The sequence below is a fragment of the Patiria miniata genome, unplaced genomic scaffold (assembly GCF_015706575.1).
Source record: "Patiria miniata isolate m_02_andy unplaced genomic scaffold, ASM1570657v1 HiC_scaffold_28, whole genome shotgun sequence".
In the NCBI taxonomy this organism is placed as follows: domain Eukaryota; kingdom Metazoa; phylum Echinodermata; class Asteroidea; order Valvatida; family Asterinidae; genus Patiria; species Patiria miniata.
In genome coordinates this window covers 5,692,636-5,753,583 of record NW_024037067.1, presented here as the reverse complement: position 1 = coordinate 5,753,583, position 60,948 = coordinate 5,692,636, and the positions used below count along the sequence as shown (strand labels likewise).

At 39.9% G+C, this 60,948-nt stretch overlaps 1 protein-coding gene across 3 annotated transcripts; it reads right to left on the bottom strand.

Moving 5' to 3' along the window:
- Positions 1-577: 577 nt before the first annotated feature.
- LOC119735022 (histone-lysine N-methyltransferase 2D-like) lies at positions 578-53,462 on the bottom strand. 3 transcript variants are annotated; one of them, XM_038208703.1, is made up of 14 exons: positions 52,521-53,462; positions 28,941-28,997; positions 21,297-21,467; positions 19,103-19,257; positions 17,905-17,998; positions 16,766-16,929; positions 14,711-14,849; positions 12,246-12,334; positions 11,321-11,431; positions 10,479-10,580; positions 9,315-9,453; positions 5,061-8,900; positions 4,555-4,687; positions 578-4,172 (listed from the first exon to the last, which is right to left on the bottom strand). In XM_038208703.1, exons 1-14 carry the CDS (start codon positions 52,552-52,554, stop codon positions 4,070-4,072), a joined length of 5,331 nt encoding a protein of 1,776 aa, XP_038064631.1. In that variant the 5' UTR covers positions 52,555-53,462; the 3' UTR covers positions 578-4,069. The 3 variants fall into 3 exon arrangements, with proteins under 3 accessions (XP_038064631.1, XP_038064630.1, XP_038064632.1); XM_038208702.1 differs by having other exon boundaries at positions 16,733-16,929; positions 52,521-53,461; XM_038208704.1 differs by lacking the exon at positions 21,297-21,467 and having other exon boundaries at positions 16,733-16,929; positions 52,521-53,461.
- Between the last annotated feature and the right edge of the window lie 7,486 nt (positions 53,463-60,948).

The window sequence follows — 60,948 nt, the reverse complement described above, 5'->3', positions numbered from 1 at the left end:
GCAATCAAATCTCCTGTACTATTTTGTCGTGGTATTTGACACGAAATTCTAGAATCTTGACAGGAACCGCCAGAGAATGAATGTAATATAATTTTGTCAAAATTGTCGTCGAATGTTCGTTTTGAGAGCACTTCTGTCCAGAAATAATTTGAATTTGTTCAAGGGTAGGCAACTGCGGCATATTTCCAGCAAGTTTGAAGCAATTTGATTTTTGGCCAAAATAATTTTTAAAAAATGCAAGAGGTTAGCCTTATAAATTTTGATTACATTTGGCCGAAAACTGACATTACTCCTAACAATGCAAACACAATGTACCCCACATTTTCGTCAAAATTTCATTTTGAAAAGCAAATCTAGCCAAAAATTGAATTGGAATGTGATCATTAAGGGCACCTTATGCATTCCTTTCACCAAGATTTTGTTAGGAAAACATCTGATGGTAGTGTATGCAGTGCCCGCCTTTATTGCGACTTCACTTTAAAAAAAAAAGTTAGGTTCGTTTGGAGGGGGGGGGGGGCAATCCGCCCTTGCGCACCTCAAGTAAAAGAAAGGCAAATTCGTGATACAAAAAAAAAAATCACTTTTCTTTTTCCGGAAGCCCCAGAAGTACTTTTATTAGTTCACTTAAATTCATAATTATCTATATATATCAAACACAGTTTTCAATGAAGTAACTCCTGGTTTTTATTTTTTACAATAGTAACATAAATGTATAATATTGGTACACTGATCGATAAGATACTCAAGTTAGAATTAGGCCTTAGCATTCTTGCTTATCGGGCAAACACAAATACTGTCGGTAATTACATAAACGACCTTAACAATTATACTTTGCACACACCTTGCATAATTATAACAGTTTTTGTTCACGCTGTTAAACGAAGTTAAACTTTGTGTTTCCCGCCAATGGCTGAAATCAAAATGCACTGTACGATTGTGCAATGCCGTTCGATGTACGGACCAAGACTACATCAGTATGTTTGGACACAACTTCATTACTTACACGAGTATACAGTTTTTGTATAGTATTAACTATTGTACATTATTACCCATAATATACAATGTATAACATAAACGTATATATAATCACATTGTATCGTTTCAAAGAACCTTCGTTGTATAAATTACATGTACAGTACGCGAGCATAAGTCAGTTGCTAACAACTCCACCAGACATAAGGAAAATCTGACTAAAAACAGAAGTAAAGTCTGACAGATAAAATCAGGAAGAATAAAAAAAATCTGTTTCTTGTTAGTTCTTCATCCGTACAAATCATTACTCCTCTTAACCGTCGGCAGCATTGTTTTTGTTTTGTTGCATAGGCAACAAACATCGGTGCATAGCTGATTTTTCTCATTTTGTTCTCCAATCAGAGACCTTTCTCCTTGGAACACAGTTGAACTGTCAGAAATAATAAAATATCGGTTCTCAAGACTTCTTATATAAAGCTCTGGTTATGTACACATGCAGTCTGTTGGAAAAGTGGAACACCGAAACGCCTACAACGAACTACGTGTACATCTACTACGGTACCCAGAAACAGGAGAGTCAATGTAAAAGACTTCAACTTCTTAACAAAAACAGTGAAGTACATTATTGAATGGTGCACTGACTGACAAGTGTTTCCCCAAACGCTCGTTGAGATAAATAAATGCATTTGCACACGAGGGGTCAAAAACTCGTCTTAACCGAATTCTCATTTTACCAAAGTTCGTATTAAGCAGTTAATTTCCTCCTAGGAATGTGCACACTAAGGTCGAGACTGGCGAAATATGCTCGTCTTAACCGGAGTCCCGTCATAACCGAGCTCGTAATAACGAGACACATTCGATTGTAGCTTGCAGAATAATACACGACCAATTAAGATTAACCCGCGACCTTGTGTGATAGGTTAAGCTTAGAATTCCTCGAAATAGACTTAAAACAAGAAATATCAATGTCTTTCAAGAAGCTTCGCACCACCACCCCCCCCCCCTCCAAAAATATCCACACGAATTTCTATGGAACGTTTTACAGTTTTACCGTAAATACTGCTTTCAAACACTTGTATAGTTAGTCACTTTCAATAACTAGAAACAAAAGGGGACAGGTCACCCAAAATACCCGAGGAATTAAAATGAACTAATTTAAGATGTTGCGGCCGATGTGAAACGTTTTCTTTTAAGGCATAAACAAGATTCCCCATGGAGCGCCTTATTACGAATAAAACAAGTTGCTGAATAAATATACATGTACACACTTTGCATTACCTACGGATCCAAACTCTAGCTCAAAACGAAAAACATAACAGGAAAGCATCTCCAATGGCAGTGAACAAAAACAAATATACAAACCTTTACCTGAAGAAAACCAATCACTAAATATACTTTCATTATAAATAGTCTATCGACCCCAAAAATAAAGATTTGTTTGTTCTTTAGGAAATTCATTTACATACAATATTAAGTTGTCACATAGCCAAATGCAACAAGGTGCGAGGAGACATAAAACTCAATAAAAAATTAATTAAATAAAAGTTCCACATGCAAATTTGTAGAAATTCATCTCAACGCTGCCATTTAAAAAACTATCATTCAATTCGGCAACTCCCTTTGTTTGGAATAGCTTTTGTTCGGTTAAACGGACATTTTTGTTTTTACATTGGACTCTTGCATATTAACATGTAACTCTATCAAAGCTTTTCAAGAAAACTTACATCAAAGAAAGTAATTACTCCAAAGTTTGCATTTTTTTTTGCTTGCAAATATTGTTCTTTGAACCATTAGAGAAACTAGAGTACATGAGTCAGTATTACATTCGAAGCAATGACACAAATTGAGAAGAAAACTTAGATTTAGCGTGAAATCAATAACTATAAAAAACACATTTCTCCAAAACAGATTCTTTGCTAATGCTGTATTAAAGAACGCAATGTATGTACGTTTTTTTTGTTTGTTCATTTGCTTGTTTGTTGTTGTTTTAGTTCAATGACTTCGCTGACCATTTTGAAATTTCCAACTGCTCATCAACCGAAGGATAGTTTAAAAACTGATTTTTTTTTTTATCTAAAAATCATATTTGCTTAAAAAAAATTATGCATAAAAAAAATCATTTAATAATATACCAAGGCTTTAAAGGTGTTTTATTGCCAGCAAAATGCAACAAATTCCTTTTTTTTTTCAGGGTAGGCAAAAACGGAAGAAACATACATTAAAGATGCATACCGTGAGCTGTCAACATTTTAAATTTTTTTGAAGTTTTTGTTTGGATGACTTTGATTGACTTGTGATGACTTTAACACGATGATTTGAATGCGACTCCAACAATTTTTTTTCAGTACTGGTACACTCGTAATAAACCACATCTTATTCATGTCTCTGAACAACTTTATAAGCAAAATTGCCAAATTTCATAACTTGTGGCTATCGAAGGTGATTTTTTTTCCTTCCAAGGTTATGTCCAAAATTTAACTTACCAGCTGCATGGACTTAAGGTGAATAACCACAGGGCTCAAAACTGGCTCACGTTACAAACACTGAACTTGCATTTTTATATGCCCTCTACCGCCATTGTGTTTTCTTCTAAAATCACAAACAGTAAAACAAATTTGACATAAATTGCTTTTTTAAACACTTGCATATTCACCTTATTAAGCAATGAGAACGATAACTAGTACTAATCAATTTTATTCGTCGGGTGTGAAGAATTTGTTTACTTATCGACATTCATCTGGAACACTTTTTAAGCGAGAGATAAAGCAGTGCATCTTTTTGGAAATATCACGACGATACAGAAAATTTGGTCTACGCACAGAAGTTAATGTTTGACATTAGAACATAAGAACATACATGTACCACAGTCGCTCAATAAAAAGTAATCAATCATGACTTTAAGCCAATTCTTTTGGTAAAGGACACACATTAACCAAACAAAAAAAAATCTTCATATATTTTCTCTGTTATTTCAAAAGGGGACATTCGAAAAACAGACCAGGGATAAGTTGACTTTTCTTTTGCAATCTCTAACCATTATTATTATCCTAGCCTGAAGATATAATTAAAAGGGTTACTTGGGGTCATTGACCTAAGGTCAATTCATCATGCTCTCAAGGTCAAAGGTGAGATCATTGAACATGGACTCGATGTCGGTGAAGATGTCTTTGGATTCAGCTGGCTCTTGGCTGGCTGTCGGACTGCAAAGAGAAAAGAAAACAGTCAGTGAAAGCAAGTAGAACCCAAGTAGTAGCCCTTGAGTAAGGCGCTTTACCTCAATTACTCCTCTCAACCCAGGTGTTAAATGGGTACCGGCATTATTCAATGCTGGGAAGGTAACAGACTCGCTGTGGAGGAGGTGTGGTGATCCCCCACAGCAGGATATGAGTCTAGCCCAATCGCTTCGAAAGAGAGATGGGCACTCCGTTCCTGTGAACACAGGTTCGTCCCCTTTACTTTTAAACAGCCACAAGGCTTGTGTGGGTAATGTGCGTATAAAATGAACGGACTATGCACACAACAATAGTTGCACACCGTAACAAAGGGTAGTTTGCGATGACAATCTCTAGTGTTTCAACTTACGCAGGTTGAGTGGGAGAGAGTGATTGGATGGGTGACATTCTGGCCTTGGCTGAAGCCTCGGCATTGGCTGCAAAGCTAGCCAGTGGGTCATCGGAGCCCATGCTGTTCAAGATGTCCGCTAATTGAAGGGAAACTGTTGATGAAGATTGACAAAATTGACAAATATAAGGAAGCGATTTCAGGCAATTTCTGTTACACCAGCTGAGGGTCAAACTTGTTTTTGATGTGAAAATGGAAGAGAAAAATTACTGAACCATTCAATAAAATTTTATTTACTGATACAAGAAAGTGGCAATTAAAACAAGTGAAGTAGGACAATGTCTCCATTCAGGGAAAAAAATTAAGAGTGGGAAATTCTTCCACCAACAATGAGATGAATGTTCAAACATCCACGAAAGAGAGTGTTGATTATCAGAAAATCTTACTGCATGGAAGTTTTACGAGAAAATATTTCTTTTCTTTCTGTTCCGGGTTACTGATTATTGAATAATAGGTTTTTTTTTTACCTTCACCAAAGCCTTGAGAATCTCGGTCCTTCTTTGCAGTACCTGCTTTGCCCCGCTCTCTCATGACAACATCAGCTCTACCGTCCATGATGGCGGAGCCTCTGCTGCCCGAGGCTTTGCCCACAATCTCTGGATGGTTCATCTCAGTGTTGGTCCTGGCAGGACTCAGCTTCATGGGCTGCTTCTTGATCGTGTCCGTGTTCTCGTTCTCGAATCCCGACAGAGCCGACTCCATCGTGTCACTGCTGTCCGATTCCACTGCGGCATCCTGTCCGGCCAGTGTGTCCATCATATCCAGATCCTGGGAGTAGAAGTCCACATCATCTGAGTCATCCAGCGGTGGTGGTGCAACCACTTCTTTCTTTTTTGCCGGGGCTTTCACTGGAGCCTTCCCTGTCCTGGACGGTGATTTGACTGTTTTTTCAGGCACCTTCACAGGGGCTTTTTTCCTTTTCTCTGAGAGACTGTGACTGGATTTAGGTTCTTTAGGGTGTGCACTTGTATTTGGTGCTTCAGTTGCATTGTCCTGGGGAAGGGATAAGACAGGTGAAGGTTTCCGCTTGATGGTATCGGAGTTTGACTCCCATCCCTCAGACACGACAGGTGCTCTGTGTGACGATTTCTTCTTGCCGGCGCTGGATTTGGTTTTGGGGGCTGTTTGTGGACCTCCTGCTTGCCTGGACAGTTTCAGAGATGCTTGCTGCATCGATTGAGGAGGTGCTGGCAAATTGTTGGAGTAAGTAGGTGTGTTGGTCTGTAGTGAGGGAGGGGGAGGAAGGCCTGCCTCATCTGGTGGCGGGGGAAGGTCAAAGTCTTCAGATGGTGGGGGAGGCAGTGGGAGGTCATCATTTGGTGGGGGTGGGGGAGGGGGCGGGGGTAAATCATCCACTGGAGGAGGAGGTGGCATCATCTCTTGTTGAGCAGGCAGTGGCAGCTGGGCTGCAGACTTGACACGTGGGGCTTTTGGAGACACCTTTGGAGGACGTACTTGCTGCGGGGACACTTTTTGTGAGGGAACTTCGGAGGATTGCTCCTCAGGGGAAGGAACCTTGGGTGGAGGGGCTTCGAACTGGGGAACCGGAGGCGGTGGTGGCGGGGCTTGAGGTGGGAGACTTTGAAGTTGGGGCACCTTAGGAGGAGCAATGTGTGGAGGTGGTACCTTAGGAGGGGCAACAGTGGGCAGAGGTGCATGATTATTAAGTACTTGATCATGGAAGCCACCGTTATTACTGTCTGAGTTCTTAGCACCATAATTTGATACAAGTCCTGGCAGGCTGACAGGTTTCTGAGCAGGGCCTCCGTTATCCGGGAAGGGCAATTTAATGGGCGAGTTTTGGGTCCGTGTGTTTTGAGGCGAGTTTCTTGGAGAGGTATAGGATCTAGACTCTGAGCTAGGAGGTTGACTCTCAATATTCGTATCAAAGTCAGGCTGCTGCAGAGCTTCCTCTCTGGCGACAAAAGTCTCAAAGTCAACAGGAGCGTCCTTAGCCACGGGTGACTGATTGTACTCATCAAGGTCTGTGAATGACTTTGACCTGGGCCGGAAATCCTCCTCAAAGAAGTTGGGATCGGGCTTCTTGGCAGGCCTCTTCAGAGTGTGGTAGGTGATAGGCGTGGAGTTCTGATCCAAGAACTGCTTCTTCAGCGAACGGAAAGTAGCTTTGGTTTGAATCTTGAGGTTACTGCCTTCCCCCTCACTGGAGGAATCGGCCTGGTTTTGGTCCTCCGGCTGACCCACAAGCTCATAGTGGCGTGATTTTGGCCGCCAGATGCCTTCCAATGGTTTGGAGAGAGCTGGTTGGATGATTGGGGCATTTTCCTCCCCTTCCTGGGACATCCTCTTCCAGAGGAGTTCCATGTTGCTGGGCCGGTCTTGTTTGTTGGAGCTACTATCTGTGCTACCACTTCCACCGCTTCCAGTGCTGCCTGTTGAAGGAGGCCTCTGGGAGCTGTTGTGGACACCCTCGCGCATACTGACTTCTACCTGCTGTGCCTTATTTTGGGTTTGCTTCTCCAGTTCAACATCAACGCCTAATTTGAAGCCTCCTGATGAAGGTCTTCGACTGGTGTTTAAAAGAAGCTCACCTGAGGATGGCCTGTTACTACCTGCACGAGGAGGTAGACTCTGGGGAATTTTGAATGTTCCTCCAGATGATGGTCGCGGTTGACTCTCCCCTGCATCATCTGATGACCTGAAAGCTACTCCACTGGAGTCTCTTTGGGTAGGTGCTTTATCGTCAGCCTTGTTTCCGGGAAGCTGATTGGGAACTGCTGAAGACTGCAGAGTACTTTTTGTAGTTGCATTGGATGTGAAGGGTGACTCTGGAGCCTTTTTAACTGAGCTGTGGGGGTTTAATCGCATGCCTGGAGGCATACTTGCCGCTATCGACTGCTGCATTTCTGCTAACAGGGCAGCATTTGGCTTCACAGGGGTGGGATTGTGGGAAGGTGTTGACGTAGCTGATGATGGAACAGATTTCGATACGTTTGTCATTCCCATATCTCTAGAGTGCGGTGTCTGTTGATTTGTCCATGAGGGTTGCTGCGCTGCAACAGGACTTGTGGGCACTGAAGTGGTTTGACTTGGCATGCTGGTCTGAGCGTATGTTCCGGATAGTTGGTTTGGCTGCTGCTGCTGCTGCTGCTGCTGCGGATGATGATGCACAGGTGTGAGTACAGGTTGGTTGGTGATGCCATAAGCGCTGTAATTTACTACCGGATGTGGTGTCTCATCAAGAGTCTTATTGCCACTAAATGTGCTGGGACTTGGCTGATTGGGTGCACCTGTTATAATTGTGCTACCATCTGAGCCGTCACTAATGCTTCCCTGGGCATTGGCAGGTACCGTGGGTGGTAAAGGGGGCCCAATGGTTCCCCCAGTACTCCCGGCAGGATAGTCTCCCTCTTGGGAAGCCGATCTGTTCAACGTTGAGGTTTTCCGGGTACCTGATCTCTTGATCGTGGCATATCCTTCCGGAAGCTCAACTGTCTTGTTCATGTTTCCAGCCGCCATCTCTTCCCGGAACTGTTTCAGAGATTTCTTCCGTCCAATCGTGGCCGTTTTCAATTGCTCCTCGTCAACTGTCCTAATAGAGTTTGTCCTCTTTGGTGGGGCCGGGGGATTGGATCGCTTCATTTTAACGGAACCATCCCCAGAGCCACTCGATCCTATACTCGAACCGCCCTCGATGGAATTTCTTTTCGACGCACCACTGTAGGGATCATAATTGCTCCCTTGCGCAACCAGGACCCGTTCCAGACTATCGTTTGATCTCCTGTCCCTAGGAACAGCAGGGATCTTAAATGTTCCCCCTGCTGCTGTGGTGACGGGCGGCTGCTTGAATGTTGAGAACGTCTGCAATGTGCTTGAGACAGCTGCTTTGTCCCCCTCTGGTGAGGGTACTTTGTGGTCCGGTTGCGTCCCTGTGGAAGAGACTTTCAAGCTGGTCGGGACGTAACTGGCTTCCCTGGTCTCCGACAGCTGCTTCAAGTGGACGATCTTCTTTGGGTAGGCCTGCTCATGGGAGCCATGGGACCCACTGGATTTGTTGCTGCCGTCGCTACCTAGACTCTCTTGGCTGCTGCGGAGTCCTGATCTTTTCTTCACCATGGTGTTGTCCGGCGACTGCAAGGGGGACGTCCGATGGCCCATCTGAGCCAACATCAGAGTGTTAGGGTGCTGGTAGTGGTGGTAGGCCCCATCGTTGGAGGAGTGCGGGGAGGTACTGTCATTGTCGCTGCCAGCACTGCCTGCTTGCTGGGCGGACGCTAGGACCCGCGTGGCCTGCTTTTGGAGATCCCGTAACCTCTTTATTGCCAAGGTAAACTTCTTCTGGTGACCTGATGTCAAAGACAAACAGACAAACACCCCTTTAGTATTTTTATTCCTAACCCTTGCTGTTTGTGATGGGATCCACTGAAGTGAGTCTTACGCAGATAGATTATGAAGCACATTTGTGACTGGTTGTGAACTGGTTGAACTGAGTTTGAACTGGTTTTGATCTGGTTGAACTGGTTTTGAACTGAGTTTGAACTGGTTGAACTGGTTCTGAACTGGTTTTGAACTGGTTGAACTGGTTCTGAACTGGTTGAACTGGTTCTGAACTGGTTGAACTGGTTTGAAACTTGTTTATCTGGTTCAAAACCAGTTAAACCAGTTCAAAACTAAGTTTTACCTGAGTTGTGCATGGCATCCCTACCTAAAATTAGCAACAGTAAATAACCTGATAGTTGAAAGTAGCACCACTGTCTCACCTAATTGGTTGATGCCCATCTCCTGGAGGTCTTCCCACGTGATCTCGGACACGGCGTCCATCGTGCCATAGCTGTTACTCAAAAAGGTGTTGTAGTACTGGTACAAGTCTAGTAACTTCAGCCACATCACCACGTCAGGCTAATAAGAGAGAGAGAAAAAAAGAGTGAGAAACAAGAGATAGAGATTAGGGGTTGCAATGAAAGTGTGATAGTCTGTGACTTTTTCAGGCAACATCACATCAGGGCAAAGATGACTTCAAATTGCTCTACAATCTTTTTCTCCTGTTTTATTTAAAGTTAAAAACTAATTTAGTTTTTCTATTTTACATGTTTTCAACCCTCTGAAAATATGCTTTGATCTGGGGCTACGTTTGCGCCCATTACGCACATAAGATGCGCCAAACTTATTGTCAGGAGGCATATAATTCAACATATGTCAAGTAATTTTTGCCATATCTGAACATTGGCCAATTTTTTGGGACGATGTCTCATTCAAAAGTGGAACACTTCTGTATTGGTAGAAAAATACCAATTGAGAAAGGAATCTGTTTTCCCGGATGAAACTCGAAAATAGCTCAGGGAATGCAACTTTTAACAATGACAAAGTAGTGACACTAAAAATACAACAGAGCTTTGGCACCACACCTATAGTGGAAAACGAAGTACATTTTTATCTACGACGAAGCATAGTTTTTATAAAAAACAGAAGTGGCAGCTTTGGATGACATGAGTCAGAAGTTCTTTCAATGTGCATGACTGACCACTCTGACAGTCAAAGAACCAAATGAGTTTAAAGCAAAGATGGGAAAAAACTGAAAAGCAAAAAAAAAAAATCCATCGCAGATATAGGTTAAATAACTGAAATAAGACAAAAGACTCCTCTCAGATTTGGCCCTAAACAAATAAACAAAGACTAAACAAATATTGATTGAACATCTTCTGTTTTTAAAGGCAGAAAGGAAAATTTGCTTTTCATGCATTTTGTTCGATTCAAATAATTAACACCACTCAAAATCCAAAGACGAATATTCCAAACCTAATACCCTGGGTGCGTCACTGGAAAAATGCCAATGATCCTATATGCCTTTAACTTGGAATGGCCAGGCTCAAAACTGGAGAACAACGATGAAATGAAGACAAATTCTGAACTATTAACAAATTTACCGGTTTGTAGTTTGGTATCCCGTCAGGTTCGTTGAGTTGGCTAATCATGGCCGATATTCTCTTCCGATGACCAGGCTTAGTAACTCCAATGGCCGTCAGATCCTACAATTAAAAACAATTAAAAAACCCCAGTTAATTTGCCTAAGAAAACATGTACAGTGGAACGTTGCTATACCGAACACAGCTATTGGCCTTATTCACGAGTCGGCCATATTGAATTAAAAGTGAGGTGAAATCTTCATTTCTGTAACTTGCGAAGAGAAATGAAAGCAATGACATTAAGTAAATTACACATTGTACCTGTCTGCTCTAATACATCATTTTAAATTTGTGATTGAACAAGCCCTAACGTGTTAAGCCACAACAACTGAAAGTGAGGCTAGAATGTATAAATAGTCTGGCGCCGTCACACTCAACAGTTCACAATTAATCAAAATACATTAGGGGAACCCGACCAAAATGGCTTTGTGAGTAAGGTCCACAACGAACATTTGGCCTTGGCTCCTGAATTATTTTACCGATTTTAAATAAAATTTAGTTAAAAGACTGTTTACAAAGATAAGTCTTAAACTTTACGCTTAAACAAGTCCATGGACTGGGAATGGTGCATGTCAGCAGGCAACGTATTCCATACATGTAATTCTGGGGCTGCTGACAAAATGAGATATCAAGTCTTCATCGCCAGTAGATTTCCCCTCGGCCCCGTTGAATTTTTTTCTTCTAGAAAAAAAATGACAGTGAAGAATGAGCGTGCCCATGGAATTCATGCCAAAATTTTCAGCATAACAGGAAGGCAATGTGGAGTATGTGGTGGAGGGGGGAGGGGTGGCGGCAGAGCCTACCTCGGGTGTCATCCTGGCAATGGTGGGCATGTCGTATCCAGCCTTAGTGAAGTTGTTGGTGTACTCCGGCATGCGCTGCCTTCGCAGCCATTCGTATATCCTGTCAGCATCCTGCAAAAGTAAGAGGAAATACTCTAAAAGTCTGCCTTTTAAGCAAGTGGGACCATTTCAAATTTATGCAACTATCAATGGGCCTCATGACACCCCCCCCCCCATTTCATCAAGAGTGCGTCATGTCCTTCACGGTTGTAATAATACCGGAGTCTTATATAGCGCACGTATCTACCAACAATTAGGTACTCAAGGCGCTGGAAATTATGTCTTTTATTAAATAATAATAATAATAATAATAACACAGTGTTTATATAGCGCATCACACCGAGGTCTCGATACGCTTCACAGTAAACAACAATTAAAAGCAATTAATGGAACAGGTAAGTTTTAAGGATTTTTTTAAATTCATTTTCGGCATTGACAGTTCTAATATGGTGTGGGAGAGAGTTCCAAAGCGATGGTGATGCATGCATGAAGGAAAATGAAGTTAAATGTAAATGAAGTTTATATGAGAAATATGAGACCCACTATGCAGCACCTTATACGGGTTTACAAGGTGGACACAGGGTTGCGTCATGTCATGATTTGGTGTGTCAACATTTTTGGGTGCATCAATTTTCCTCGGTAGGTATATCACAATCTGCGAAAGGTGGGGCAAAAATGTCGCAAAATAACGTCAAAATTATGCATACACTTTGCCTTGACTCAAGTCAAAGTTTTATCGAGTCAAAGTTTTATTTTGTCAAGTCCCAAACATGTACGAAAGAGATATTTTTAAATATTACATAAACGGTACAAATTTACAATAACAAAAGGTTTCTGTGTCTTAAAATATACAAAATATCTCTTTTTACAAATATTTCTACTGTACCTTGCCCTGATACTGCGGTTTAATGTCTTGATGTCTCATGATATCCATCTTGATATCGGAGGAACCGTCGCTATGGGGACGCTGATTGCCTGGAAAAGCCAAAAAAAATAAAAATGAAAACAATTAGGTATAAAAGAAATTCCTTGAAAACTCCACTAATGCGAAACACTAAAACAAACCCCACGACACCATAGAATTAAATAAGTAGTACATGAACCAATAATAGACCTAAAGACCTAATGACGTAATGGAAGTCAGGACGCCAGACAAAGTAGGGAGGTCATTGGGTCTCAGGCCGATTACGAACAAGAAATTACCAACAAAGGAAAAAACATGCGGTTACAATTTTCATGACAAAATTGTTCACAATTAAAAAAAATGCAAAATTAAAGAATACCAAAACAGACACAAAACAATTTTTGGGGGTTAAATTTTTACATAAAAGCTCTGTGAGGTTTTTTAAAAATGACATCAAGAACAATCTGTAGTCATTTCCGGTGGGGTCAAGGAACCAGACTACAGGAACATGATTGTTTTTCTCGGTTTTTCTACGAGCACAAAATTTCAAACAACACAGTGTAACAATATTTGCTATAAAATGGTAGCCCCCCAAATCCATCCATTTCTGAAAATAACAGCAAAAACAAATGTTGTATTGCCCTTTAACAGCCCACCCCCCATAAAAGCTTCTTTTTTTTTACTGTTTTTTTTGGTCCAATACAAAAGTATTTCACTAAAATGCTTCGAATAAGCATGCAAAATTAAATGCTGCTGGGCTCATGGGTCAAAACTTTGACTTGCACAACACGTAGAGCTACTTCCCTTTGAATATGTCTGTTTCCGTAAGCCCGAGGAGTTGCCTCTTTGCCCCGAGTCAAGATTTCCAATCCCACAAATAAAGAAAATCTATCTGTGCCAAAAACAACTGTCGCTCTGCCTTAACTGCCAATTTCCGTTTGTTTCTTGACGTCAGGCTCAATGTTTATGAGGGGGAAATCGCATGCGAGGAGGAAAAAACATTCAAGGGGCCATACGCCTCGGGAATATTGGCCCAATTCTCTTGGCATCAAAAAGGGAAACAAATAACACCTCCAATACTACTGTTTAGTATAATTTGAATAAACCTGGGATTTTACAAAATGATTGTATATTTTTCAGGAAATGGTAAAAGGAACCGAAAAGTGGGATTGCGTTTTCTTCAACTGCAAAAAGACAAGTGTACTTTTACATGTATTTCTTCTTCAAATAACATGAAGTACTTGTACATGCATGAAATGGCTATTTTATCACTTTTCACAACGACATGTATCCCAAAAAATTAAAAACAATAAGGAAAAAACAACACAAAACATTCATTGCTCTGTAAAACTAGCATTGGTTTATTGCCGTTCTCAGACTCTCGGAACATCCTTGTTTAAAAAAAAAAAAGATTCTGTTTTTGTAAGAGAAAAAAAGCTGCAAATCGTTTTGACGGACACGACGTTATTTTGCGAGTGAACAAGCCCCTTTAAATCTTCAAGTCTGATCTCCTTGGGAGGCATCAGGAGAGCACACTGGAGAATCTTATTAAATGTGCATTGCCTGGGGCCGTTATCCATTAACGTCTCACGACTGCTCAATTGTTTTGAAAAATAAGAAGTTCCGAGGAGTGACACAAAATCGAAGGGCTTGTTAGGGGAGAGCAACACGAGACTGTAAATGCTGAATCTTAGCGGCCCACTTCCTGGGCAACGAACACAGAGCTCTCAATACGCAAAAGGGAGATTTACGGGGTATATTCGGAACAGATAATTGACTCGCTGGACAAGCGTAGACAATCCGAAGGAACCTCAATTTAAATTGAGATTGGGGTCTGGATTGCAGCTGAATTTCTTCTGGTTCTAGATGACAAATTTGGGTCGTTCCATCAACTTAGGGGCCAAAGGTGTAACATTGAAATTGAAATTTGTTTGCCAGGTATTTTGCTTTAATAACTAGAATAGAAGGCATTAACCCTAACCCCCTAGCGTCTTTTACTAGGAACTGGACCAAGTCCATCAAAATCCATCAATCACTATGCTTGCAATACAAAACTGTACATGACATAATGGAAATCCACCACTGATGCACTGGTCGACATTCATGGACTTGCTACACATGGCTTTTATTACAGTAGCAGTACAGGAAGCTAGGCAAAATCAATCGGATACCCCTAGCACTGCTTCAGGCCATCAAGCCCAAGTCCATCATACTCCATCAATATTTAGTCACGTAAGGCCTCCTGGACCAAGTCCCCCAAAATGGGGCATGGATTTTAATGGAGTTGGGGTGGTTAGGGTTTAAAGGATGTGCCCTGAATTTACAAAACCTTATATCAGATGTAACAGGGGAACAACAAATTGGACCCCGCATTTATGGACACATCCATTTACATTACTTTGTTAAAATTTCAAAACACCCAATAGTTGAAACATATTTATTCTGACCTGCTAGAGATCTGAAGACGTCCCTGTCACCCAAGACGTTCTCAAAGCTATGGAAGGGCTGTGAGTAGGCCAACGGCTTGGAGTTCACGTTCATGTGGATGGTTGGGACATTACCCGGGGTGTGTATGCCTCCATAGCTCTGGAGAGAGATCCAAACAATTGATGAAAGACCGTTGGATTGAAGTTGAACAAAGACACCGACTGGTTCGAACCTGCGACCTCCGGATTGCCGTTCCGGTGCTCTACCAACTGAGCTATCCAGCCCTATGTTGGCGGTTCAACATTTTGTCCATGTCTGTGTTCAAGGGGTGCTATTTTTGAAAGACTTTAATATATGCCAAAGACAATGCCAATGGGATTACATGGGAAGCATTACTTTAAAAATAATAATTGTAAACCAAGATGAATATTATAAAAAAAAATACCAGATTGCAGAGATGCCACCAATATATCAATATAAATCCTGAAACACTACTTAAAAAAACCTGAAACTAACCTAATCAAAAATGTGTTTCTGGATGTTTCAGACCAAATCCAGCACTTTTAATTGGTCACATTTTTTGAAAAAAACTCTCTGAATTCAGGTTAAAACCTGAAAAGTGGCGTCTCTGAGATTGGACTACAGAATCACACGCCTAGAAAAAAATCACACGCCTAGAAAAATCACACGCCTAAAAAATCACACGCCTAGAAAAATCACACGCCTAAAAAATCACACGCCTAGAAAAATCCAGGTGTGCCTTTATCCAAACGCCTGTGATTTTCAAATCATCAGGACTGTGAATTATCACTGAAACAGAGCCAAAAGCCAATGATCAAGCGCAAATGAAAACAATTCAATGAAGTTTGGACAAATTCGTCGGCTTGCATTGAAATTGCTCTGAATATGCTTAGAATTGTTGCTGAAACAATAAAGCAGAAAGCCGATGATCATTCACAAAGGCAAAAAAAAAAGTTGGACAATTCTTTTGCTTGCTCGGAAAAGCTCACAAAATTGCTACGAAATTGCTCTGAAGTTCCTCTAAAATGCTCTGAAATTTCTCTTAAGTGTTGCTGCGACAAAGAATCGAAGGCCAAAAATGATCACTCGCAAAGGCAGAAAATTCAACACAGTTTGGACATTTTTTTAGTTTGCTCTGAAATGCTCTTAAGCGTTGCTGCAACAAAGAACAGAAAGCCGGTGCCCAAGTGTGAATGCAGAAAATTCATCGAAATTTGGACAATTCTTCGGCTTGCTCTAAAATGCTTAAAAGAAATTGCTATGAAATTGCACTGAAGTTCCTCTAAAATGTTCTAAAATTGCTCTGAAATGTCTCTCCAGTGTTGCTGAAACCAAGAACCCAATGACACATATGATCAAGTAGAAAGGTAGAAAATTCAACACAGTTTGGACAATTCTTTAGCTCGCTCTGAAATGCTCTTAAGTTTTGCCGCTACAAAGAACAGAAAGACAGTGCTCAAGTGCAAGTGCAGAAAATTCATCGAACTTTGGACAATTCTTCGGCTTGCCCTAAAATGCTTAAAGAAATTGCTCTAAAGTTGCTTTAACAGGATAAAAAATTGCTCTGAAATGCTCTGAAGTGTTGCCAAAGCAAAGAGCCGAATGCCAATGATCAAGCGCAAATGCAAGAAAATTCAACAAAGGTGTCAGGACAGTTCTTCTGTTTGTTCTAAAATGCTTAAGCATTGCTATGAAATTGCTCTGAATTTCCTTTAACATGTTCAAAAATGCTCTGAAATGCTCGGAAGGTTGTCGAAACAAAGGACAGAAAGCCGAGATCAAGAGAATTCATCGAAATTTTGACAATTCATCGGCTCTAAAATGCTTAAGCAATTGCTATGATATTGCTCTGAAGTTGCTCTGAAGTTGCTCTGAAGTTGCTCTAACATGATCAAAATTGCTCTGAAATGCTCGGAACTGTTGCCGAAACAAAGACCCGAAAGCCGATGATCAAGCGCAAATGCAGACAATTCAACGAAAGGTTTCAGGACAATTCTTTCGGCTTGCTCTGAAATGCTAACCCTTTTCTCCATGCTCTCAGTGGATGAGCTTACATCGACTCCGCTCTCCTCTCCGGAGTAGTCCTGATTGACCTGGCCGTTACCGGTTCCTCCCTGCTTCAGCCAGACGCCGTTCTCCAGCTGCCGACCCGCATCTGGATGCAGTCGCCGTGGCGACAAGGGATGCTGGGGCGACATCCGCTGGTAGGACTGATCATCTGAAGAATCGCAGGAGGAAGAAAAACAAAAACTAAATAAATGAAATCATTTTTTTTTCTCCTGGTCGGATAATCGATTTTTAAAACTATCTCGGGACTTTCTGAAAACACTTATTTGTGATCGGTCCTCCGGCCAATAATGGGTTATTACATCAGTCGATCTTGGGACTTCCCCCCGCGATATTTACTACCCCTTCAACGGTTACGAAGAGAAAGTCCGGGCAGACCACTGGGAGGGAATATTGAACCCATTGCCAACAACGCCTGAAGCTCATGCGAAGGACGCTACAGATCTGTGAACATCCAGAGATTTGAGAGACCTATTTTACATTTGCAGAAAAAGCATTGCGGGCCATTTGCTATAACACAGAGGGATAAACTTCGATCAAACTTCATTCACCAGAAACAATCAATGTTTGAGTTGTGAAAATAAATTGTGTCCAATATGTTAATGTCTTGATGGATATTGTACAAATGTATATTTTAACCCTCTTGCTATTTAAACAGCCACAGACAGTCAAAATGTCGATTCGCTTCCCCTGCTATATATTTAACACAGGCTAGTCACCAGCAGTCAGATCATATGTCAAGCACACACTGTGACTAGTCAAACTCAGTCAACAGACCATAAACAGACAAAGCAGGCAAGTTGTGGGCACAGCTGGCTTATCAATTACCCACAGTCAAAGCAAAGCTGTGTAAAGTTACATGGGCAGTCACGGCCAGTCAATCCTGCTTTATGTAGGCTGGGAGCTCTGAACTGTTGAAAAGAGTCACTTGATTGATTTGGAATAAAAGGACTACTTGGCACAGAACGTATGTTGGCATAGGAGGATTAAGTAAAAAAAATGCCCTTGATTTTGTTGTTGTTCATGTATTACAATTCCACTACACATGTGAAATTCACCAGTCGATATACATTGTGTAATATTAGACACGACACACAGAATCACTATTAACAACCGTCTAACTCACTTGTTGGCGAGGGTATATGCTGCGGGCTACCAGCCATGGCCCTGGGCGGACTACCAACCATGTTACCATGGTAATGATCAGGTGCCGGAGGATACTGGAAAACAGAAAGAAAGATTCACAGTCAATACCAGAAAAAAATTTATGACAGTTATATTTTTCATGTATTGTCTTCGGAATCCTATAAAATACTCGTACAAGTCTCAACAATAAGTTTTCTGCCTTTCAATGTTTCCAACTTTTAAGAAAGGCGTAGCAGAAAGGAACACCACATATTTCTGGGTTACGCGGCCGAGTAAAACAATCAACCAGTTTCTCGTTGCTGCCCACTTCTTTTACCCGCCCGCCTCTTTTCTTTTTTTTGTATATTTTTTTCTTTTTGGTGTAGAGGTGATAACAGTTCTGCGCGCATGGAGATTTCTATTGTTACGTCACTGATTTAACCCTGACCTTCCCAAATCCTCCAAAATCCTCTTTTCAAAATGGAGGATTTTGTAGGATTGGGGCATTATGGCAAAATGTGTGGCTGATTTTGGAGGATGCACCGTGTCAAGGTCTTGGGCTGGACCTTGTGTTGTTTATATTCAGCCATGCCGAAATGTAGGTCTAGAATTATACTTGAAAATCCTCCGCACTGCTCCAGGATGTTACCGCCCCTGCCTCAACACATTGACAGTGATTGCCGGAGTGTTTTGCAGGATTGAGGCAGTGGTAACCCCTCCAAGGACCACATTCAGGATTGAGGATGTATGCAATTTTTACATGGAGGCCGTTGGAGGATTTTGCAAGATTGAGGTTACATCCTAGCAAAAATGCCTAGGGAGTCAGGGTTAGGCAACTGTTTGGGGTTTATTCCAATACATGCCAAATTATTTGGGAGGACATGTATGCCTATTCTTGATTTTTTTGTGGGGTTAAGTGTGCTTTAGCTGTGCTTATGCATACTGCTTATGGTCTCCATGAAATAGACTAAGATTTTTTTTGTGGGGTTAAGTGTGCTTTAGCTGTGCTTATGCATACTGCTTATGGTCTCCATGAAATAGACTAAGGCTCCTTTAGCAAAAAAAATATGTTCTAAGCAGTGTCACGAAACTGGGCCCTGGTTCATTTGACACAGTTCAAACATTGTCTGAAAGCAGAGGCAAAACAGCTGCTGTCAGAGAAACACTGAGACGTCTACCAGTTACAACAATTTACTTACCGGCCTGTCCTCCGGTATCCCATAAGGCACCGAGCCGTTCATAGGCGGGGATTGGTGAGGGGGAGGGGGTGGCGGGGACGACAGTCCAGCATTGCTGCCGGCCGGATGGTAGTAACCGTGCCTGTACGACTGGTTGTGCATCGGGTCCACGCTCTCTGCATTAACGGACAAATAATAATCTCATGAGACTTTACAACGCCACGTTTTTCTAGTCACAGGGTCCTTGACATTAGAAGGCAAGTCTTACTCCATATAGGGTTCACTTATTTTGTCTCACATAGGATTAAGGGTAAGAAAGTCTGTCATGAGCCAATATGGCCCATCAGGCCGGTGTTTATCTCCGGTTTCCGTGGCATGAAACAACTGGCATTGTTTCTATTCCCCCTGGATGGAAGGCCAGTCCATCGCAGGTTACTCCCCAGCTAATGCTGGTACCCATTCATACTCCTGGGTGGAGGGAGGCAAGTGGGGGTGAAGTGGCTTGCCCAAGGACACAACATATGACCGGCAGCTGGATACAGACTCAAGAGTCAGTGCAAAAAATTGATCCACACGAACTGTTTTTTAACAGCTTGGAAACTCTTGGACGAAAATATACAAACGGCAATTTTTTTTCAACATACAGGTTCATGCCATTAAACACTTCAACAAAATCATAACAAGTGTGACTCATATTAGTAATCATCCTACTATTTAAGAGGTCACAATCGGTCAAAATTTTCTTCCTCGCCTCCTGGCCTAATGTGTACAAACCAATGGGGGTCTTGACCAATACTGACCCAAGTAATAAACAGGCTCACAATGCACGTTTTCACAGGACGGTTAATGCAAAAGACAACGTTTTAGCTCTTTCAAAATAAAGCTTATGCATAACACAAACAAGACATGTATTTCAAGACTTTTTTTTTAGGTTTTCAGGTTATTTTCCCCCATGTTTTTTTTTTTTAGCAAACCCAAACAAACGACCAACAAAATCTTTATACACTGAACCCTAGTTGAACTTAAAAAAAGAAAAAAGAAAGGAAAAAAGAAAAGAAAAAAAATCACCGCAACCCACAACTTCCTTCACAAATTGACTGATGAATCTCGTTCGCTTTTCTAAATGCCAACTTGATAAGAAACAATCCTTTTTTTATCACTCTCACAGCTCATTATCCCAGGTTCTGACATTTCGCAGGAAAGTTCAAACACGGAGTGGGAAGGTTCGTTTGGTCATCTATTAATCCAAGCCGTTGACAGTCCACACTTCATTCGTCATTCGCCTTGTTTTATAAAGGTCAGGTTCGCGCTATTCCAGTTGAATAATATGCCGAGAAAGGATATTTAAATTCTAGCCATTCAATATCAATCGATGTTCAAAATAGAAATCACAAATTCAAATTATTTGTTGTTTTTCATTTTGTGTTTTTTTTTTTTCAATGATGAAATATCGTCAGGCCTGATTTGAACTTTTTTTAAAATACTGTCATTGGTTGATGTGCAACCAGTTTCTCATGATTTTCAGGATCCAAGCTACATGCTTGATTTACCTTTGCACACATTTGATAGTGGGGTCTACATTTTTTGTGTACATGTAAAGACCTTTGTCATGTTGCCGCCATCTTGATTTGTTCCCATTCAAATCAACGTAACCAAAGCGAGGCTGGAAGGAAAAATAGTCTGGTTCCTTTTTGCACAAAAATCATTATCATTCAGTACTGCTATTGGATACAGGGAATATGACGGAAATGGTGGCAGCATGATTAAGGTCCATTATCCCCATTCATCAATCCCTTTTCAATCGAAAGTCAGAAAAAGTCGAAAAGTTGCCAAATTGTCAGCATTTTTTTAAACCATTTTACCCCATTTAACTTCTGTGTGGTGTGCGACGCGCGCGATATGCTCAACGTTGCAACTTTTGCAGAGCTCATCTCAAGCAGCTGGCAGTAGCTGAAGCATGCACTATGCGCATGTTACGCAGAGTGCAGTTGCAAACACTGGTCATAAACATCGCTGACCAGTGTTTAAACAGTGCTTTAGGACCAAGCATGTGATGGAGCCCCCAATCCATAGGAAGGGTAAACTGTTGCAGGTATTTATGACTTTGATATTAAAGAATGTTTTCAAATGGGTTAATAATCACAGACAGGAACCGTGTTAACTTTCACTGGTAACCCACAGTTATCTGATTCATTAGTAAACCCTTAATGCTCACCTCTGTTAGACCAGTTACCGGAAGAGCTAGCGGACGCGGTGGAGTCCGAGGAGTAGCGATTGTTAGTAGTGTCTACGAGAACGTTACTGGATGGAGGCGTTATGCTGCCCGGCATACTTGATAAGGGGGTGCTGCCGTGGGGGTAGGGCTGACCGGTGGGGAGAAGGGGTCCTGACGAATCGACAAGAGATGGGAGGACGGGGCGGGAGAGAAAGATTGAAAGAGAAAAATAAAGCACAAGTGAGCTCTTGCGTATTGACTGTTTGTCTGAATAGAGCCTGCAAGTTGACCTCAAAAACCTGCGAGATTTTACGAGATACAGCACATCCGGGCATCATGTATTATAATAATAATAATCGGCATTTAAGAACGCTCTTATTAGTAAACTAAATCACAGCGCTTACATTTTTATTATTACCCCTGATCATTGGGCCAATGAAACATTCCAAATACCATCTCAGCTCCCTGGGGAGTATACAGCTTGATGCTGCCTGTCAGGCGCAAGCAAGCTTAGTCAATCACAATAACCATCTCTGCCCTCACAGGTACCCATTTTCTCCTGGGTAGAGAGAAGCAATGAGTGACAAAGTGTCTTGCTCAAGGGCACACGCAGCATGACCCCAGGCTGGACTCGAACCCACCACCAGCAGCTTTACCCACAGACCACAAATCCAGCGTCCTTAACCACGAGGCCACAGGTTGTGGGGAGTCAGGTTGGTGTAGCGGTACTTTCCTCGCCTTCCACCGCTGTGACCTGGGTTCGAATCCCGCCTGGGCCAGTATGTGGATCGGGTTTTCAGTCCCTACCTGATTCTGTGGGTTTTCCTCAGAATCCTCTCAGAATTACACGTAACACAGGTGTAATATCTGTTTCAACACAGGGTTGTTATGTAGAGAAACCTTATAGGCACTTGATACTGATTGAAGGATAATTTTTCACACACAATATTCACACATGTTATATGCATTTCAACACAAAGTGGTTTTCTGCAGAAATTCCAGATAAATAATCCTAAGATCTCACACAATACACCAAACTATAGGGCGAGTAAAAAAATGCAACCCAAATGGCAGGACCAATTTTTGAAAGTCCAATCAATGAGCTTTCTTTTAGTACAAGAATCATTCAAATCACTCATGTACATTTCAAGTTACGTCATTTCGAACGCAAACACCATTCTAAAGTTTTTTCCAAGGATCACAAAAAAGGTACGTGTTCTTAGTTCCAGCAAAATGAAAACCAATTCACATGCATCCCTATGAGTCAGTTCAGCGTGTGACATCGCGTAGCTGCAATCGGCTCAGTGAGAACGTGTCTCTGACGCTGGATTCAGGCCCAATTCAAAACACGACTCGGCAACATTTGATTTGAAATTGAGATCCTACATCATTCGCTGAGCTGAAACTGCACCAGGTTAGTTGTTCAGCCCCATTGCTAATTGTTCAGCAAATTACAAATAATGGACTCTACTTTTAAAACAACACCCCCATCCCCCACCCCCCTCCCCACCCATCACACCCACTGAGTCTCTCTGCCAGTGAGGGCGCTATTAACATGTGTCATAGGTCACATCATTACCCCCCCCCCCCCCCATGTGCTCGAAACAATTACAAGCCTGGCCTTGGAAGGAGACAGCTATCTCTGCAATACTGTAATGATAACAATGATGACACAACAAGCACTGATGATTGCACGCAGGCAGTGGTCACAGCTGTGAGCCAACAGACAATGTGAAGAAGAGAAGGGCATTAGACAAACTGGCACCTGGCAGGCACCACATGGCCTGTTATTGATGTCAATGTACATGTATTACGTATACATACATGTACATTGTTCATGTATAACATGGGGAATGAGAGAAAACAGGTCCTGATTACATGTGCAATACATTGAGACAGCAATCACAAAAAGTGACTATAAAAGCACGCGCAAAAATCATACATACATGTACCAGTATGCCCCAAATTTTCAGAGGCAGAATTTGATTAAACCTGTTATGCAACATTTGATGTACGTATGCGTATTACATGAAATGCCTGTAGAGGCACTAGCATACGTATTCTACTTTCTGACTATTACCAGTTTTGTGAGAAACTTGTTCTGGAGCCATAAGGCCAAAAAAAAAAAAAGTCTCCGGTTTCTGGTATGGAGCTTGCCCCAAAAGTGGTGCGGCGACGCAGCCTTTTTTCTTTCTTTTTTACCTATTTTTTTTTTTTTTTTTGGCTTCAAATGTCGGCTGATGACTGCAAATGGTGCCCGACTAAACTTAGTGCAAATATATGGGAGTCCAGAGAGGCCACATAAAGCTTATTCTCGATCATAACCCCATCTAAAAACACGTTAAAATTGTGCAGCAGCAGGATTCCAGTCAAACCAGTGAGTTTGGCGGTTTTGAGACATCACCTTGTATTGAAAAAAAAACGCTGTTAGGGCTTCGGCCTTTGCACTCGCATTAGTTCTGTTCGATACCCCCCCCCCCCTTTGAGAAGTGTTTGACGTTTTTGTTTTAGAAATTAATTCCATGGCTCCACTCTATGGAATTCTACACTGTTTATGTATGAATGTATGAATGCTACGATCAAAAGTTTGTGCTTAAATGTTAAGTTCTGTCAGTTTGAACTTTGTCTATTTAATTTTATTTTAACCATGTCTATTTAATTTAAAAGTCAATCTACAAATGCACACTGACATCTATTTTTCATATAAAACAAAATAATGTCTGTAACCAAATGGAACTGAAATGCATTGATTCAGAATGACCTTTTTTCCTGATATGACTATAAATATGCCTACGTGACTTCTTTAGATTATATTATGAACTAACGCTTCATTAGTGAAATACAAATGTTTCAATTACATGGATGGCTGATCTCATCAATACAGAACACAAATGACCTTCTCATGCTTGAGGGACCATATGCACATGGCCTCATGTTCCATATTACAATGTACTATTAGGCCAAGTAAAATAATAAACATTTCTAGTCCCCGCCCGCTTCCTTTTTCCTGCTCGACTCTCCCTTGTTAAGTTTTGGTTTCTTTATTTGTTCCCAGTAAAATTGTACGCAGGTTCAAATTAAAATAAGGCGACGGCGTCTTTGATTCTTTGAACACCAGCAAAAGTGTTCAGAAACTGGAAGAATTCATTCACATCTTGGAAAATCTGCCATCTTAAGAAAAGAAACAAAAGGCCGCCTCCTCCCTTTTTTTTAAGGAGCCGAGACGAGAAATTATAATTTTTTTTGTACTCGGCTTTCTAAAAAGTGGGCCCAGATGTCGCATGCTTCCAGTTCATGATAGCCTCTCATCTGGCAAATTTAGCCAGTTGCCGCTGATAAGTGCTTTACAAGTGGTTTCATTGAGAAAAAGAAACGTAAGCCACAGTCTGTTCATGCAGTGAAGAGGCATTAGATTCGACTCTTTCGCAACATATGCATGTTAGTGATGAATTCCGGTTTGGCAACAAATGCACGCAAATGACGCAATGCATTTAAATTGAGAACAATAACCGTCAGTAGTGCACCCATGTATGTATGCACATACCAGAATTATCATGCAAATTACTTGTAAAACGAATATTACTGGCAGTATGATTAAATGATATTTCTGTGCAATGAACATTAACGAATAGTGAAAACCCCTGTCCTTTTTTAAAAATTATTTCCCTAAAATGAAACTTTAAATTGATTGTTTTTTTTGGAATTGATGAAACCAAAAATTCACTTATTATTGAAGCTCACTCTCAATCCAAACGAATCACAAATATTTTGTTTGTACTAAAAGGCAAACGTCATCATTTAAAGTAGACAGACATATTATTCAGTCTGGTACTTACCTGAAGTGACCGACAATATTATGCTGTGGAAGGGTTCGTGAAGTGATTTTTTTGGGGGAACACATTTTGTGCAACTTTCAGTTCCTCTTGAATGTATGAAAACTATTTGACACCCCTTTTTGGTAAATTTTACTGAAAAGTGCACTTCTTTATACATTTAAAATTGTCCATGCTTTTCCGGACAACTGAGTGTGCTGTTGCTGTGATGTCATTCCAGGAAGACACTGTTCGGTTAAGTTTTTTTGTTTGTTCAAATTGCGAACCCAAAATTTGCTCAATGAAAACATTTGTGAGAAAGAGTTGCTCATTGGCTTACTGCCATGTTCTCACGCAACAACAAATCACCAAAGAAAAGAAAATTGACGACAGCAAAATATCCAAAATTCTGGCAACTTTTTTGTGCTGAAATAGCTGTAACATTGAGGTTTCTGCCCAGAACGACATCACAGTTTTGCTCATGAATATGGAAATTTGCATTAGCATAAAAACCACAAAGGCACTAAATTACCCGTTAAAATGGCAAAACAAAAATGAACTGTTTGAGAGGTTAGTATAATAGATCAAATATTGTTTATCTGACACGTTTGAAGTTTTGTTTTCGAAAATGCTTGAAAAACCAAGAAAAACAAAAATTGTTTAAGTAGTCTGGTTCCCTGACTCCACTAAAGATAAAATGAATCAATTTATAGATGTCGGAAAATTGTAAGGTAAAGGAACCAGTCTAGCTGGCCTGCACCCGTTCATGAACATGTAACTAATAGCAAACAAAATTTGGACTGAAAAAAATTTTAAATTTGGAGCAGTAGTTCAAAAATAGTTAGGTTTTTCCAACGGTGGTCGCCCACCGTTGGAAATGTATACAAAAATACCATTTTCTTGAAAATGACTTGACACCAGGTGCCGTAATTTTACAGGATGCTTTAGACTGTCATTTACCAACATCCTAGTAAGCTATTTCGTAAAAACTTGGTAGTTTTATTTTTTGATGTATGCAAATGTTGTATATTCCCTTTAATGAGACACAAAGGTGCATTTTCCAGAATTGCATTAAAAACAATTGCATTGCATGAGCTTTATAAATTTGTCTTTTCAGTTCGAAGATTCTTCTCACGTTCGACACGCAGCGCAGGTCCGGCCGTGAAGTAGTCCATATCATGTCGTTAATTTTGCATGAAATGTGGAGTGTCTGCCTTTCTCCGACCTGGAGAGCTACAATAACAACATTCACCACTAAACGTTCCCACGTGATGCTCTTCAACAACGTGCACTCTGCACCCATTACACTCGGGACGTCTGTAGATCACAGCGTGTTGTTTGTGTACATCGTCACGCACATGAATGCAAATGAACATGTACATGTAAATGTACATGTCTTTTTTTTTTATTGCAGCTAAAAAATTGCCGAATAATGCGAACAGTGGAGCACTTTCCCATATCTGCCTTAAGATTTGAAGCTGTCCAATTTATCAGATCGGTTGGTTTAGGAAAGTACATGTACATTTCTGAGTTACATGCACATGTACAGTTGTACAATGTACATGTACATATACCTGCCAATGGGTCTCTACATTACATTTTTTTTAAGGGTTCAGAACGGTTCATTGGAAAAATGCCAGGAATTAGGGAGAAGCATGCAAAGCATTGAGACAGAAGCATGTCATTTACAGTTTTGTACACAGTTGACCGACATGTCAACCATGCCCATGCAAACTAACAACAAAATACAGAAGAATACATGCTGCGTCCGAATGACTTGGCTCTGGCTAGCTGGAGATAGCACACAGGCCTATGGCAAGTGGCTGCAGCAGCTTCCTATAGACCCGTGTGTAATTTCAAGCCCTGGTCAAGTAATTCAGACACGGCTTACATCAGTTGAACACTGGTCCGGTGTTCCATGAGTTGCAGGTTCCAATCCATCAAGTCAATTTTTTGAAGTCGCTTGAGGGACTCTTCGTTACAGGTTTAAGTATGATTTCGACAGGTATTCAGGTAAATACATGTATGTGTACTGTACCGGTACATAAAGAACCTCAGTGAAAGACAAACACAATGGTGTCCACAGGACATTGTTCAGATGTGAATCGTAAACCGCCTCAAAATGGCAGTAGTTTTGACGTTTGAAGCCAAACCACCTTTCCTTCGGCCATATTGAGTGGTCCACTGCATCAACCGTGGAGTGTCCACCGCTGGATATATTCAATTAACTCCAGATGATTTCACTTGGCATCTTGAGTCTATGCCCATTAATGCCAACCTGCCCCTTAAACCAGACATCATTCCATCGCTTTGAGCGATTGGGAACTGCAAACAGGTCAACGAGATTAAAGAATTCCTCGAAGTCTGAGTTTTGAGCAGTTTTTTGTTTGTTTCTCACATTTGCAAAAGAACATGGACAGAATTGTTATTTTTCCGTCTCCGCAAATCAACACCAAGGAAATACAACGTACATGTCTTCTAACCGAGCAGCCATGCTCAAAACAATTACAATTATTTAAATTTACATCCCTGTATCAAATTTTACGGCTAAGCAAATTAAAATCTCCTGTTCCCAATGGGTTAAATAAATATAATGCCGTTAGTTATTTTCTCCACTAGGGACGGCTACGAATTAATGCATATGCAATACAATACGTTAATATTCCTTCGTGCCATTGGCACTTTTGGATATACAGTTTCGGTCAGCAATACCGTACGTGCCGCACACAAGCAAACGACTGGCATATATTTAGAGCCGTCGTGAGGTCAAATATGTAAATCTTGGAGGCAAACTGCAGATGTTTTGGCAATCATGGTAATTATTCCGTCTGTGTGCTAGAAATCCATCACAAGCCAAGGGATCAAGTGGCGAAGCGGAGATTATATAAGGAGTCGGTCGTCGAGGTCATGCGTAACAGGACCAGCTCAATGGTTTCATATATCATCTTGATTTAAAATTTAGATTATTGTTCTTCCCAGTTTTACACTTCTAGAATTTAACAAGCGTCCTCAGTGATATTTTCACCAGTGCGAACAGAGATAAATTTACCTCCGTACTTGTAGATTGGTTGTTGAGGTCGTGTGTAAAAGGGCAAGCTCAATGGTTTCATATATCATCCTGATTTGGATTTCACATTATTTTCCTCTCATTTTTGAGTGTTACTTCCAGAATTTCACAAGCGATATTTTCACCAGTGCGAACAGAGATAAATTTACCAACATAGTTGTAGGTCGGTTGTTGAGGTCATGCGTAAGGGCAAGGTCAGTGACTTCATACCTGTCATCTTAATTCAAATGTTAGATATTTTTCTTTCCAGCTTTTGAGTTTTTACTTCTAAATTTCACAAGCGTCCTCAGTGATATTTTCACCAGTGTGAATGGAATTAACTTTACCTGTAGTTGTAGGTCAGCTGTTGAGGTCATGTGTATCAGAGCAAGCTCAATGGTTTCATATCATCTTGATTTAATTTCAGTGTTGGGTTCTGCCCTTCACCGACATATTTTTATAAACACTGTTGTCCGGAGTGATTGTGAGAAAAAAAAAATCACTCAGGTGGGACTCGAACCCACGACCTCCAGCTAATTTCAAGTAGTGCAGATGTCTTACCACTGGACCACCGAGCTTGCCAGGGTCGGCTGGCTGGTTCGATTGTGAAGGACAAAACCCAATAGTAAATTAACATCAACCCGATGCAAATTCCACATTACCATTGTTATAATAATCTTCATTTAATTTTGAGATTATTTTCTGCCCAGTTTTGACTTTTACTTCTAAGAATTTCACAAGCGTCCCCTGTGATAGTTTCACCAGTGTGAACGGAAATAAATTTACCTGTACTTGTAGGTGATGTGCTTGCATAACTGAAAGTGCTCTGTTGGCTTAACGAACCTGTACACACAAAAAAAAAGAAGATAGAAAATCAAAAATATTTTTAGATTAAGCATAACAAAATAAAATTCCAAAGAAACAAAAACACACTTGGGCAAAACCTTGAAAGGCATGAACTTTGAGAGCATGTGTGAAAACAGACCTCACGGGGTTGTGATTTAGGTAGCATGGTTCAGCGTTCCCGTTTTTGTTTCCATTTTTGGTCATTCCAAATCTCCTGAAGGTTGTTTATGCAACTCAAAGACAAAGACAATCTGCATGTGGGGGTCAGGGGTCTGAGCCGTGATAAAATGGGCTCTGGGTACAAAAGTCTGTTTGCTTCCAACTAGTTTGTGTGCACGAATGATCTGTATGTGGAGACCATGTGCCTGTGAATGCACACTGTATGTGGTATGGTGAGGGAAAAAAAGCATTTCAGTCATGGAGTAAATAATGGCATTTCGACAAATTCCATTCAAACACTTGTTTAACCACTTCGCGCGGGGATCATTTTTGCAGGAAATTTCGATTTTCGCAAAAGGCAATGTTTTCAAGCCAACTTCTGACAAACAGCCAAACGCCACAAATACTGATTCGCAAGAGTCATTTCAACAGTATTTTTTACGATATTTCTTGCCGAAACCTCATATGTTTCGATACTCCGGGGTGTGCACTGGAGCGTATATTGTAGGCCGTGCACAACGGCCAATTCAAGATCAACACACGGTCCGCCTCCACAAACTTCACAGACTTTGTGTGTGTGTACAAAAGGCGCGAGGGGTTAGCATGTTTAGACATCACCCGGAAGCGAGTCCAGCCAATCTTGACGTTTAAACCCGTCAGCCGTGCCTGTGTATAAAAACAGCCAGTGCGTGCTATCACGTCTTCCGATGCGAACTGGTCAACTCATCATGATAAGTGCCGAATGAATTAACATTTACTACAGTATACATGTTCAATGTACATATACAAATTGATCCAGATCAAATCAAATCAAATCAAATCAAATCAAATCAAATCAAATCAAATCAAATCAAATCAAATCAATTCAACATCAAATTGTATCAAATCCACCTTTGAGTAGTTTGTATGTTGACATTCATCACTGCTCCAATCCCTACATATGTACAAGGCTGTGGAATTAAGAAGGTAATTTTCGGAAGCAAATATATCCATTTTAGACGTGGGTACATGTACGAGTAAACCTCGTTACCCATTTCACTATAAGCACCAGCTGCAGTTAATGGCACAGTGGCACAATACAATTGCCCCCTATTATTGCTTAAATTAATCACTTCAATTACAAGCGACAACCTGTATGTATGTAAATAGACAATTAGTCTGCAGCCTGCGCTTTGCAGAGAGTACACCTTGCACTGCATTACTGAGATCTTATTCTGATGCACTGATAATGAGAACATTAGAATAAACATGAACATGTACTGAGACTGGACCTTCACCAAAAAATGCATGTGATTCTTTCAATGACAGCGGCCCAGAGTAGGAAACATAAAATGAATCTTCAATTTTTATAGGTTGATACACCCACTCCAAGATTATATCTAGGCATTACCTGCTCATCAAATTAAAACAATTTATTCATCAAACATGCAATGATTAATTAACATGTTAATGTGTTCCCTAGAAAACAAGGAGTTGTCTTTATCTTTCTAATGACACTGTGGGTTGATTTTTATTCAGTACATTCACAGATAAACAAGCCAAACTATTGTACTGAGATCCATAATGCAAATAATGAATCACATAATCGCTTGTTATATAACCATACACAAAATCTGATGGTAAACAAGTCTTCATCATAAATACATGTACATGTACATGTGCCGTTAGATTGTGAGACAAATGGAACATGAGGCAGTGTGCATTAGCTTCATTTGTATGTAGCACGATGCCAGCAAATTGCCCACGACTTCTAAAGTATACCGTAGTAAAATCAATGTTCAGATGGGAAAGTCGCTATTTCTTTACGTCTTTCCCCATCTGGGGGACTCAATGAGTCACCACAAATGAATGGAGAAAACATTAAATGTGAAGCTGATTATTAGGAAGATTCTACCATCATGGACATATTTAACTAAGAGATCAACTGAATGGCCACAAATCATTAACTATGGCACAGAGATACATGTCATTGATACCAATATGAAACATGAAACAGTTGTAGTGCATCAGACTATAATCAATGAAGCATTGAAACAGTGCCTCATGCGTAATATGATGCTCGATATTGCTCGTCACTCATTTTACAATACATGTAATGCGTACATGTACTGCTGTTTACAGATCCGAATTATGATGGAATTTTACAACATACGGTGTACGCATTTCCTGTAACATTAGTCATACTGCGGTGACTTGCTCCCCGTGTTTATTTTTCCACGAATGATGCACGGCGTAATATAAATTAAGATATCCCTGAGTCGTGAACTACGTGTTTATAAAAGAACAGTGTCATATCATGTGTAGGGGTATCCATCTAATTGAAGATAAGTCTACATGATACATGCTGAAGCCCAGCCAGAGCTAGCCAGGCATGTAGTTGATGTACAGGCCTGGTTTTGTCCGTACAGGGACATCTGGACAGTGTTTTTCTTCCATGAATTTATTAAACATTAAACAGATAGGTTGCAGATCTCAAAAACACCCAAGTGGGTGGGATGGCAGATTAATGGCAAGGATAATACTGTGAGTCACAAAAAGTGAGAAAGGGCTTTGAAATACAAGTTAATCAACAGGGCCTACCCGTATTTTTAGAACAAAGGATAGAGTTACAAGACCAAAGGCAATACCTTCATTATTGGCTACGTGCGCCAACAAGAGAGGGCGCTTGTTTACAATTTTCGAGAGCCCCCTGGACGGGACGCACCGCATATGCGTATTGGTTCTGAATATGCACAAAGCCACAGCGTCCTTGCGGGAGTGTAATGCGTCATCCCACAATGCTTTTGAATGTCTCTCCCAGTGGTCTCCCCCAACTCTCCCTTTCTTACCATTGAGGGGGTACTTGCGCGCGGCACCCATTGCAGTATGATTGCACACTGTCTCATATTTCTTTAAGGCAATCTTTAATTTTGATGCAGGATTGACTGGCTGTGACTGCCTATGTAACATGATACAGCTATGTGACTGATCAAACAGCAGTTACGTGTACATGTACCAGTAAATGTAATATGACGCGAAATGTGCAGAACTTCAATGAGGCTGAAGACCTACATGTAGTGGCATTAAAATGGAACATACCGTAGATGTACATGTGCGAAAAAAGGGCAAATTTGTACATTTACATAATTCACCAACATCAACCATCAACAAAAAGCAATCACTATCGTCAAGGCCCAGACTTGAAAATTACAATGTAAGAAAGTAGTGTGTTATACAATACATTTTACTGTACGTACCGTAGTATCAAATGCTGCACTGAATTCAACACGCACGGGCTGCCACTGCACTTACGCGACCCTCCCATATGCATTCCAGAAGAAAGCCAAATAATTACCGCAAGTCCACGACTCATCTGGTAATCGCCAGGCTTCCTCACTCGTTAACGACGCGACCCGAAAACGCCACAACCTAGCAAAATAGTGCTGCACTCCGTCAGCAGTCCACGAAAAAGCACCATTCCTGCACCGAAACCTCGCAATGAACTAAATTTACCTCTGGAGCCTTGCGATTCACGAAATAATCTCCCTAGCTGATTACAGTCATCACTGTCCCCCCCTCCCCCCCCCCCCCCCCCGGACTCCAAGACCGTCTTCTTTTTATTCATCCCGAAACCGTCCTTCCGAAAATTCATCCCAAATGACTTCTGGCCAGTTCAAGAAGGCTTGAGCTGCTTGATTATATCGATCATAATACAAGAGAGGCAATATCTATGGAATAGTAAAAGAGGGGGCATATTTTCCTGGGTAATAGGTAATACTATCCCCTTCCTTCCATTCTGGGAAAGCTCTTGAAAAAAATGACTTGGGATGACATCTGACTGTAATTAAAATTCACGGTGGCATCCACAAATAAAAAGAAATTGTTAGTCATACTTCTGTATTTTTTAAAAATGGAAAAGTGGATGTAGATTTTTTTCAAACACTTTTTATAACTTCACTTACTCGTTATACATACATGTACATTGAAGCTTCAAAAAAAAAGTTTACGCAAAATGCTAAAAAAAAATTAACAGCCAATAAACTCCTCTTGTCTCAGCTCGATTTTTGTTACCCAGAAATCTGAAATATTTTGAAATATTTATCAAGGTGTTCAAATGTTCAAATTTTCAAATATCCCTCGGAAAATGTCGTAAATGTAGTGCCCAAACTTTTCTTATCTTGACAGAATATTTTTACTCCCCCCCCCCCAATTCTGAATACTTAACAGAACCTGATTGCATGAGCACACCCCCTTTATTTAAAATCAAGCCACGCCCCTAGGAAGCAGTAATAACAGTAGCTCATTACTGAGCCTATTATTAGGCAAATCAGTGCAAAGAAATGCACAACCTGATTGGCTATGTGTTTTGATTTCCTGTCCGCTGATTGCAATTATTCAAATGAGCTGCCATACAAATAGCCTCATTAAGACTGTAAAAACTCATTTTCCTTCCCTGGAGTGGAGATGGAATTTCTTCTGAACAAACATTACGCGGGCAATGACTTGAAATTATCAACCTCAATGAAGGAAAAACTCAAATCAAAACAAAATCCAAAGGCCACAAATGAAACACATATCATTTTGAAGCTTATTATCTGTATTTGTGATGCAATCAAGCTACATGAGTCGTTTGTTGACCCTAATCATAAAAATTGTCATAACAGATTTGAAAAGGGCCCAATCTCAGCATTACTGTTCTGAAAACCGCATGCTGATACCATCTTTAGTTCCAAAATTATGGAAGTTGGAACACCAAGCCATGTGATGAAGTGATGTGATGAAGTGGCCCTACATTGTATTTTGGCCTGTATCTCCAAATAAAAATTCCCGACAAACGACTCATTTAGCTTGATCGCATCACATTTCTATTGAAAGAAAATTTATTTCCAACAATGTTCAACGGTTCAGCAGTTACTTTTAATCTGAAAATCAATTTGTCTGAGTACCATAGTGCTTGGAGTGAATTTCTAACACAGGACAAAAGTTGGATGAACAATTTCTTTTCTAAATCATTGTACTTAACTGATGTTTTTTTATCACAATTAAAATCCATGATTACAACTTTTATTATGCACCCTGTTGAACTGTCCAAAATGTACATCTGACATAATGGGGCTGCCCATGACGAGAATCTAACATATTGGAGCCCCTTTCAATAAAGAAATTTGAATTTTTTCATACACTCCGACAAAATGTAGCAGCTCTTTGTAACTTATAATCGAATGTCACTGATTGTTTTTTTTTTATCTGCTGGCATATTGAGGAGACGATGAAAATTATTTCAATATTGACATATTTTTGTTATTATAATATTTGCTTAAACATGTACATGTATGAGTAGTTTTATAATTTCCGTACAACTTTATGAAAATTATTTCAATATTGACATATTTTTGTTAATTATAATATTTGCTTAAACATGTATGAGTAGTTTTATAATTTCCGTACAACTTTATGCATGTACCCGCATGTCTGTTTAACAACATCCCACTTGTTTTACAAATCCTGGGCCACACATGGTAAGCTCTCATGCCTTACGAAAAGACCGGTCTGGGCGGATGGTCCTTTGGCAGTTTGGCAGAGTGCCAAGTCAATGTGAGCAGCGTCACCCGTGCTTAACGCCTCAAACTGCGCAGAATCGTAATTGCAAATAAAGCGGGTCCCCCTAGGAGCAAGACAACCTAATGTCAACAACGGGGGCAGAATGTGCCACCAGCCGGAGCCGTAATGGTCGGGTCCGCTTGGAACACAAGCAAATCAATAGAAGGAAGACTTTTGGGGGGGGGGGGGGGAAGGAGGAGAAACTTGATTCCCGAAAAATGTAAATTTTGTATTGTCGAGGGCATTCTTCAATTCCAAGATGCTTTGTCATTTATTTCTGGTTGACCCCAATAGTGCTGAATCCTCCAATTTTTTAAATGATTTTTCACAGACCCCAGAGAATTAGGGTTAATATTCAGTTTACAGTGCAATTTTCAGTTTAAAGTCCACATGGATCCCGGAAACTCTGGAAAAGCTGATGAACACACATTTTGAGAGCTTCTAGAACCATGACAACAAGGTTTTTTAAGTCCCCAAGCAACAGAGCCAATGTCATAATATTACAAAATATTTATCTTTAACACTCATCCACAAACTAAGTGTCATTGACATATGTACATGTACATAACTACATGCCCAAAACAGGTACTATTGACAGAAAACAGTTTTCACCTTGTTTTCAAACAAACTCCTGCCGACCAAAAAAAACCCAAAAACATTTCTAATATAACAATAATTTGGTGTTATTATATTGCACTTTATACCAAAGGTCTCAAAGCGCTTCACATTATTACCCCTGTTCATCAGGCCATGAGACCATTTTATTTCTGGAGCAGCTCGAGTTCAGCGCAATCTGGTCTCTACCTTTATAGGTACCCATTTGTACTCCTGGGTGGAGAGAGGCAATTGTAGTAAAGTGTCTTGCCCAAGAACACAAGATCAGCTTCTAAACAAACCAAACCATCACATCAGCCTATCTTTTGCAAATGCAATGTTAATTGTTATCAACTCTGTCCACTTCCCTGCCTACTGCCGCTGAAACCTGACCAAACTCCTCTCCAAAAAAACAAAGCATCCCAGAACTTCCCCCAGACAAAAAATTCAATCATAAATCAAACTCCATACTTCTTTTGACATCCACAAGAAGACATTCACCTTAATCAAAGGAACTCCTAGATATTTTAATGCTACAAACATTGACAACAGACAAATGACTGTATTGATGTGAGCTGCCTGCATGTCCACTAAATGAAGGCACGCGACTGAATTCCAAGACAAGTTTTTTTTTTTGGTGGTCTACATTCCTGGCATTATTTACACAGACTGCCTTCGATGCATCACCTGTCATTGCTTTACTGACACACCTCCCTATCTAGGGACTTCGAAAATACAGAAAATAGGCTGTACAGGGGCTATTTTCATGGGAAACTTCAATGTTCAAGTATGAAATGTGACGCTAGGGCAAGAAATTCCAGCATCAGTCTTTAAGGCATACAGATTCATTTGCTTTTCATGTGTTAAGTTCGTTTCCAATGAGTAACACCACTCAAACTCCATACACACATTTTCAAAACCTAACCTGTTGAAGTTTCAGCTCTGTGGATGTTTTAGGCTTTTTGAAAAACTGCGAAAAAACAAAACATGCACAACCTTTTGATCACGAAACACTGAATGTGTATATTTCGTCGGTAATACTCCATATATATTTACAGCAAGCCAGACAAAATAATTTCAAGGGTTGTTTAGTACCAGTATGATCTGAAATCCACGTAAGCTTTTTCATAATTTGGTAGGTTACTTTTGGAATTCCTATATGCCTTTACGTAGGATCTTATTTCCAGCAGCTTCTGAATGTTCTCGGCAAAAAACAGCCTTCAATTTTACATTTTGCAGTTTTCCAAATTCTGTTCTCATTCCAGATTTCCAACCTAACCCTCCTTTTGTTTGATCAGTCACAGACAGTCAAAACTTCAATCCTGTTCCCCTGCCATGCCTTTTACACAGGCTAGTCACCAACAGTCAGATCACATTTCTCGTAGACACTGTGACTAGTCAAATTCAGTCAACAGACAAAAGCAGGTGACCGGTAGGCACAGCTGGCTTATCAATCACCCACAGTCAAAGCATGGCTACCGGTATATCAGGTTTCATAACAATCACAGCCAGTTGATCCTGCTTTGCGAAGGCAGGGAGCACTCAACTGTTAAAAACAGTCGCTTGATGTTTTTTTACCGCTGGGCTGGCCTTGTTGAAATTGCCAGCCAGAGAGGGAGGGTTAATTGAAGCCAACATCTATCTTAATCCTGACCCACGAATGCAACGAATATCAATACCGGTACTTCCCAGCAGTCCATCACTAATCAGATTTATCCAGACCTTGCACTACCCAAAGCACCTGTGCTTGTCAGAATACAGTTCACTAATCCAGATACATCTAGCTCTTCAAAGATCTTGAACCGCGCAGGTAGACATTTCTATTTTTACGACTGTGGAATTTCGACCGCCTTCCTGATGATACGTTGTTTTGCTTGTCGGCAGCCAAAAGACTATCAAGAAATCAAGAGTATGTGGCAAAATCTTGGGCGGTTCTTTTTTTGTTTTTTAAGTTATTGATTATAACTTAAGAATAATGTTGATATCCTGATGCCAAATCATGACAGTTCTGACGACGGCAAACAGAACATCTGAAATATATTTTATCAAAATTTACCGAAAGTCATCAGCTACATTCACAATCATGTTTACTCTTCATCCGCATTCTTACATGTACCACCTCTTCTTCTTCTTCCAAATTAGTGCCAACTTCACAATCAAATACTACGACAAACTCTTCCAAACTATCCATACTTATTTGGAAAACAATGCCTACATTGAAAAATGTAAAATCTTCAAATCCCTAATTCTGACATCATGTTTTAACAGATTACTGATTATATGAACTGAAATGTTGCAGAAATTAACACAGTAACAAAGCATCAAATTTCTTCAATGTACATCTGCACGTATCCATGGGGAATAAGTAAAACTTTTGAAAATGTGAGGTTTTTTATTTCGAAATCTGGGGTTGCTAGGCTGAAGAGAAATTTCACCAATGAAGTCCAGTGGAAGAGTAAAAACAAAAAAAACTCTCAAATTCTCCCAAAGTGGGCCATGTTTACTTCCTAACCCCTCAAGCAAAACAAAAACCCTCAGGCAAAACAAAAACAAATCTGCCAGATGTTGTGCATGTAGATTTAGTACCTCATGTGTACATAGTGTATACACACATGGGCAGCAGTTGGCCATGTCAAACAAACGTCCCAATGCTTTTAGGCATCCCTGGATGTTTACCACAGATAGGGCCAAGAAAAAATATAAACCAGTTTCTGGTCTCCACCCGCTTCCTTTTTTCACCCGCCCCCCTTTTTTTTATAATCGTACATTTGCAATTTTGTCTTTTCTTTTGTTTTCAAAACTTGTTGCTATGTATGCAAGTTCAAAATTGGGGAGAAAGGGTGTTTGCTCCAAAAACATTACCAAAATTAGCAAAAGAGTCAAGAACATGTGAAAGAATTCTTCTGCCATCTTGAAAAAATCTGCCATCTTACGAGAGCTGCCTTCGCCCTTTTTTTTCTCTCAAAAAGTCTGGAGGAGAAACTATTGTTTTGGTCTAATGATTGAGCCTCCAGGCTGCATAAAAACTGGGTCACATGTAAATATTTTCCTTTGCAATCAGTTGGCTTGATACATATGCATGTCAACGGAAAAGGGGGGCAGGAAAATTCAGCTAGAGAGAAGAACGGTTTTAGAGAGCCAAATAAATTGGCTTCGTGGCTGCAGGTACAATGTGCAAGTGCGTACAATTGTACCTAACAATAAATGAGTGTTACTTTTCTAACTGACCTTTTCGAGTTTCAAAAAATCAACTGGAAACCCGAAAAGCCAACTCAAAATTTGAAAAATCAACTCAAAATTTATAAATCAACTTGAAACTCGAAAAGTCAACTTGAAACTTGATAAATCAACTCAAAACTCAAAACTCGATAAGTCAACTTGAAACTAGAAAAGTCAACTTGAACTCGGAAACTTAACTAGACTTAAAAAGTCTTGTTGAAAAAGCTAAGAAAAACCTCAAACCTGAAACACGGAGAAAAAAACCCTCACATTGAATTCTGTTTTACAACATGTATACAAAAGGTATTGTTCTCAGAACCAAGAAAAGGGGATGACCTTTTTTTGGGGGGGGGGAGAGGATTTTAAAAGACCTCATTGTTAAACAAGTGTGATATTTCAACAAATTTTTATTGTGTTTTGGGATAACTTCCGAGTAATTTAAGAGAAAAAGCATGTGTTATTCAATGGTTTAAACCCACTTTTACGCTTCAAATTTCACCCACTTACTTAGCACGTACCTACCCCTAGTCCTAGATTTTAACTTTACCCATTTTCGAATCTGACTTCCGAGATTCGTAAGATTCAATTATAACATCAAATTTTAACATGATGTTTTCCCGATGCATGAACCAAGCCTAAAAACTAAATGTAATTGTATTTAAAACAACTGTTCCACCTACAAACAAATGAAAATGATGACAAATTATGTTCACAAAGTTGACTGCAGAAATGCAACTTCACAAGAAGGTAGATCTGCAAAGCTGTTTTTATAATGGTCAATTTCTTTCTCCATCATGTTCCAAGCATAGAATGTTCCTTGCTCTATCATCTATGTTCCAAGCAATCCATCACAAATCACCAGCAACAATAAACAAACAAATTGCCTCCTTTGCCCTAATTACAGACTATGTGAAACACAAGTATCCAATCACAGTGCACATGATTCAATCAAATTTTTTTTCCGCAGCAATGACAGATCATGTCCCTCACTAATTCCTGTCATCTATTGACCTTGGGGCGGCAATCAATTTATCACTGCCGTCCAGGCTCCAGGGGCCTTTATATTGCATCCAGGGACCTTCATATTACAGCCCTTGTTGTCTCTCTTCCAGTTCCTTATCTTCGGTCTAAAGACAACTGAAGATAGGCACCTGTCAGGGGATATCACCTGAGAAGCACCAAGGACAAAAGTCTCTACTACAGGAGAGTAAAGCCTCTTTTAGAGAGAGAATTATCTGGGCCTCAGACAAATAAAATCTTCTTTAAGTTCCAAGCAGGACAACAAAGCACTTCCATTTGCTTTGGTAACACTTCTTATTACCAGCCCCTCTTTGTTTATGCTGTCAACAAAATTAACATCAGAGGAATTTTGTAAATTGGGTTAAGAGATCTTGCAGTACCGACCGTGATTTTCTTACTCTCTGCACTTCACAATGTTTACATATTTCGCTGGGAACTACATACCACCACATGCACCGATCAATTGTATGTTGCGGCCCATGACTGCATGGAATGGTGTGTCATTGTTCAATAGTGGGCCATCTTTTTTATGGAATCTATACACCAAGTCAGAGTAGTGACGCACCAAATGTATGCATAGGACTCTATTTAGCAACAGTTTTGACCCGTCTTTTGATAACAGATCCTAATGCACCTACTGTGAAAAAGTGACGCACCCCACAAATTGTTAGACACACCAAATCATGACTTGATGCATCCCTCTCGACCCACCATGGGGGGGGGGGGGAGGAGGAGGGGGGGGGGCAGCATATTGGCATACATGTATTGGTAAATCTTGTCATTCAGTTTGAATTGTTTGGGTAGAAAAGTAAATGAACTGAACTGAACTTCAACTAGATTGACATGAAATGAACTGAGACTGAAACTGCAATTATAAAAACCCACAGTTGCTCACAGAAAGAGCAGTACAGCATGAACCATACAGTCAGCGCTGATATGGGGCGTCTGTGATAATATTTGCAGTTTGGCTAATGGGTTTTTATTGACGTTTGGAAGGTTATTCAATGTACAATGACAGTTGTCAAAAGAAACAGGCTTTTGACAATTGTTGAATCTGCTAGACAAGTGTAAATATATCTTCCATCAGATTTGATAATGTGGTTGTCACCGTGACAACTGAGGAGATGCTTTTGCTTAAGAAAGCATTCTGGGTTTACACATGTACAGCAATTTTTTACTCAGAATGCCATGTCTCATGTTAATGTCAATATAAAATCACTTATAAAATTTATGAAATTGGCTCAAACAGGTGATAATAAATCAGTTTTGCTTGATCGACTTGTCAATCTTTAAATTGATCTTTTTTATCTCCGACTTTTTCCCAACAATTCTCTCAGAGGAAAATAAATAATTGTTGAGCTCAGTCTTCCGTGAACAAATAAAAACAAATTCTAAAAAAATTGCAAGGAAACCATTACTGCAGCATCATTCAAATCCTTGGGATAGTCAGCTTATAGTTATGGACAGCCTTGAAATATTCTTTTTATGTCATTCAAGAGATAATTTCTATGCCATTCAAACAATAATTTCTGTAAACCTTGGTCAACTGATGATAGGGTCGCATCAGTGGGGGTAGACAAATCCGTTTTAAAGGGAGAAAGGTCAGGCGTTCAATCAAAATCTTACAGCCATCAAACCAATCCTTGTACTTTTTAAATCTTTATATCACCTTTTCAACTACTCCTATTTTCTGCACATAAAGAAAAAGGATTTCAATGAAGCGCAAGCTTTTGGATGGATGTTACTGTCACGTAAAGGCATATAGGATCATTTGCTTTTCATGCATTTTGTTCGTTTCCAATAATAACACCACTCAAAATCCAAAGACGAATGTTCAAAATCTAACCTGTTGAAGTTTCAGCTCAGTGGACTACACTTTTAGAGAAAACAGTGAAAGACCAGGCGTGACATTTTGATTACAAAACAAAATTCCATCAGTAGCACTCTTTATTTCCAAAAATCAGTCAATTGGCTAATCGTTGGAAATCACCTACATTTCTTGATTTCTTCTAAATGACAGCAAGCCAGACGGAAAAATTTCACAGGGGTGTTTAGTACCAGTACAATCTTTAACCCTAATCTCCCCAGCTCCATCAAAATCCATCTCCAACTTTGGTGGATTTTGGGGGACTTGGTCCTGCAGGCCTGGTTTGACTAAATATTGATGGAGTATGATGGACTTGGGCCTGGAGACCTAAAGCAAAGCATGCATTGGAAGCAGTGCGATTGATGGTTTTTGTCTTGGTCCAGTACTTAGATTTTTGACAATAATTTGGTAGGTTGCTATTCAGATTCTACTTCCATTAAATGTAAAGACATTTGAAACTGAAAAGTTACAGATTTTCCAAGAATTTCAAATCCAATTTTTCACCACTGCCTCCTCAAACTTCGGAAGACACAGACCGTAGACGCACAGATGTATTTTCTATTCATCCCCAACCTCTGGACAAAAAAATAAAGAAAGCCCCTAGACACATGGTAATCCATGATGGTTGATGGTCTTTTCCCACAGCCCCTTCATGAATACACGCTCCTACACATTCATGAACCGGCCGGCCAATCCCAGCCGGCGAGATTCGCGTGCGACGACCAGGCACGTGAATTAAACTAATCAGTGAGCAGAGCTCAGCAGCAGATCACGCTGTCCTGAAATGGCAAGTGTTATGGTATTGATTGATAGTACAATTATAATTTACCGGGTCGGTCGGATGAGAAGTGGGCTTGTTTCAATGGGCTTTCGATGTGAGCAGACGCCGGTACTTCAAGTGTATATTCAGCCCAAATATTTCCGAAAGTGTGTTGAGGGGAGGAGAAATGGGAGGGGGGGGGGGGCAAAGACAAATTCTTGAAGACAACATTGTTGTGTATCTTAACATACATTAACCCTCCTGCTATTCAAACAGTCAAAGACAGTCAAAATTTCCATCCACTTCCCCTGCTATACTTTTAACACAGGCTAGTCACCAGCAGTCAGATCATACACGTATGTCAAGCAAGCACTGTGACTAGTCAAACTCAGTCAACAGACCATGAACGGACAAAGCAGGCAAGTTGTGGGCACAGCTGGCTTATCGATTGCCCGCAGTCAAAGCAAAGCTGTATCAATTAACGTCAACAATCACAGCCAGTCAATCCTGCATTATACAAGTATAGGCTGGGAATTTTTAAGTGTTGAAAACATTTTGACTGAAAAGACCACTTGGCACAGAAAGTATGTTTGCATACAATGTAGGTGGGTCAATTGTGCAAAAAAAATATTTTTAGACATTTTTAGCTATTTCTCTTCTATTTGTGTGAATATATATTTTGATTTATACATTTATTTTTTTGCTTTTTTTTAGGGACACAAGTTAATCGTTTTCCTCAATTCTTGCTCTTCATCAGTGTATTTCATGACAGTCAGAACCAGGAATTCCAATTTTCTGATGCAAAAAAATGAATCACACAAGTTTGTGTCTGTTTGTTTTGTTAAAAACAAAAACAAATCCATTTATGATATATTGTTGAATTGTTGAGTGATCAATCCAAGCAAATTCCAAGTCTGCAATACAATTCCCCAAACTACACATGTACATGTAATAGTGACTTAGAAATGAATGTGAACATACATACACTTGAAAGTTCAATCAAAAAGTTCTCAAGAACTACATGAGAAAGTACCATTTCCTAGAAGTAGAAGTAGAAAGTTCAATCAATATAATCATCCTGCCATTGCTTCAATACACTTGAAAGTTCAATCAAAATGTTCTTAAGGATTACATGAGAAAGTACCATTTCCTAGAACTAAAGTAGAAAGTTCAATCAAAATAATCATCCTGCCATTGCTCCAATACACTTGAAAGTTCAATCAAAATGTTCTCAAGAATTACATGAGAATGTACCATTTCCTAGAACTAAAGTAGAAAGTTCAATCAATTTAATCATCCTGCCATATCTCCAATCGCTATCAGACCATGATCTTTCCACTCAGGTTATTACTTTCCAAGGTGGAGATGTGCACTTATGCCCGTGATCTCTGAACAAACAAACTGTATTGATTACATCTTGGGTTCCAACACTATCCCTGGCTCCTCCAAATATATATGTTCATGTACATGCACTATACGGAAGTGTTTCGCTGTTGAGCTGAAGTGACCTGTGAAATCTCTCTACAAAGTACAATCTGGGTTTTCGCATGAAGTATGGTCTAATTTCGCACTGTTTGTAGAAGACGTTTTGCGCTAGCACCCCCTTGTGGAAGAATACACTGTATGATTGGAGGCTCACACAACTCACAAGGGAAACTTGGTAATTTCTGCAAAACTTCTTGTTATGAATTTGATGAATCAAGATTTTAAAAAATTTGATTTGAATTCCGTTTTGATTTGGATTTTGGAAACTGGATATTCGACACAAGCTAAAAAGAAAAGAACTCTGGAACATCCCCTAGTTTGCTCCATGGTCTCTGATTGTAACCGCATTCACTTGCTAGTGGTCTACTTGGTTCATGAATAGCCTGCTCATATGACTGATCAGAGAGTTCCCACCCTGTTTTTTTTAAGGCCCAGTGGTCATTGTATCCACAAACTATACCAATTTATTGTGAAGAACATTGCATGCAGCACCTCACTTGTCACTTTTTGTTGGCATGACTGTAAGCTGAATGGGAGCTTCTAGTGAAATCAGATAACCAATATTCGGTTTGAAAAAAAAAATTAGGATAACCGGATTTTGAAATCTCTGATTTTTCCCACCACTAACACAAACACTTCACTGGCAATTGGCATACAGTGAATTCACGAACCATTCATGAAAAATACAGCCAGCAAGGCTCTTTCAAACTACTCTACTTGTGGACCAGACGACCTGACATATGACCTCTGACCCCATCCCATGATTCAGTGATCTGCGTAATTGTTTTGCAGGCTGTTAGAGAGCCCAATATGGAGGTGATGATGGGACGGATGGCTCCCAGTAGTCATGCAATAACAGTCAGCATTCAGGCAATAACAGTCAGCATTCAGGCACAACAGTAGCTTGGAAAAATGGATTTGAGGACAAGTCACTAGACTAGCAACTTGACTGACATGATTTTGGACTGTTACATTATGCGCCCAGCGCAATGCATATGCATTATGTTTCCATAGAAATGGCCAATGATAGCTCACCTGTACCGCTTAAGAAGCATCCATTATTAGAGTGGGATATATTTCTCTCTAGATCAGTGTACGTTTCTCTCTTTTTTCTGAAAGAGTTTTATTAGAAAGTTGATGGGAAACTAGTGGTTAGGAATAAGCTGTTGACCCCTCCGTGAATGAGAATGCTCCAAATGCCGGAGGAAAAAAAGTGAATAATATCGTCTGAATAATAATATCATCTGTGATTTCCAGCATACGTCCGCGATTGGGGTCATGTAAAAAACATATGGGAGTCTTCCTATAAAGTTTAAGTACAAACAAAAGAGGGACAATAGTAGATTGACGTCCACGATTAACGGTGTGAATACGACTCTCTGTGAATGCGTGTGCACTAGACATGTATACTGTAAAGTGTAACATGAATATTCATATTCTCTTAATTCTTAACCCAATCTGATTGCCAAGTCCAAATCTGGAAGCAAGTCCATAGGTTGTGTATAAAGCTGAGAACAAGTTATTCGAGTCAGAGATGAGGATGGGTAAACTGTCCCCACATCATGGGTCAATGCAGTACTGCAGGATGTGCTGGTATGTTGCAAGTGTGGGCCTGTGACAGTATGCGGTATCTGTCCTAAATGGACACCGGTACGCGGTGTGCGGCGGTCAAACAAAATCCAGGCAATTACTGACTTGATTTCAAGTCTATAGGATAAAAAAACAGCTGAGTGTGTAGAGCTTACACAAGATTTACTGGCGACTGTAATACGGTGAGAAGGGAGTGGATATTAAGGTCGAATCCAATCAGTTTTAATATAACCAGAATTGTTAGACTTTTATAAGCGTCTGGAGTAAAATAGCTGTTGTTTGATTTATGATAATTGATTTGGGTAAAACTATTCTACTCCAAGGCTTGAAATACATGTAGTTGAGAGCAATTCATTTCTCAATTGCTATTTTCGTAGCAATTTAAAAGTACTTTGTTTTTGAAATGGGACATTGAACAGAAAAATGTGAAGTTATAAATTGAATGATTTCTTCACAAAATTTGCTGTGTGTGCAAAATTTAAGCCCTTTTAAGAGTGTCGCAGACGCCAAAAGTGGGAAAAGTAAATATTTGTTTTCGGCAACACAAAAAATTTGTTACGAGAAATAAATCCTATTTTTTGAAGAGAATGGGGCAAACATCTTTAATTGGAATGCGACAAAGAAATACATGTACCGAATAAATATAAGCCACCAGCTGAGCTTACTTGTTCCCTCAACTGAAATAAACACGAACATGTACAAATTGAAAGGATTACAATTGCAACAGACTAATCAATATATAAAATTCCAATCAAATAAATATCAAAAGATTAAGCACATTCAAATCAAAACTGCAGTGGCTGGACCCAATTTGCCCAAGTGGTTATTTTCACAAGCCAGGAATGCAAATTGGTCCCCTAGTGCTACTCAATACTCCCCAGGGTTGGTGGGGCGAACGTTTATTTATCTTCCGATATGTAAATCCCTGCATAACCCTTATATCAATACGAATTAGGGCTCCATGCTTAGGAACTTGGGAGTGGGGGATGGCTTTGCAGTGTACATGTACAAATGTACATCCATGTACATGTACCTCATGTGCTCTTTGTAGTTTGTTTTGGTTTGGCGAGTATGGTGTACATTTTAAAATGCAGATTGTACATGTGGAAACGGGATGTCCCATATCTGCTTTTAACACTGAGGTAAGGGTGTACATATCCTATGCTCTTATGAACACCAGTACTATCAAACCCTTGAAACTCAGCGTGTTCAACGATATTTCCCTCTCGGAGAAGCTGAGAGAAGTGAGACCATGAACCTGGTACCCAAGTACCCGACCACTGACATGATGTTAGGAACCAGTTCCACACTTTAGGATCGGGTACCTGGTACCCAAGTACCCGACCACTGACATGATGTTAGGAACCAGTTCCACACTTTAGGATCGGGTACCTGGTACCCAAGTACCCGACCACTGACATGATGTTAGGAACCAGTTCCACACTTTAGGATCGGGTACCTGGTACCCAAGTACCCGAACGCTGACATGATGTTAGGAACCGGTTCCAGACTATAGGATCGGGTACCCATAACTAAACCAACTTTACAAATTACTTAATAACTTCTCAGAGTCAGACAATGAAATATGGGAATTTTTCAAAACGAAAACCTGGCTACATGGAAAACCAAAACAAATTTCACGTTTTTTTTCTCACGCTTGACAGATGATGCGCGTGAAAGCTGCAGTTTACACCGTAAAGCTGTAAAGCCCTTCATACATCACCAATATTTTTGCAGATATTTACTGATAAATCAAATTTAGAACTTCAAGATTATGATTGGCAATTCAATATGGATTCTGTATTGTACAAGTATTGTTCTGATTGATGCTTGGAACCAGAGTTTATACCTCTGGTTCTTTTGAGAACCATTCTCTTAGTTGGGAAATTATTCGCACGTGGTGTTTCCGCAAACCTTTCATTGTTTAGCATCTCCACCATGCAAAGCCTCAAATCTTACTAATGCTTGGTGCATTTACCTTTCTGACAATGAAATGATTGATATCAGTCACCGGAACATTTCCATGAATCACCAAAAATAGACCAACACAATGAATCCATAGGCATTGACAATAAATTTATATGGACTTTTTAAGGGGCAGGTGCTATGGTGCCAGATTTCTAATCAAAACCATCTCTACATATATGTGAAAATTTAACACACCAAACATTACTTTCATTTGTAAATTTGGCCTTTTCCTAAGCAAAACCTCAACTTAAGTAGTACAGGGCACTACTTATGCTGCTGTAAATGGATTTCATGTAATCTGATAAAACCCACAAAATAAGCTGGTCACGTTTTTATACAATGTTTAACCCCCCCCCCCCAGCAAGTAATATGCATGCTTTTTCTTTTTTGCATAAGCTACCCCAATAAACCATGCACACTAAAAGCCAAAACAGAGCTGTCTGCAGTAGGCAGTGGGGATTAACTTTAGAAGGGTGTACAATGTGTCTGTGTGTACATTTGAATACTAATGAGGCATACAGGTCAAGTCAATTAATTATACGGGAACACCTGCTGGGCAGACAAAGACAATTACTAAGGGGTCACTTGTCTTTTCTCTTCAGAGGTCAGCCGTTATTTATTAGTGGGGTCAGCGGGGATATTTTGGGGGTCAATTGTAGAGTTTCTGGACTGTTTACATGTGTACAATGTACTATTGGGCCAAGTGGAAACAAAAATTGTTTCTGCTCTGGCTTTTGAAAAATAAAACAGGAGGCAGCCTGTTCTTTCTTCTTCCGAGATCGCGGATTTTTCAAGATGGATTCTTTAATTTTCTCAACTCTTTTGCTGAAATTTTGTGTCACAGGAGCAGTCACGCTTTCTAGCAGATTTTGAACTTGCATAGCTATGATTTCACAATAAACACGACAAAACATATTGTAACTGCATAATAAAAAAGAGGGGGGGGGGAGGAAGTGGGCGGGGAGGAGAAACTGGTTTATTTTTATACCTGGCCTAATGTGTGGGGTCTATTATTAGCGATTTTGCCATTGATATGCTGTCTGATATATATGGTCTGGCCAACAGAGTCAACAGTGTCATGGATCTAGTAATCAGAGATCAGACACCAGTCCTTTTTATTTATGACTTTATGATTGACTTTTATGTAAAATCAATTTGGTTTTCATCAGATAAGACCCAGACGGACACTGCAACTTTGCAAGCAGGTGCAGCTGGAGACTACAGGGCAACAAAGCCAAAGTTAATCTCTCCAGGGAAGACAAAAAAAAGTCAGCCCTTTACAAACTGTAAATATTTTCTTAAGGAATTCCTCCGACAAACAATAACCTAGCAATCCATAAGGATGCTTGCGCCAAGCTCCCCCCGTAATCAATATCGCTTAAAGGATGGGGTCCCAAACCCTCTCGCTCCTGCTGAAAATAAAGAAGCAAATCTCTCAGTTATCGCGGAACAAAGCAATCGATGACTCCCCTAAGAAACGCAAGGATGACCTAATGCCGATGGAATCGTCCTCTTCAAAAGACACGGATTTCTCCATTGTCAAGAATGCTTTTAGAAAGATAAAACGGAATGGGAATGCACCCAATGACAAAATTAAATACCATTTTCAGGACTGAAATGAAAATGATGTCCTCCTACCAAGGTTGGATGTACTTCAGTTACAACTTACAGTTTGTGAGATAATCTCTTTGCTGATGGTTCGGGATAATGTATAAAGGCGGAGAAACTTGTTTTTTCCTTAAAATTTTCAGCCTCCAGGGAAATTTTATACTGTAATCTCCAGCTCGCAAGCATTTGTTGTGATAAATCCTCTTACTCTGAAATATATCACCTTGGATAAGAGACAATAAAGCCAGTTAAGTTTGTGTTAGGCTCAATTAGGCCAGTTTTGTGACTATTGAGACTTTCTGTAAGAAGCAGGGTCATCTTGTGTAATGTATTTGGCAATGGTGGATCCTTTAGTGGTGGGAGAAATCGGAGATTGCAAATCTGGTTTTCCGTGTTTTTCCTCAGTTTCCTAGTTTGCAGGATTCAGTGACCACTGGACCTTTACAAAAAAACACTCCAGAGTCAAAGTGTTAAAAAAAATGCCTGGAAACTCTTTGATAGTAGTCGAATGGGCAGGCTATTCATAAACCAAAATGACTGCTAGTGAGTAAATGCCGTTACAGTCACAGATCATGGAGCAAATTGGGGGATGTGCTTTTATTTTTCAGATTGTGTCACTACAAGTGGAAGGCTTCACTTTTTTTATTTAGGTCAATTTCTGGTTTCCAAACTCCAAACCAAATAGTGAAATTTAAATCGAGTTTTAAAAACCGGATTCTAATCCTACCAATAATTGATATTTGTTTGCGCTCTCCAATGAAAAAACACTCCTTCTCTAAAACGTCATCATTAACACAGATGCATCCATGATCGAAATACAAACATACATGTACTTAAGTTTTGGAAGTGCACAAAGTAAAGTTTAGGGTTGGGTAGATCAGATCCAAACATTATGAGGATGTCAACTCCTATACGAAGCTGAAAATTCGAGAGCAAATTAAAACCCCAACATTGGGCTACATGTTTAGCTGTGTCCTAATTACTTGTCTACCGCTTGCAATTATTCATGCGGCTATGGCAGCGGCTGAATCCGATTCCCATAGATCTGTGTATTATTCTTAGCCATAGCTGAGTCATTCGGACGAAGCTTCAGTTTTCCTTGACGGCAATGTTGACACAGCTCAGGCTTAGGTAGACAGTGAATTATCCAACATTCCACCCTCCCCAAAACCGCAGACCAATCTAACACAAAACAGCCACATAGCAGAAGGGCTAAAGAGGCCAAAGAAGAAGCACCTCTCTATGGGAGAGAAACGCAGTATAGAAAGGTCTTCCATGGACACACTGGCGCTTACAATAAGTTGCACAATACAAGAAGAACACAGATTTCTTTGGGAGGGGGGAGGGGAGGGAGTGTCCAACAATGCATTGGATGAAGCCAAGTAAAAAATAAACAAGTTTCTTGTGGCCACCAGCTTCTTTTTCCCAGCCCATCTCCCTTTTTTTTATCATACATTTGCAATATATTTTTGTCTTTTTGTTTACAGCAAAATTGTAGCCTTGTATGCGAGTTTGAAATCTTTTAGAAAGGGTGATGGCTCCTTTGGACTAAAAAAACAGTCAAGAAAATGGATGAATCTATCCTCCGTCTTAAAAATCCCCCATCTCTTGGGAGAAAAATGGAGGGAGGGGAGCACCTCTTTCCTTTATTCAAGACGTCTAGATGAGAAGCTACTTTTTTTTATTTAGTCTCAGCGTGCAGTGCTTAAAGGGATGCAAGGTATTGGTAGCTGCCTTTCTGAGGTCTGGAGTTATGCTGGTTTTGGTTTGGTACTTCGTTGATGGTGCTTGAGACCAGTGAAAAGTGCTCCCATCATTGCGTGACTAGCTGGCCGTCCAAGGCTGACCGGAGTGACTTTTGTAAATAACTGTCTACTCACGTTGTTATTGTGCACTCACACAGGCCCAAAATGCCTTCAGGATAAAAAGATAAAAAACTTAAAGCCAGCCCTGACACAGCATTGTGAACGGCTAGAGCTTGACGTGTATAAATTGACTGCCATAATCGACGCAGTCACGTTATTTCAGATGAGGTAGGGAGCCAAATACAGTGAGATAAACTCAAAAACAACTTCACTTGTGAACAACACTACCAGTAAACTGACAGTCACTAACAATGCAAAAGAGAACAAAGCTTCATACAAAAAAACTCCCACACACTGAAAAAAAAAGCAAGCAAAAAACTTTGGCAACTCTGATCAAAACTTTAACCCCGCCTTAACATTGTAAATATTTACAATGCCCAATAATGGAGTTGTCTCTACGACCAAAAATAGCTGTTTACTCAAAAAAGGGCAAAAGAAATTACCATACAAAACAGGATCAACTATTCTGAGGTACATTATGTAAATTGATGTGACAATTCAAGCAAACATTATTTGCGCAAATAGTTTGTCGGCTTTTATCATAACTCTTGTTGCCAACGACTCGGCATGGTGGGCACGACATTCCAAATATTCGGTAAACAACGGCACAAACTTTGACAACGGGAACCACACAATTCTCGGTAGGCATACCATAGTATTTTAGGCACACAATCGTGACAATGCGCATTGTTACAGCCGTGCGTTTAGTTAACACGTTGTGTGTGGACGGTCTGAATGGTGGCGTTAGTTCTCCTGCACTGGGCTCTATATTGATATCCCACTGTGAACGATTGATGTGGTTTAAAAACCCCATTGTTTCCATAATACACAGGCCAGTGGCCTTCACTGTGAGCCCAACACAAACCATCTGTGTGCATGTAGTGTTAGGACTGAAGTACATGATTCAGTGTATGATTCAGCGTACAGTATGATTCAGTGCCTGACAATTTCTGTAAATTCTTATGCATCAAGTGAAACCATATTGTTTCAAACTGAAGATGAACTCGTAAAATGTGACGATATTTTCCCTACCATTTTTTTCCATTAATAAAGTATACTCATGTCAATTTCTGACTACCTTGTAAATATAGGTATGGTTGTACAGTATACAGCGTGAGCAAGTTCTTCATGTAGCACTTTGAAAATCTAAGATATGAAAGCCCAATTCATGAGCTTTCTTTTAGTACAAGAATCATTCAAATCACTCATGTACTTTTCAAGTTACGGAATTTTTAAACACAACCACTGTTTTAAAGTTCTGTTTTGCTGAAAGAACACTGCACTTTTTTTTGTGATCCGTGGACAGAACCTTAAAACGGTGGTTGTGTTTAAAATTCCGTAACTTGAAAAGTACATGAGTGATTTGAATGATTCTTGTACTGCAACAAAGTTTATGAATTGGGCTTTCATATCCTATATTTTTAAAGTGCTATATGCAGAACTTCACTGAAACATTAGTCCCGACATTTGGGTTTCGTTTTTTTTTACTCACCCTGTAAACATGTGGAGAAAAACTGACACGCTTTACTAGTTGAACTAGGGGTGGGCAAAAATGTGACTCATCTCACTATTAACAAATGAATTACACTGCGCAAACAGCCAACTGAAATATTTCGAGCCTATTATTGGTTATTAATTGATGGATTTTACTATACATTGTACACAGAGTTCTTGTGTCGTTAGGTAATTGTTTTGCACAGAACCAGAGAAAAACACACTACTGGCTTCTCTGCTAGTAAGTTTATCAATTAAAGGTCAGTTTTTATTAACTTATTGCTAATTTTGTTAAAAATTAATTTACTCACCGTTGCGCCTCGTCGCTGGGGACAATAGTTTCATCACAGCTGATCAAACTTTAGTTTAAGCAACCGTCAAAGTTCAACTTCAGGATCACGGGAATGTATCTTTCATTCAAAATTCTCAACGAACAAAATGAAAGTACAGAGAGACTAAAATTGTTGAAACTTATATCTATTCCCACCAAAGCTTCAGGTTTTCAATTTCAACATTCAACAGAACTGGTTCCTACGTTCCAACACATCACAAGAGTTTATTTTGCTGGTACCGGCAGATCGTTGACTATGGAAGCGAATTATTAATGAAACACCTCCGCTGATCTTTAATATTAACAATTCCATAGACTGCGGCTACATCACAAAAAAAACCTCCAAAGTAGTTATCACAGCCTAACAGTTATTTTTAGACAAGGACTCATCAAGAAGCTCTGCTGATTTTTCACAACTCCATCAAGTTTTGCTCGATTGAAAACAACTCCCGAGTATTTATCACAATTCACATCCGAAGAGTTATTTTTAGACAAGGACTCAGGAAACTCCTATCCACAACTCCTCCATTTTGTGGATTTCTGGTCAGTCTTTCGTGCTCAGAGAAAAAGACACAATCAGCCAATCCAGGAAGACGTTACTTTGCTGTAGTCATTAAATTTTGGCCATGAGTGTCACCATGTCACGTAAGTGGTAAACAACCAATAAACATCATAGCAGGACACAACAGAGATAAATGTGGCAATCACCGGATTAGTTATGAAACATCCCCACCAGAGAACTTCCTCGTGATAATACTGCTTTCCGGGAATTGTTCATTAAAAAGTGGTGAATCCAATCAAACAGATGTACTATTCCGGCCGGTTTGGAAGTGGGTTTTGCAGTCCCCGAGTTTAGCCACAGCACATGGTGTGCCCCCTCCGTGAGTTCACTGAATGAGCCACTAGCTTCACACCACAGTCACACCAAACCCACGAACTGAACAATACCCAGCTAAAAAAAAAAAATTCCTAATCAGTTTGACCTTTGACACGGGGCACACCATTTCCACTATAGGGAACAGTAAACGATGAATCACCACTGGTACACACATGTGAGAGCATTCTCAATATTGAGTGTAGACACATTTGGTGTATGCAGCAAGATTATAGGCTATTCTTATTCAACCCAACCACGCCACATTTTGTTTGATTAATAATAGAACCATAGAGGATAGCTTAACTGGATTTTAAGGCCCAACCATCAATACAAAGACTTCCATTATCGCCCGACAGTTATATGGGTTAAAGACATTTTCCCCTCCAAGTTTTCTAATCCCTTGAGCATTTTCTTACAATGAATTAACAGAAAGTAAATGTTATTTCATGAAGGAGACAGCACTGTGAGTAATATACGGTACTGGCGAGTTTTACTTCGTCCATGGGATCACAGGAGGTGGTTTGTTGGGGTTTATACCACGATCAAATAAGCCTTCAGAAAGTACACTGTAGATGAGTTAATCCTTAAGTCGGCAGACTTATATTAGCCAAGGCAGGACACATCATACATATTGTAAAATTCACACCAAACTTCTTCCCCCTCCAAAAATAAAAACTGATATCTCCAAAATTAAAATTTGTTTCCTCACTTTTAATTTTTTGTCTTGGTGGGGGGTGGGGGGGGGGGGGGTTATGTGGGATTTCAGTACCTTCTCTATCTTGTGATATATATTTTTTTTTAAATGTCCATTTTCTTCAACTTTTGGCAAACTTAAAACCCCAAAATTGTGCAATTCATTTGAGCACAATCAGTCAGCGATGTAATGAATTATCCTTTCCCCCCCCCCAAAAATGCATTGTGAAATGATCTCTTAAAGATGACTGCATATATATGCCACTATCACCTGATTAAGACTCTTACCACTTTGAATTTTCGTATTCATTCTTCTCCCCAAACGATTCTTATTAGTCACTTATTTAGTCTGTTAAGGGGAAATCATCACTTGAAGTTCTTGGAAGAATACAATGCAGTGCTAGGCTATGTGCGCCTGGGCTTCGTCAGACCCAGGGGCCCTCCAGAATCTGTGAAAGCAATTACATGTACACTGTAGGCCTATAGTGCTTCCAAGAAATGTACGAATGGACGACCATCTTTTGCTTATTAAGAAAGAAAGAAAGGTGGACAGAAGTAAACAGCAGATCACAAGGGTGCATACCTGTAAATAGGCCTAAACCCATCCGCCGAGCTCATTGAAGTTATGCCCTCAAAATATTCCATACTAGAGAGTTCTGAGAGCCAGAAAATTGGGGAATGGAAGAGATATGGCACTGAACCTCTGGCCCGGACTTCGGGCTTCCAATTCTGAGCATTTGGGGTGCAATTGGGCTCGAAAGTGGCGCTATTTAGCCATGTTGTGGAGGGATCGTTTTTCAAGATGGCTACTTCTCCGCTTTGGGAAAAAAGGGGTTGTCTTCTTTGGGTGAGAATTTCTCAAAAATTCAATAGTCAAACCACCAAAAATGAAAATAAAATGAAAGATGACATGTTGATATTATTTTTCTGTGCACCTTGAACATAAGTTTAACCCCTCTTTCCCTAAAACAGTTGTTTGGTCTAGAATTGTGACGTGGCATAAAATTGTTATTCATGTTTACAGTGATGGAAAAGATATCAAATGTGTAGGCCCTCCTTACGATAAAGCTGAAAGCAAAATCCCGACTTTGGATGCAAATTTCATTCACAGCCTGGCTTAACACTTAACTTAGCCCCAAAATACAAGTCCGCCATTCAAATATCGTTTGTGTCTAAAATAAACATCTCGATTTACAGATCAGAGGTTGGGTATTTGCGGGTAAAAAAAACTCCAAAGTTATTAGCAGTTCACTGCACTGTGGCCACCTGACCCAATAACTTCAACAACACAGCCCCTCAAACTACCCGGTAACTCAACAAAAATACTGCCTGGAGATGTCCAACCCACAACCAACAACTACAGGATAAGGACTTTCAGAGAGCGAGCATACAGAGAGGAAATTTCTTTCTTTTGATGCGGCAGTAACCACAGAAAGAGGGACAATGGGAAGGAAGTACACCCGACTTGGAATTTGGGTGATTCGGGTGAATACGAAAGTACTAATTCCGCACTCTGGGCTAAGGGGAAAATGGTCATCAGGGAACAGTTTACAAGCTGTTTTGCTGATGACAAAACCTAACATACAAGTCATTAATTCCAATTAGCTGGAAGTAAACATTTACTAGAAACTCTCATCTCTTAACAAGTTGGTGACAAACACACTGAAACAAACAATTAAAAAAAAGCAATTACTGGCATTTGTGGAGTGCCATGGGTTAGTGGTCTGGAGCATTGAATTCGTGGTCTGCGGGTAATTCTGCAGGTTGTGGGTTCGAGCCCAGCCTGGGCTATCACACTTCTATACGGGTAGAGGCATTACTAATGCCTTGCAGGGGACTAGTTACCCATCCCAACCCTATTCATACTGTGAAGAGATTAGATTATCTTGTCTTGTTACAGTGTAAGGGGCTGGTTCTTCCACACTTTCTCCTTGTGATGTGCCATTTGTATAAAAAAAAAAAAGATTGTCAAGAAAGAACATTTTCAGGTATGCTGAATTTCCGACAAGCGAATTTTGTTCGGTTTAGTGATGTCATCGTCCACGACCACCATATAACCATCACTCTAAGAACAATATTTGTAAAGAAAAATGTAATTTAATTGACATGTATGCTTTTTTTACTCAACAAATTATTCTTATATGTTTTAAAGAATTACAAATGGTAAAAAAACATGTTTTTAACAGAAAATTTCTGTTAAGGAAAAAAAAGTTCCGTATACTTTTAGACGACTCTATTTTAATTTGTTGAATAATGAGACTGGTTGAGGCCGGTTCCCTCCTCACATTCGAATGGAAGGATCGGGAACCAGTGACTAGCTTCACTTGTTTGTATATGTACAGCTGGGAATGGCTGAAGAGATCAGTGGTCAAATTAAAACATCTGTGCTGTTGATAGTACAATAACAACCTACGTACAAATGTACATACACTGTACGTATGTTAATGTACATGTACGTTTATGACATACATGTACAAAGATCTGTTTGCCTCTTTAGCTTGCGATACAAAATTGATTGTGACTATCATTACAAAATTGATATTCTTGATAAGGAGGGGCCTAGATACTAATTGGACTAGACTTGTCACAGTCAGTTGATAAAACGAGTATCACCTGGCAGACTATCTGCCAATTTTTGACCCACACCAATAGAGGGCGCTAATCCTATCTTGTAAATTGACTGTAGCCAAAAAAAGTTTTATAATACTGTAAAAGATAAACAATGTAACCTGCATGCACAGGAACATGTATGTGTGTACGTGCAGTATGCATGGGAAAATCTGGCAGTGAAGGAACTGATAAACCTATAGGAAGTTAACAGTGTCAAAACCTCACACAAAACTATACCAGTATCAAGGGTGGCTTCCGGAATGAAATTCAGTTTTTAAACTGTCCTAATTTAGTTTCCTGTGAAGTGCTTTCATTTTCACTTCCACAAAGTGAAAGATTGTCCAAGTGTCAATATTTCCTGTGTTGACTTGACTTTTTTGGGGAATGATTTCAAAAAGACCTGTAACATACAAGCCCAAAAAAGTAGGCTTGGCTAAATACTGGATCATTTGCTTTTCCTGCATTTTGTTCATTTCCAATAATAATTCCACTCAAAATCCAAAGAAAAATGTTCAAAACCTAACCTGTTGAAGTTTCAGCTCAGTGGATATTACACTTTTGAGGAAACAGTGGAAAAAAAAAATGTACAACCTTTTGATTACGAAACACGATTTCGTCAATAGCACTCTTTATTTCCAAAATCAGTCCTTTGACTGATCATTGTGGAAATCACCTACATTTCTTGATTTCTTCTAAATGACAGTGAGCCAGACGGAATAATTTCACGGGGTGTTTAGTACCAGTACGATCTTTAATCCAAGCAAGCTTTTTGATAACAATTCGGTAGGTAACTTTTAGGATAAATGCAAATGATCCTATATGCCTTTAATGTATGAGCACATAGATTTTCAAAATAGCTGACAAAGTTTCTGGATCATACAAGTGTGAGAGTCATTTTTTGGAGTGACCAGTTCACATTGCCCGAGGCATGATCTGATGAAAAATTTTTTCCCACATCACATCCAATAAAAGAATTCCCCTTCCCCTCGAAACACCTGCGAAGTCCATGGTAAAAAAAAAATGGTTGCCATGGCAATGGCATTCTCAAAGGGCAGCTTTTTTGGAGCTGGGATAAACATACATGTACATACTTACCTCACATATAAGCAGGGGGAAAGCAGTAATCATTATAAGGTTCACTGAAATAATTCACAAATACTACTACATGTATGTTTTTCAGCAATATGTTAACATTTGATAAAGTTTTCAGTGTCATGTTCACGTACATAAATGTACAATTGTACACGTACATGGCCATTTAAGATGAACAAATACCTAAATTTTTCACTACATTACTTAACCAGTTACTTGGGGAATATCTGTACATGTACGTGCTGCTTGTTCTAAAAACTCTTCATTTGCATGAGTTTCAACACAGATATTTGTAATGACATTCATTTCAATCGTGTTGTCTAAAAACTGGTGAAGTACATGTACTGTAGCTCAAATTTATTGTAGTTTTATAATAAAATCAATAAAAAAAATATATTGCAGTATAGACCATGTGACATTTGTTTTTGAAAATTGTGGAATTGCGGCAAACTGTTCTCTTCTGCACTGCGTGTATATCTCTTGAAATATGAAATGGTTTAAAAGTCTACCGTTTCATTAAAGTGAGCCAAATAACATGTAAAAGATGTTCAAATTTGGGGTTTCCCTGGCGTTTGCCTGTCAGCATGACATCACAGGTCACATGGTCTAAAGTCTGGGGACTGCCATCCCGTTTTCAAAGCTAACGAGCGGCGTCACAGCGCTCTCCAGTGTTGAAAATGAGACAGTGTAAAAAGGTCCCATCGTAGCCCGGTGATGCAGAATCTCAAGGTCTGTCACTAATTACAATCTCTCCAGTCTCCACATATATGTATTAGTCAGTACACGCTCGATGACTATGCACGCTGTACCATGCCAGCTATTGACCGAATTATATCGCAGCCATATGTAAGGCCAAGAAAAAAAATAAATCAGTTTCTCGTCCCCACCCGCTTCCTTTTTTCCTACCCGCCTCTTTTTAATTTGTTTTTCTTAAAAAACATGCATTTGCAATCTTTGGACTTTTATGTGTTTCCTGTAAAACTGCAACAACGTACGCGACTTTAAAACCTGGTAGAAAGGGCAACGGCTCAATAGGCCTCTCTCAGGCTGATGTCACTTCTTACAGATTGTCACGTGCATCGGCATTTTGGACGTCATATTTCCGTGACGCGCATCGTCTGCGCCATATTTTGAAGAAATTTTTAGTAACATATGTGCGTGTTTAGAACATTTTGCACACTGCGTGCTCACGTGCCTCATGGCATTGTACATGCAGTTGTGATTTTCCTACAAAGATTTCTGTCTACGAGGGGCATCTATCCCACACAAAATTATCAGCAAAAGAGTTTAGAAAATGGAAGAATCCATCTTGGAAACTCTGCCATCTTGGAGAAAAAAAGGCCGCTTCCTCCCTTTACAAAAAAACAAATGAGAAACTATTTTTTGTTTTACTTGGCCTAAGAGCCTTCATACCAACAGGAACATGAGCCTTCTAATACATGTTATATCGGAAAATTGATAACTCGTTTCAAATGGAAGAAATATTACTGCGCAATTTTTAATTTTTAAACACCTCTCATAACAATGTATTGAACTAGACACACAGCATGACACATACATGTACCAGTCTAATGAAAAATGATGAAAAATAAATGACTCCAAAAATCATTATTACTTTGTGGTTATTACTTTCGAAATGGTAAAAAAAAAAAAAATTGAATGCTTCCATGTAATGCATTCTTGAGAAATTGCCACCTGCACTTGACATTGAAAGTTGTAAACAAACGGTGGCTGAATGACGGTGGGTTTTTCCTTCGGAAACACGCTTCAGAAGGCAGAGCCTGCCTTCCAGCTATCCGCGGGATACGGGACTGGCCGTGTAATTGTGATTTGGCTAACGGCCTACAATTGCTTTTAACCAGAACCGGAATCGTAGGAAACTTGATTGAATTATGCTATTAAAATGGGGAGATTGCTATTGATATGTGGGAGGGAACTGGGGTAGTCTGGATGTGTTACTGGGCACAGCAGGACTGCATTATCCATACTGAGGGGCCAGTTGCCATGGGGCCCCTGCCCAAGCATCCAAAAAGGTGTCATTTTTTTTTTAACAAGCTTGACCAGCTAACCAGAAAATATGCGAAGATATTAAGTGCCCCTGGTTATTAAAACCGTTCCGATGCAGAATTAAACAAAAATCTTGCTTCCCTGTGAAAAAAATGGTTTTCCGGTTAAACCTTGGTTCAATACCAATTTTTTTTTTTCAATAGCAAAGATGAAGAATATATGAATAAAATAACGGGGTCTAGATTTCGAATATTTTTTTCATTTGCTTAGAAAACTCTCCCACTTTGACAATCTCCAGATGGGTCATTCTACCTCCATATTGAGCAGTTGGGGGACTTTGATGGATTCAGGATCTCAACAGTTAACTCCATGGGTACATATCTGTGTGTACGAGGTATATGTACTACACTGGTGGATTCTGATGGACTCACTGGTGGATTCTGATGGATTCAGGACACCAACGTTTTTTTGCATGAACAAATTGGTGGATTTTGGCAGATTCAGGATACTTTCTAGTAAAAGTGCTCAAGGGGTTAGGATTAAGGAGTGCATCAGAATTATAAAATCATAGATGCCAGATGTGACAGGGACTGGAGAAAATGACCCAGATATGAAATGAATGCTGCACTTTTTAGATCGATTTGGATGTCTATCTGGAGTCCTTTCTACAAACTTTGCAATTTCGCCAGTCAGTAAGAATTACATGAACCACACCTGCTCCTAAATTTTATCTCAGTTTTATTTTTTCATTTTTTTTTTTTTTTCATTTTAAGACGGTGAAGATGCTTTCATACAAATGCATGTCAGACACGTAACATCCCGACAGTTATTCAGAGCTGTTGGTCGATATTCGATAGTACAATGCCGGTGGACCATTAGGTACATGTACATGTACTTCATTCTGCACCAAGTATGTGCGTGCGTATGTCCTACGCAGTTCACTTGCGCATTGTATTTCAGGAAGCGTGCATTGTTGGGACTGTCCGTGAGTTGACCATCTACTTGAGCCTCAAGATGCCTGTTTCAAGTGTCGTTCGGGTCAAGACTTATGTACCAGTGTACAGAAAATTCACGCAGATGTGTTTGTTGATGAACAAAAGACTAGACGGACACAGGCATTTTGTAATTA

What these genes read in the sequence shown, in the direction of transcription:
- LOC119735022 (XM_038208702.1), bottom strand. Translation starts at nt 52,554, where the DNA reads ATGAAACTATTGTCCCCAGCGACGAGGCGCAACG. An exon ending in CTGAGAGCATGGAGAAAAGG is followed by an intron (nt 14,850 to 16,732) that starts GTTAGCATTTCA and finishes ATCTCTCTCCAG; the next exon opens with AGCTATGGAGGCATACACAC. An exon ending in TTCTCAAGGCTTTGGTGAAG is followed by an intron (nt 4,688 to 5,060) that starts GTAAAAAAAAAA and finishes CTTCATCAACAG; the next exon opens with TTTCCCTTCAATTAGCGGAC.